At 50.1% G+C, this 68,785-nt stretch overlaps 5 protein-coding genes across 10 annotated transcripts in view; 1 reads left to right on the top strand and 4 right to left on the bottom strand.

Moving 5' to 3' along the window:
• Positions 1-8,330, top strand: part of PKMYT1 (protein kinase, membrane associated tyrosine/threonine 1) — an 11,321-nt gene extending 2,991 nt beyond the window's left edge. Inside the window, exons 2-8 of the mRNA XM_080681287.1 lie at positions 3,572-4,075; positions 4,948-5,441; positions 6,151-6,257; positions 6,395-6,567; positions 6,650-6,807; positions 7,896-7,976; positions 8,062-8,330. Of these exons, the coding sequence (XP_080537413.1) occupies positions 3,728-4,075; positions 4,948-5,441; positions 6,151-6,257; positions 6,395-6,567; positions 6,650-6,807; positions 7,896-7,976; positions 8,062-8,173 (1,473 nt within the window). The 5' untranslated portion in view covers positions 3,572-3,727 and the 3' untranslated portion in view covers positions 8,174-8,330. The remainder of the gene's footprint in view (positions 1-3,571; positions 4,076-4,947; positions 5,442-6,150; positions 6,258-6,394; positions 6,568-6,649; positions 6,808-7,895; positions 7,977-8,061) is intronic.
• A 658-nt stretch (positions 8,331-8,988) lies between these two features.
• On the bottom strand, positions 8,989-11,498 carry PAQR4 (progestin and adipoQ receptor family member 4; the record flags this gene model as incomplete). Of its 2 annotated transcripts, none has more annotated exons than XM_080681289.1 (3): positions 8,989-9,570; positions 9,711-9,932; positions 11,333-11,498. In XM_080681289.1, 3 exons carry the CDS (start codon positions 11,496-11,498, stop codon positions 9,137-9,139), a joined length of 822 nt encoding a protein of 273 aa, XP_080537415.1. In that variant the 3' UTR covers positions 8,989-9,136. The 2 variants fall into 2 exon arrangements, with proteins under 2 accessions (XP_080537415.1, XP_080537416.1); XM_080681290.1 differs by having other exon boundaries at positions 9,711-10,007; positions 11,333-11,471.
• Positions 11,499-12,806: 1,308 nt separating this feature from the next.
• On the bottom strand, positions 12,807-17,226 carry KREMEN2 (kringle containing transmembrane protein 2). The gene is made up of 9 exons (XM_080681288.1): positions 16,328-17,226; positions 15,902-16,076; positions 15,112-15,203; positions 14,887-15,011; positions 14,531-14,684; positions 14,044-14,376; positions 13,853-13,978; positions 13,672-13,768; positions 12,807-13,397 (listed from the first exon to the last, which is right to left on the bottom strand). Exons 1-9 carry the CDS (start codon positions 16,458-16,460, stop codon positions 13,187-13,189), a joined length of 1,446 nt encoding a protein of 481 aa, XP_080537414.1. The 5' UTR covers positions 16,461-17,226; the 3' UTR covers positions 12,807-13,186.
• A 2,857-nt stretch (positions 17,227-20,083) lies between these two features.
• On the bottom strand, positions 20,084-54,666 carry FLYWCH1 (FLYWCH-type zinc finger 1). 2 transcript variants are annotated; one of them, XM_080677691.1, is made up of 11 exons: positions 54,331-54,666; positions 51,865-51,981; positions 34,822-34,922; positions 33,634-34,060; positions 32,929-33,378; positions 31,496-31,924; positions 31,100-31,363; positions 28,112-28,375; positions 26,887-27,159; positions 25,927-25,999; positions 20,084-21,865 (listed from the first exon to the last, which is right to left on the bottom strand). In XM_080677691.1, exons 4-11 carry the CDS (start codon positions 33,956-33,958, stop codon positions 21,853-21,855), a joined length of 2,091 nt encoding a protein of 696 aa, XP_080533817.1. In that variant the 5' UTR covers positions 33,959-34,060; positions 34,822-34,922; positions 51,865-51,981; positions 54,331-54,666; the 3' UTR covers positions 20,084-21,852. The 2 variants fall into 2 exon arrangements, with proteins under 2 accessions (XP_080533817.1, XP_080533818.1); XM_080677692.1 differs by having other exon boundaries at positions 32,929-33,375.
• Positions 54,667-60,161: 5,495 nt separating this feature from the next.
• Positions 60,162-68,785, bottom strand: part of FLYWCH2 (FLYWCH family member 2) — an 11,786-nt gene continuing 3,162 nt past the window's right edge. For 3 of the 4 annotated variants that reach the window (XM_080677695.1, XM_080677696.1, XM_080677693.1), the window contains exons 2-3: positions 62,318-62,750; positions 60,162-60,457 (exon numbers count right to left, since the gene is read on the bottom strand). In XM_080677695.1, coding sequence (XP_080533821.1) covers positions 60,363-60,457; positions 62,318-62,648 — 426 coding nt within the window. In that variant the 5' untranslated portion in view covers positions 62,649-62,750 and the 3' untranslated portion in view covers positions 60,162-60,362. Of the gene's footprint in view, positions 60,458-62,317; positions 62,751-63,447; positions 63,620-68,785 lie in introns of all 4 variants that reach the window. The other variant, XM_080677694.1, reaches the window with a different exon arrangement.

The raw sequence follows: 68,785 nt of genomic DNA, 5'->3' as shown, positions 1-68,785 counted from the left end.
ACTTTTGCCCCACCCTCTATTTAGATTGTCTTTAATTTCCTAAAGAAGCTGAGGGAAGAAAGGAAAGAAAGTATATATGCATAATGTTTGCTTTACTGACATTCTTATTTTCAATGTCTGGTTCTCTTCATTTGTTCAAGTTATCACTTGGTGTCATTTTCTAGTCCAGTACAGTTTTGTTCTCTCCCACCTCCTTTGTGCTGTTATTTGCAAGTATATCACATTTCTTTATGTTACATGCCTAACAATACAATTATACACATACTGTTACATACAATTGCTTTTTAAAAAAATATATATTTTTATTGATTTCAGAGAGGAAGGGAGAGGGAGAGAGAGATAGAAATGTCAATGATGGGAGAGAATCATTGATTGGCTGCCTCCTGCAGGCCCCACACTGGGGATTGAGCCCACAACCCGGGCATATGCCCTTGACCAGAATTGAATCCAGGACCCTTCAATCCACAGGCTGACACTCTATCCCCTGAGCCAAACTGAACTATTAGCTTAGTTCTTTGAGCATATTTATAGACTACTTTGAAGTCTTTCTTTGTTAAATCTGACATCTAGTCCTTCTTACAGGTAGTTTCTGTGGCCTGTTATTTTTATTTAAATTTTAAAGATATTTTTACTTTTATTTTATTTTTTTAAATATATTTTATTGTTTTTTTACAGAGAGGAAGGGAGAGGAATAGAGAGTTAGAAACATCGATGGGAGAGAAACATCGATCAGCTGCCTCCTGCACACTCCCCACTGGGGAATGTGCCCGCAACCCAGGTACATGCCCTTGACTGGAATCGAACCCGGGACCTTTCAGTCCGCAGGCCGACGCTCTATCCACTGAGCCAAACCGGTTAGGGCTTTACTTTTATTTTTTTAACCATTATTTTATTTATTGATTTTAGAGAGAAAGACAGAGAGAGGGGGAGAAACATCAATTTGTTGTTTACTTATTTATGCGTTCATTGGTTTATATGTTCCCTGACTGGGGATGTGCCCTGGCTGGGAATGGAACTTGCAACCTTGGTGTATCAGGATGAAGCTCTAAACCAGCCAGCCAGCCAGGGCTGCCTTTTATTTTATTTTATCTTTCCTGTGTGTAGGTCACACTTCCCTGTGTTTTGCACATCTTGTAATTTTTTGTTGAAAACGAGTTTTTTTTAAAGATTGGTAAACTTTTAACAAATAAGTTTTTATTGATTTAGAAGGAAGAGGGAGATAGAAACATCAATGATGAGAGAGAATCATTGATTGGCTGCCTCCTGCATGCCCCCTGCTGAGGAGTGAGCCTGCAACCTGGACATGTGTTCTGAGGGGGAATCCAACTGAGACCTCCTGGGTTATGGGTTGACGCTCAACCACTGAGCCACACCGGCTGGCAAAACAACATTTTACTTTTTATATGTTTTTATTGATTTCAGAGAGTAAGGGATAGTGAGAGAGAGATAGAAACATCAATGATGAGAGAGAATTGTTGATTGGCTGCCTCCTGCACACCCCCATTGGGGATCTAGCCTGCAACCATGATCTCCTGGTTCATAGGTCACTGAGCCACGCCGACCTGGACTTTTTTTTTTTTTTTTAACATATTTTAGCAACTGTGTGTACTGGCTCCTCAACCCCTGGGGCTTGTGATTTTTTTTTCCTTATCTATTTGTTTAGTGACTGACTGGATCATTGTAGTGACATGTCTTTCTTCAGTATGAAGTCTCTGACATGGCTCCTCAGAGGACCCAACTTGGAACATCTACACAGTCAATCTGGGACGCCGAGGTTTTAAGGGGGGCTATCTCTGACTGCTTTCCCTAATCATATCCACCTGTTGGGCTACCCCAATTGCTAGCTGTCTTCTCTATTGTTTTTGTCCTGGAGCATCAATTGCTCCATTGACTGGTCGATTAAATTTAGGCTCCTTTAACAGGATAGCTTTTGAGTTCAGTGTTTGAGGTTTGCTTTGACCCTAGGAAGGCTCTTTTTATCTATCTCTTCCTGGTTCTCTCTGGTAAATTACCTGGTTGTAATAATGGAGGCACCAGCCTTGGCCTATTTGTGTACCACCCAAACCTTGATTGATTTTTAAATTAAATCTTTGTTGTTGAAAGTATTGCATGTCTCCTTCCCCCGCTCCCTCCATTGACCTCTTCTAGCCCGCCCCTGCCTCCCATCCCAGGCCTTCAACACCCTATTGTCTGTGTCCATGGGTTATGCATGTATGCATACAAGTTCTTTGGTTGATCTCTTCCCACCCACCCATCCTCTCCCACCTTTTCTGAGATTCCCCAGTCTGTTTTATGCTTCTTTGTCTCTAGATCTATTTTGTTCATCAGTTTATTTTGTTCATTAGATTCCACATATGAGTGAGATCATGTAATACTTGCTTAGCATAATACTCTTCAGGTCCCTCCATGCTGTCTCAAAGGGTAAGAGATCCTTCTTTTTTTACTACTGCATAGTATTCCATGGTGTAAATGTACCACAGCTTTTTTATTCACTCATCTGCTGATGGGCACTTGGGCTATTTCCAGATCTTAGCTATTATAAATCGTGCTGTTATGAACATAGGGGTGCATACATTCTTTCTGATTGGTGTTTCGGGTTTCTTAGGATATATTCCTAGAAGTGGGATCACTGGGTCAAATGGCAGTTCCATATTTAATTTTTTGAGAAAATTTCATACTGTTTTCCATAATGGCTGCATCAGTCTACATTCCCACCAGCAGTATACTAGGGTTCCCTTTTCTCCATATCCTCTCCAGCACTTGTCATTTGTTGATTTGTTGATGGTAGCCATTCTGTTTTTGATTTTTTAGAGCATCTTTAAACTTGAACTTCCCATATTCTGTTTCAAATAAAGTTTGTTTGTTTGTTTGTAGGGAGAGCTTTAGAGCTGTCTGTTTTATAACCTACCTCCCCCACCTCCAGGCAGAATGTCTGAGCTACAGCTCTGGAGCTGTGGGCAGGGACAGTTAAGCCCATCTCCCTGAGTGACACCGCTGCCTTGGGATGGGGGCGGCAGCCGGTGGCCTTCTCAGCTTGCCTCGCCCTGTGTGGATCCTCCTTCCTAGGAATGAGCTGGGGCTTGAGCGATCGGGCTGTATTCCTAACCTGCTGGACCCAAGGCAGAGCTTTCGCCTTCTGAGTAGGGGCTGGTGAAAGGAGGGAGCCCTGGCCTCTCGGCCACATCCAGCTGGAATTTAGCCTTTGCAACATTGAAAGTGGAACTCCACTACATGAGTTTTAGGATCACAACTATGAAAAAGAGAGCAAGAAACTTTTGGAATCAGATCTTTTTATACTTTGAAATCAGAGATAAGGGAGTGTGGGCCTGTGTGAATATTTCCCCATTACAGTCTTGGAAGAGATTACATATCTTAAGGTCAAATAGTAGTCGTGACAAGGCAGGGATGTATGCCTGGCTCCAGAACCTGCCTTGACTTAACCTCTGCTGAATTGTGGGAGCCTCTGGGACATGGTCCCATGCATTTCAGTTTGTGTTTCTAGGACCTCCAGGTACAGACTACTGACTGTGTGCAAGTGTGTATATATTTGTCCTCTGCCTTGTCCCACCAGGTGCTCATGTCTCCACAGCCTCCATGTTTAAAGGAGAACATGTGTGAGGAGTAGACGCGGCTTTCTTCCACAGCCTCTCTGGGGCCACAGGACAAGGAACTGTTTGAGTGGACACATTGTTCTGTACTCTAACTCTCAGTGCCTCCTGTGCTGGCCATGCCTGTGCCCACAGAGGGCACCCCACCAACCCTGAGTGGCACCCCCACCCCAGTCCCAGCCTACTTCCGCCATGCAGAACCTGGCTTTTCCCTCAAGAGGCCCAGGGGACTTAGTCAGAGCCTTCCGCCCCGGCCCCCTGCCAAGGGCAGCATCCCTATCAGTCGCCTCTTCCCTCGGACCCCAGGCTGGCACCAGCCCCAACCCCGGAAGGTGTCATTTCAAGGCAAAGCCTCTGGGACCCTGAAGAGCCCCAGTTATGACCCAAGCCGGCCGGAGTCCTTCTTCCAACAGAGTTTCCAGAGGCTTGGCCGCCTGGGCCGTGGCTCTTATGGAGAGGTCTTCAAGGTGAGTGGAGTGACAGTGCTATGGGCCTGTCTGGGGGTGCCCCCTTGCCTCCCTCCCTCTGCCTGGATGGGATAGTATCCTGGGCAGCCTGCTCCCCTTCTCTCCTGACAGCCCACTTCTCTGGGCTGACAGACACCCCTCCTCAGTGTTTGATTTGGCTGCTTTCTCATAAACCCCCACACAGGCCCCTTCGAGGGCCCCCTCAGTGCACACTCTCCCTTTGTCCAGAGCCTGGCAGTGGCTCCTGGCTACCATCTCCTCCCACCCTGGAGCCAGCTGTTCTTGGCAAGCTCTGCCTGGTCCCCATAGCCAGCCCCCAGAGTGCAGTGCATACCCTGCCCCCTGCCACCCCTCAGGCTGCAGATACTTAGGCTATACCCTGTACACCACCTTTTTTATTTCTTAAAATATATTTTCCAATAATTTATATTTCCTTTAAAATGGTAGTATTCCTTACACAAGTACTACAAACAACGTGGGCCCCTAGATTAGCTTTTCTTCCAGAGGAAACCATTGGGCTTCTCAGGTGGGCATCCTTCCTTCCAGAATTCTCTCTATACATCTCTAGAATTGGCCATATAGAAACAAACCCATTAATATTCTACACAGTGGACCACACTGCCTGTATTCTGAAGCCAGCTTTTTATTTCATAATAGTTTGAGAGACCCTCCAGATTAGTACCTAGAGGTCTGCCCTGTCTCTTCCTTGTCTGGGATAGAGGTCTGTCTAGTCTTGCTATTGCATGTGCAAGGGTCTCTAAGGTAGATGCCATGCTGCACCTTCCACACATGTGAAATCTTAGTAGAATCTGCCCTTCTGCTAAATGGTTGTGCTACTTCCCATCCCACCTCAGGTACTATCTCCCTTCCAGGTGCGCTCCAAGGAAGATGGCCAGCTCTATGCAATAAAGCGTTCCATGTCACCATTCCGGGGCCCCAAGGACCGGGCCCGAAAGCTGGCTGAGGTCAGTGGCCATGAGAAGGTGGGGCAGCACCCATGCTGTGTGCGGCTGGAGCGAGCCTGGGAGGAGGGCGGCATCCTGTACCTGCAGACAGAGCTGTGTGGGCCCAGCCTGCAGCAGCACTGTGAGGCCTGGGGCACTGGCCTGCCTGAGGCCCAGGTCTGGGGCTACCTGCGGGATACCCTCCTCGCTCTGGCCCACCTGCATGGCCAAGGCCTGGTCCACCTTGACATCAAGCCTGCCAACATCTTCCTGGGGCCCCGGGGCCGCTGCAAAGTGGGTGACTTTGGGCTGCTGGTGGAGCTGGATGAATCTGGAGCTGGTGAGGCCCAGGAGGGAGACCCCCGCTACATGGCCCCCGAGCTGCTGCAGGGCTCCTATGGGACAGCAGCCGATGTGTTCAGGTAAGGGCTGGGCCATGGGAGGCCCATCATGGCTGGGGTGCAGTCAGCAGAGGGAGGGAAATGCCATCCTAGCCCAAAGTCAGGAAGATTTGGCCTCAGGCTGGGAGACAGTGCCCTGAGAGGGTGAAGCCACCACCCTCTAGTTGAGAGTAGTCTACAGTCAGGCTGTCCAAGCAGCAAATCATCTGGAGTTACTTTACTAGATTCACCCATCTCTTTACCACATCTCCACGGAGGGACTATTACTTCTCCATTTATAGGGGAATGGGCACAGTGGGGTTAAGAGACTTGCCCAGAGTCCACAGTTAGCAGGTGGTGAAGCTGGGACTGGACCAGGCACTGGGTTCCATGGTCCATGTCAGTAACCATTGCCCTGCCTTTAACAGTCTATCCAGCCATATCTACAGGATCCTGATAGTAACACTAGTAACCATAGTGTCTATCTGGCGGGGGTGCCAGGAGGACTCATCGCAGTGGTTTGTGGGCTGCACTGAACGCTGGGTCCATGCTTCAAGAATGTGTTCCCCTCATTGGCTCTGCTGGGGCCTTCTCAGAGCCCCCAGCCACGCCTTCCCCACCTGCCTGGCTCATGGTAGAAGACAGTGGCTCTTTTCCACCCTCTTCTGAGGGGCATCCTGGGGCTCTGGGATCTGTGGCCCAAGGCTAACCTTGTCTGTCTTCTGTCCCCACCCCTCCTCCCCACCCCTAGTCTGGGTCTCACCATCCTGGAAGTGGCATGCAACATGGAGCTGCCCCATGGTGGAGAAGGCTGGCAGCAGCTGCGACAGGGCTATCTGCCCCCTGAATTCACTGCCGGTGAGTAGGGGTGAGAGGGGGGTCAAGGATGGGAGGGGACATGGTGCTATAGACTTGTGTGAGGGAACGGTTGGCTGTGAGGAGACTGCTGGGCTCAGAGCCCAGTCACCCTTGACATAATCCTACCCTGTGGACAGGCCTGTCTTCTGAGCTGCGGTCTGTCCTCATCATGATGCTGGAGCCTGATCCCAAGCTGCGGGCCACAGCCGAGGCCCTGCTGGCCCTGCCTATGCTCAGGCAGCCACAGCCCTGGAGTGTCCTGTGGTACATGGCTGCTGAAGCCCTGAGTCGAGGGTGGGCCCTTTGGCAGGTAAGCCTGGTAAAGGTAACAGACTACCCTGCTTCCTGGCCCTGGATTCTGCCCAGCCTCCCTTGGCCCCCTGTCCCCACAGGCCCTGCTTGCCCTGCTGTGCTGGCTCTGGCATGGGCTGGCTCACCCTGCCAGCTGGCTACAGCCCCTGAGGCCTCCAGCCACCCCGCCTGGCTCGCCGCCCTGCAGCTTCCTCCTGGACAGCAGCCACTCCAGCAACTGGGATGACGACAGTATAGGGTGGGTGAGAGCTCAGGATTGATGGGTGGGGGTGGGGAGATGGGCTGTCAGCTTGGCCAAACCCCATACAGAGTCCAGGCTCCTTGGGGATTAGTGGTGCACAGGGACCCCTCCCATAAACCTGGCCCCCATCATACCCTGGGAAGGGCACCAAGGCTGGTGGGGGTACAGCCTGGCCTGGCTTGAATGCAGTTGTTTCTTCTGAGCTCAGAACGTGGAACGGCTGCTGTGCAGAGCACAGCAGAATGACAACTTCACACTTAGGGCACTGCCACACTAGGGAGAGGCAGGTGGTGCAGCTCCAACCGCAGTCCAGGCTGCCAGTGCCCAAGGACAAGGCATTGTCCTTTTCAGGGGACAAAGTTCCCAGAGCCTGGCGAGCCCCCATCCTGGGAGGAATTCCTTAGTCCCAGATGCCTGGTGGCCAAGTGAGAGGCTATAATTAAGAAACTGTGGCAAAGGAAAACCACATGCTCAGGGCAGACATTCTCAGGAGAAATCACACCATTAACCCCTTCCTTATGAAAATGTCATCACATTGTAGTCCTGCTGGGTGGCTCAGTTAGTTGGAGCATTGTCCTGTGTACCAAAAGGTCCTGGTTTTGATTTCCAGTCAAGGCAGGTACATAGGTTGCGGGTTCCATCCCTTGTCAGGGTGCCTATGGGAGGCAATCGGTTGGTGTTTCTCTCACATTGAAGTTTCTCTTTCCCTTTCTCTCTCTCAAAAAAAAAAAATCAATAAAAAAAAAAATATCCTCAGGTGAGAATTGAAAAGAAAATGTCACCCTGTTGTCATAGGGACACTTTATAGCAGAAGTGAAGTGCAAAATAAGCTTCATTTACCACAGGTTCACTTCAAAGCCAGCTCAACTGAAGCCCCTGTGTTCTGAAAAGGGCCTAGGTGACTGAGTGTGATCAGGTAGACTTTAAAAGTTGTGCGAATGATTCTTTCAAAGGGCACCACACTTCCATTGCCTGTCAGGTAGGAACCTGCACAGGGACAGGGTTGATTGTGCTGCTCCCACAGCCTCCTCCCCATGCACTCACCACTGCTTTGACACCCTGCTTGTCTCACCCACCCCGTGCAGACCCTCGTTCTCTCCAGAGGCCATTCTGGCCAGGGCTGCCAGGAGCACCTCCTCCACTCCCCAGAGCAGGCAAACACTGAGGTGAGTAGGCCCAGGGTCAGAGGTAGGGAGGTGGGAGGGCCCTGTCAAATCCTGAGTGTCATTTCTCTCTCTTCCTACCCCCTAGGGATGACCTGGACCTAAGTGACATTGACTCAGAGTCCCCTCATGGCTCCTTCCCCTCCTTTGAGCCTCGGAACCTCCTCAGCCTGTTTGAGGACTCACTGGGCCCAACCTGAGCCCACTGCAGCCTTGGTGCTTTTAACCTTTTAGCTCCTTTCCCCATCCTGGAGGCTGAGGTCCCTCTGGGCACTCCAGTGGTCCCTTCTGCCTGGCCATGTTTAATAAAAGATATCTGAATCTTGGGAGCACCCAAGCTTGCTTGCATGGCAACACAGCACTTCCTGCCCATTTTATTGACGTCGCCCAGGGTCTGAGGGCCCGAGGCTGAGGCTGGCTGCAGAGCTCCAAGCCAGCACATTGCAGCTGGGAGCCCCATGCTGTGTGGACCAGAGATTTCCTGAGCAGACGTGTCCCCGGTAGGCTGGTTGAGCCTTCAGAACATGGCACTCAAGGTGGAGGGTGGGTCCTTAGCCCAGTGGTCCAGGGCCACTCATCTCTTTACATCTGTGCCAGTTGCCTGGAAAAAGCAGCAGCAGTCCTCCTGCCCCTTGGTCCTGGGATAAATGGATAGTCCTGCTGTCCAAACCCCTCACTCCATTCTGGACAGAAGGAAGAAGGGGTGGGTAAGCCTTAGGTTGCTGGATGGGCTGGCATGCAGAGCCAAAAGATGGAGGACTCATGGACTGGTGGCCGGGCCAGCCACCTATGAGGTACCTTATATAAGGGTCTGAGAAGGGGCAGGATGGGGCTATGGCTCTGGGCTGGCAGGACTCCAGCCATCAGAGCAAGACAGACCCCAATGTCCCTCTGGCCCAACCCTCACAGGTCATAGAGGGTAAACAGGCCCTTAGAAGGACCAGTTTCCTTCTAGCTGCACAGGAAGACACTGCCCTGGAAGAAGGCAGGGAAGGAAGCTGGAGTTCCGAGGTGTGGGTAGGAGGAGAGGCTCATCCATAGGGAAGAATGGGTGAACAGCTGGGAGGCATCCAAGGAGCCCTTGCAGACCAGCAGAAGGAGGGAAGCCTGGTGGTGTTGGCCCTAGAAGACTGGGCAGGTTGGCATTGTGTGTGGGCCATGGCTCAGTCTGGGGGACAGGTGTGGTGGGCGGCCCAGAGCAGGTCAGGCACGACGCCAGCGTGCAGCTGCAGGATGGAGCCCACACTGAGCAGGTGCATGATCTGGTGTGAATTGCCCCAGTAGTCGAAGCGGCCTGGTCCCCAGCGCTCTGGCAGACGGGCCACGTTCACTAGACCCCCAAGCAGTGCTAGGGCATCCATGCGCAGGTAACAGGGCAGGGAGCCTGGAGCTCCAGAGCCTAGTCCCACTCCCCGGGCCCCAAACACCAGGAGGCGGGCACCAGCCTGCCAACCAAAAGCTCGAAGACGGGCACTGGTGGAGGGAGCGGTGAGGGCCCTCCAGCCAGCCACACCTGACAGCATGGTGTAGCCCACCAGGGCAGCTGGGCGCAGCCAGGGCCTGCAGGCCAGGGTGCAGTGGATGATAGGCAGGGCCCCTGCACAGAGGAGAGAGGCAGGAGAGGGCACATCAGTTTGGGGACTGGCTGCCCTTTCATGTGAGTGTCCCCTGCTGCCCCCTCCCCAGTTGCCCCCCAGCTTCCATTCTTCTAGCCCCCCGCCCCATCCTTTGGCTCACCGAGGGTGTTGACGAGGCAGACCCCACACATATCCAGGGCAAGGAGCCGAGTGTACACAGGGCTGCCCCCTTGATGGCACATGAAGAGATGATAGAGCACAGAGCCTGCAGGTGGTGCCAGGCAGGCCACACAGTGTGTGCCCCCCAGCCAGCCATCCTTGCCCAGCTGACCCCAGGGCATGGTCATTGGCAGCAGCACCAGGAAGCCCAGCAGGGCCAGCCCTGGGGGAGGGAAACAGTTATCCATCACACAGCTTCAGCAGAGAGGACAGGTAATGTCCTCAGGGTGTCCACAGTCTAGAGACAACATGAAAGGAATGAGAGCAAGACAGGTCTTGACAACAGTGATAGACAACTATTGCCAGACCCGGGACAGAGGCAGGCCCTGGGTGTTCCGAACTTTACTTACGCAGCAGGCTCACAATAGTTCTGAAAGTAGAAGAGATCATTATCCCCACTTCGCAGGTGAGAAAACTGAGTAAACTGTCCCAGGTGAGTAGGAGAGAGACCAGGCACTCTAACTTCCACGCTGTTCTCACCCCTGCAGCCACATTACATCACCTCCCCGGAAAGCCAACGGCCCCCAAACCCCCAACCTGGCCTCTATGTGTCAGCAGAAGCCAGAAGGAGGCGTCATTCAAGCTGAGTTCTGAAAAGAACATGTGGGCAGTGATACCAGATCCCAGGGCAACTTAGCTTGTTCCTCCCAACCCCATGTCCTCTCCACAAATGACCAGACGAATGAAGGCTTTGAGCCCTCTGTCTTTCAAAAGGGGCTAGGCAAGGCAGGGAAAGGGGGCAGACAGGAGTTTGTTCTATCTCCCCAGGCACCTCTTCTGGGAGCTCAATTCCTCTCAGCCCAGGCGTCCTACCTTTCCCTGCTGGCACTCTAGCATTGCCCTCACAGGGGTTAAAGGTGGGTACTGCAGGCTGGGGCCGCTGACTGCCCACTATCGGCAGGGTCTGGCCAGGCCACAGTCCCCCAGTGGGATAGGTACCAAGGCTGGGCCCAGCCTGCTCAGGGGCCCTCTCGGCCAGGACAGGCCAAGGACGTACAAGGCTGTGTCAGCACAGCTCCACGGGGCCGCGGAGGAGGGGCCCCGACGCCTGTGGGGCGGGGTGGGTGGGGGGAGGTGTTGCCACCAGGCGGAGCCCCAAGACTAGGCTGCTCTGATGGGGTAGCAGGGCGGCTGCGCGGGGAGCGGCCGGGGCCTGGCTTTTGCTCCTGGACTACTTCTTGCCCAACTCAACACCCAGGTCCCAAGTCGACATCCAGCACCCAGGTCCGGACGGGTGCAGGCTGGAGTGGGGGAAGGGGCGGGGAGATGTGCAGGGGGCCGGGATTACGAAGGGGCTGTACACCAGGCTGCTTCTCCCCGGGGCTCAGAGGATTAAGTGGACTCGATCCCCCACTCTGCTTCCCTCGCCTGCCCGGGGGCCCCGCCGGGGTAGCGGAAGCAGGTAGCGCCGTCTGGGACAATGGCAGCTTTGTCACCGCGGCTCCTGGCTGTGCCAGGGCCGGGGCAGCCCAGGATCTGGTCACTGGGGCGCTCCTCGGCCTTCCGGCCACCGGCCCGGCGCAGGGAGAGCTACCGCGGGTATGGGATGCGGGCGCAGCTCACCGTGCGTGTAGATGTTGCCCAGCTCGTTGTGCAGGTAGAAGAGGCTGCGCAGGCAGCCTGAGCCGCTACTGGCTGGCCGGTAGCCGGTCAACACGAACTTATTGAATTGCAGGTGCGGCGGCGAGCTGGCCCAGTCTAGCAGGCGCGGCCCGGCCAGGAACGCCATGGCCTGGCCAAGCGCGGTCGGCCCGCGCACCTCTGAACCCTGGGCCTCTTCAGTGGGGCTGCAGCTACGCGAGGCTCATCCCTGCGCCTGCCCAAGGTCCTGTGCTCGGTTCGCGCACGCGCCGGCCCGGGGGTCCCTGCTCGTGCCCTCCTTCGCTGCGCAAGCGCGGGCCCTGCGCCCCCGCGTCAGGGCGGAGGCTGGGAACGCGCTGGTCTCCCGAGCGCAGTGCGGCCCGCTCCGCCTGTGCGGGCGCCTGCAGGGACAGATCGCCCGCAGCTGCAGTAGCGACCAGTAGTCCTCTGAAGCCCTGAGGAAGGGTGCGGCCGGACGCGGGAGGGACGCAAGGCTCCGCCCCAACTAACCACCCTCTCCATCCCACCAACGTTTCGCGCGCTGAGCTTCCAGATCTAGACGCTGTGAGAGCCAATAGGTGCAGCTGGTGGGGGAGGCCCCGCCCCGAGGCTTCCCAGGCCATTACCCTCTTAGCATAATATATGCGGTGCCCGTCTCATTTGCATGGAGTGGCTGTTGACTTGGGACCCAACGTTCTGGGAACCGGTGGCTTTGCTGGAGTGACCCCAGCGCCTTGCGTCCCCACGCAGTGCGCGCCCCGGCTTTCCAAACTACTCCCAGGTCAACGCACCCTTGGGCGCCCACCCTCCCCAGTACCGCCTCACACCCAACGCCACCCCCGCAGCCTGGGCTCTGTCCAAGGTGCTGCCAACCCGGGCCGTTCGGACAGGTCAGGTCTAGAACCGGCACTCCCCACTCCAGGGATGATCTATCCACAGGCCTGGCTCCCCTGGAGCGCAGCAAGGCGCGCCGAGATGTCCAGGCCCCTGCAGGTGTTCCTGACATTCCAGGCGCCATCGGGAGAGGCCCTACCCTTTAGACAGTCTTCTTCGAGCTCAACAAAACTCACTATTATCGCCCACAATGTACACTTTCCGCCCCGCCCAGGACAGGCAGGAAATGGAGGGGAAGAAAAAGGGCAAGTAGCCAGGGAAGAAAGGTCACTCCCTGCCTGGGTTCATACTAAGGTGGGGCCCAGGAAGGCATTTCTTCTTCCGCTTAATCTGGCTCACAGCCTCACAGCCTCACAGCCTGCCTCCCCCCGCCCCCCCGCCGCCTTCTCCAGGACCCCGCCCACCCATCCTTCCGCCGGGGCGATTCCTCAGCACTCCGCATTTCAGCTGGCTCTCAGAAACTGGGTGTGGAACGCCCTTAATTTGCATGGACACACCCAACCCTTTGCTTCAGTGTCATCTACATAATTTCCCACCACTTAAGAATTTGCAAAGCCCCATACCAAAATAGGTTCTTTATTCAAAGTCTGTGTCTGGTCTTTTGACCACTTTTGTTGATCTCTCACATTTCACTTAGGGCAGCAGTCCAGGACTTACCCCCAGAGGGGCTCAAAGACCCTGAAATCAGAGAGCTCCTTATCAAGGTCTATGAGGAGGGGAGCCGATTCCTCTTGCCATTTGGCCTGGACCATCTGGACACCTAGAGTTAGGCCAAGTTCTCAATAATAGTACCAGATGCTTCTTGTCCGACGTCTGACCTCTGAGAGATGAACAGAGGCAGAACTGCCCTTAAAAAAGTGGAAGGCCAAGGTAGAGTGCGGAATAGAGTCTCGGGTGTCCATCACACTGTTGGAGGATCCAATGGACCCTGGGGGTCCTGAGTCAGAGAGCAGAGATGAGTGAACGCAGGGAACTCTGGCTGGAGGCGCTCAGGGGGCGGTAAGTTGAGGCTAGACCCTCAGCCTGGGAGTCCCCAGGGGGGGAGGTCAGTGCCACCCCTCCAGGACGGCGGTACCACACAGCCCAACTTCTCCCAGAGCCCTGGGAAGGCCTCAAGGGCGCGGGCCCTTTTCCTGGAGCCAGTAGACAGCTCCTAGAGAGGGAGCAGACATCAGCCAAAGACCCAACCAGTCTCACCTCCAGCATCCTGCTTCACCTGTGATCCTAGGCTCGATTTCCTGTGTAGACCCAAGGTCCCTCAAGAACCTAGGAGTTTCAGCTCCATTCCTCATCTGGGTCCCAGCTTCCCACCAGACCTCCTCCCCCCACTCCAGTCCCCCACCACGTGCCTGGGCACCGAGGCATCAAGTATCAGATGCCCGACTGCCCAGCTGGGTCACCCTCAGGCCCTGCCCCAGCGTGCGCACCGTCGGCGCAGCAGGCGTAGCAGCGACAGCAGTAGCAACAGCAGCAGCAATAGCAGCAGCAACACTGAGATGGCCATCACTGTCGAGAAGACCCGGGCTGTGGGCACACAGGTGCGGTGAGGGCAGGGCTCCAAAGAGCGCTGCTTCCCAAACTCCCGCCCTCCTCAAGCTCCTGCCTCACCCCGCATTGTGGCCTCCGGAGCCCCAGGCCAGGGGCTGCAGCTCACATTGGTCCCGTAGGGGAGCACTGCAGGGGTCTGGGCCGAGCCCTTGGGGAGCACCGGGTTCTCCGAAGCATCCTGCACGCCTGTGGAGAGGGGTGTGAGGCCCCTGGCTGGGGGGCAGGCCCAGGGGGGATGGGCGGAGCCTCACCACGGTAGGTGAGCGCGAAGCCCTGCGCGTGGCCACGCGCGTCGCTCCGGAAGGTGAGAAGTAGCGCAGCGGCGCGCAGGTGCAGCGTCCCAGTCGGCGGCGGGCGGGCGCCGTCGAAGGCGCGGAGCAGGCTGCCCGAGGCCGCGTCGCGCAGCTCCAGGCGGTCGCGCTGGTCTGCCAGCTCGAAGAGGCGGAAGGTGAGCTCCAGAGCCGCGCCCGGCGGGCCAAGCGCCCAGCTGCAGTTCTGGTCCGGCCCGTACTCATCCGGGAAGTCCGGGGAGTAGATGACGCCCTGAGGCGCAGTCCAGTTCCCCTGGCAGGAGCCCACCGACACTGTGGGCGGGGCCGGCGGTCAGAACCCGGAGACCCTCAGGCCACTTCACAGGGCGGAGCTCTACACCAAAGCCCCGCCTCTTCCCAGCCAGGCCCCGCCCCCAGCCTTCTGGCCTTCCCTTCCCACATTTCCCACATTTCGCCCACTCCTCACCTTCGTAGACTCCCAGGCGCCCATCGCCGCCGCACAGCTGGCCGGGGTGGCCGAAGCAGATCTGGTCACAGTCGGTGGCCGGCGCTGGGCGACCCCGAGCCAAGTCGCTCTCGGAGCCACAGAAGCAGGCGTAGCCAGCTTCCACGCCCGCCAGCTGGGAGCATAGATTGGGTGACGCCAGGGGCAGGGCCTGGGGTACGGGTCGGGCAGTGGGAGCCAGGGGTCGGGCTCGGAAGTGGGAAGTGGACTGGAGGTCCAGAAATGAGTATCAAGGTTTGGTGTCAGAGTTGGGAGTTGTTTTTGGTCCTGATTTCAGTCAAGGTCAGGGGCCACTGGTCTGGGCCTGTGGACAGTACCTGGTAGCCCTTCATGCGGCAGAAGCGGAGGCACACCTGGACCGTGAGCTTCGTTGAGGTGCCACTGGGGCCGCTGAGGGCCGGGGGTGCTCCCGAGTCTACGAAGCAGCCCAGGTACCCGGGCACTGAGGAGGCAGGGGACGCAGTGTCTGTTTGGTGCCTTCAAACGTGAACTGCACTCAGGCGGCCCCGCTCTCACACCCGTGTCCAGCTGGGCCCACTCACTGTGACAGGTGGGGATGTCGCAGTAGCGCCAATAGATGCCCTCCTCTGTCTCGGCCACGTAGCACCACGGCTGCACATCGCCATCTGGGTTCCTGCGGGAGGGGAGGTGGTCCAGATACTGCTACCCGCAAATCCCAAACTCCCCCCCGCCCCCGCCCCATGGTACAGCAACTCTCCGTTCTGCGTGTAGTCTTCCAAGTGGACGGTGGGAAGCTATTAAAGGGCCCTGAGGGCAGATTTTAGGTATTCAGCTGAGGACTGTGCCTTTGCAGTGTTCTCCCCCCACTGCGCCGCGGGCCTCGGCCACTGCCTTGCCTTAGAACCCCGCTTTCAAGCAGAAGTGGTGACTTCTATCCGCAGAGAAGTGTCCTCCCGCTCAGCTCGGTCCCTGCTGCCCCAGACAGCAGTTGTGTCTCTGAACCCCAAGTCCCTCGGTCACCGCTAGTGGGTGCCCCTCAAAGAAGCTGTGGGGCAAGAGCCCGGCCCCTCACTCCAGAGATTGCTTTCTGGCCCCATCCACACGGGCCCCTTCAGTACCCAGGCCTGTACAGAAGTTGGGCACCTAAGGCCGGACCCACGTCAGAAAATGTTTTGAGCGCCCAGCGCAGGCTAAGGCCTGTCCCCATACCCTTCCGTTGGGCCGGTCCAACGGAGGCCTCTTCGCCACCCTCCCCGCCCCCAGCCCCTGCCTCAGGTCGACGCCCGAAATAGTGGACTCAGCCCCGCCTCCAACAAGGCCCCGCCCCAAAGGTCCCTCCACCAATAGACCACGCCCCGGCCCGCCCCTCACCGGCAGAAGTTGTGCGCTCCCAGCCCCCAGCGACCCTGGGGGTCTCTGGCGCTGCTGTAGCTGTGCTGCTGCGTCTGGTCCCAGAAGAGGCAAGGGCGACCGGTCCCGCGCGGGCCTGTGTGGTTCTGGCGGCCTCGGTAGTCGGCGCCATTCACCTGGAAGCACTCGGACAGGCCTGCACGGCGATGGCAGGGCCTTGGGAGGTTCGGAGCCTCACCCGACATCCTAAGGGTCCCTTTCTCCCCACACGAGGCCAACTCCTGCCTGGCTCCGCAGCTAGCGCCCCTGGTGTCCCCGGGGCCATGGGGCTGCTTAGCTGCTCCCGCCACCTGCTCTGACCCCTCCCCAGGCTCGGGACCCGGGTCCTAGGCGGGGTGGCGAAGGAGGGAGTGTTGACCAAGGCCCAGTCATCTGGCCAAGACTCACCTGGGCTATGCAGGCTCCCCGCGGAGGCCCCGCGTGGCAACAGCATTGGGAGGAAGAGGAGGAGAAGGAGGAGGCTCTGCGGGGCTCCTGTCCCCATCGCCCCCAACCTAGGAGAGGTCGCCCAGGCCTGCATACGACCTGTGCCACCCCCGGGGTCGCTTCGGGGTCTCCCAGGCGACCTGGGGGGAGGCGTTGTCCTCTGACCTTGAATCCTTGTCCCACTCTGGGCAGCACTCTCGTCTGGGGCGGGGAAATATCTCCCGGGGGGATTTGCCTCCCAGGATTTCTGCCCCTGGGAGGCCTCTCTCTGCCCTGTCCCTACTGGGGGTCTCCCAGGGGACCTCTGGCCAGGGTTTCTCCGTCTCTGCCTCTGGGAGCTCAGGGTCTTGCCTCGGCCTCCACACCTTCTTCCTCCCGCTGCACCTCACTCTCTGAGTTTCCCTAGCCCAGGTATCTAATGCGCTGCTCCTGCCCCCCTCGTGTCCCTCAGCGGGTCCCTCCCTCCTGGGTCCCTCCCTCCTACCCCCATCCCTGCGGCCGGGAAGCCCCGCCCGAGACTGGAGCGAAGACAGCAGGTCCGGACGCCTTCCTCACTTGCCCTGGGACCCTCGGCGTCCAGGAGCGCGCCTCTCCCCCCCCCTCCCCCTCTCAGGGTGAGTGAAGGTTCTAGTGGGAGTGTGTGGAAGAGGACCCTAAGGGGGGAGATACAGGACCCTCTCCCGAGCCGCACGTCCCGGGACACCCGCTCACAAGCACCCTTAAATGAAATGCACGCCCTCCCTCCCACTCAATCACCCAGTCACTTGTCAGACACACGCATACCCTCTTTCAGATCCTCACGCCCTTGGATGCACGGGTCCCACGCCTCCGGCCTGACGGAGGAAGTGCAGCTCCCTGTCCCTGCACCCTCGAGACAGGCGGGAATGGTGGACACTCAGCCCTGGACAGGCAGGCGCAGCTGGTGTCTGGGGAAGAAGGCAGCTGCGCCCTGGTCCCAGCCTGTCCCTATCTCTCCTCCCCCTTCTTTCCCTAAGACCCCCCAGCCCAGGCTCGCAGGAGCCATCGCAGCGCGATGGAATTCCCCAGCTGTACCCCCTGCCCCCGGCGAGGGAGGGGGAGGTTAACAGGCCCAGGCAGGCGTGGGGGGAAATTCCCCGCCCCCTCCCCCTGGGCCCAACTCCTCTTGAGTTCTCTGATCTTCCAGCGCCGCCCGCCGGCTGCCCCCAGGGCTTGGGGGGAGGCCAGCGCAGGTGCGTTGGAGGGTGAGGGAGGGGACAAGGAGGAGATGGGTGGTGGCTGGAGGCTCAGAACGGATCCGTTCCTCCCAGAACCCTAGCCCCTCAGTCTAGCCACCCAACCCCTCACCGGGTCCACACCAGGCTATCCATCCTGGGAGGACCTGTCTCCACTAGGTGAGTAGGGCCCCCCCCCCCCCCAAGATGGGGGCGCAGGGAAGATTCTAGAAAGGCCAAGATGCAGCTGTCTGTGATGAGACAGGAGAAGACCTCACAGTGCCTCCCACACAGTCTCTTGGGTGGGTGGGTGGGTGGGGTGGCACACAGGGCAGCATTCAAAGGAGGAGGGCTTGCTGAGGGTCAAGGCTGGCACCAGAGTTGCCTCCTGAGGGAGCCTGGTCCGCAGCCAGGCTGGCCAGGGCTCGCCTCCTAGTTTCAGGCACTTGACTTGGAGTTTGGTAACTGGTGACTTGGTAGCCAGCCACCCGTGGCCTGGGTCCTCTTCTCCTTCCTGCCTGTGAGCACCGTCACTGCAAAGGCTTGGTGGTATCACGGAGAGCATCCCAGGGCCGCAAGCCTGGGCCAGGTGATGGGGGTGCACTGAGAGCCTCCCCACCTACTGTCACAGCCTGTCAAGGAAAGAGTGAGTGTGGGATGGGACAACCAGGTGCCCATGTGAAGAATGGGGCCTAGTGGGGGATTAGAGGAGGAACTGGTCCCTTCCCTGAAGGGAGGTTGGATCAAAAAGGACTGTCCATTTGGTCCACAGCACTTCCATTGCCCACTCCACTCCCTACTGACTCAGTCTCCTGAAAAAGGTGGGTGGGATGAGAGGAAGGGGGTGCTCAGTTCCAGGACTCGGGCTCTGAGAGGAGGCTCATGGACCCTCCAACGAAGGAAGGCCAGGGCCCTTGACCCTGCTGAGGGGAGCCCACAGACCGGGGAATTAAATAACAGAAATGGATTGTTTCACAGTCTGGAGGCTGGAAGTCTTCTGAGAGCGGTGAGGGAGAATCTGTTCCATTCCTCAGGATTGGCTTTGGTGGTTTGCTGGCCATCATTGCTGTTCCTTGGCTCTCAGAAGCATCAATAACCCTGATCTCTGCCTTCATCTTCACATGGCATTCTTCCTGTGTGCATGTCTGTGTCCAAATTTCCCCTTTTTATAAGGATGCCACTCATATTGGATTAGGGCTCTTCCTAATCCAGGATGACCTCATCTTAACTAATTACAACTGCTACGGCCTAATGGCTGAGTTGTATGGTATGTGGACTATTTATCTAAAAGCCTAAGTGACCGAGCAACCAAACAACTGGTCGCTGTGACGTGCACTGACCACCAGGGGGCAGACGCTCAATACAGGAGCTGCCCCCTGGTGGTCAGTGCACTCCCACAGCAGGAGCGCCACTTAGCTGACCTTCGGGTGCCAGGCGCTGGGCGGCAGCCGCAGTGGGGCCTGGATGAGCAGGAGTGGCATAGCGCCCAGCTGGGGCTCGGGCTTCTCAATGGCCACCTGCCACTTTGGGCACTACTACATCCTTTGGGGGATGTTGGACTGCTGGTTTCGACCGATCCCCACAGGACCTGGCCTGCGGGGATCGGGCCTACACCGGCAGTCCGACATCCCCTGAGGGGTCCGGATTGCAAGAGGGTGCAGGCCAGGCTGAGGGGCCCCACGGGTGCATGAATCCATGCACTGGGCCTCTAGTATTTCAATAAAGCTTTTACAAAAAAAAAAAGAACTAGGCAGGATGGCACTGGTGGACACAACTGATGGGACATTTAGGGACAGGCAGGACCATGACAAGGATGGCTCTGGGTTCTACTTGTGTCCTGGGGCCTTCAGATGAGGACAACAGGTAGACACTCCCTTTTGCTACCTGCCTCTGGTGCTCACCGGACACCCAGGGCCAGAGCCCTGGAGGCAGCAGGACACACAGGTTTGGTTGCAGAAAGGAGGGCCAAGCTGGTGCTGCAGACTGACAAACCATGAACCTTGAAAGTGGTTGGGCCGAACCTTGAAAGTAGTTGAGGTCCAGTTTCCAGAACACCAACCTCCAGGCTTATAGGTTGGGTGGAGGGGCAGAGAATCCCCTGAGAGAGACTGGCAGGGAATGCAGGGATGGGGTGGTGAGCCCAGAGGAGGGATCAAGGAGGAGGTGGTCAGTGCCAGAGGGCGAGCTCTGAGAAGCATCTGCTGACTTTAGTGAAAAGGAGGTGCTTAGCTCCACCCTACAGGGTCTTCCTGACAGAGGACATGGGGACAGGAGGCTGGGCTGGGGCCAGAAGGGGGAGTGCGGTTATGAGAAACATTTCTGTGATGCTCACTTTACAACCTTGAGGTCAGGGACTGGGGACTGAGGCTCCTACAGCCAGCCACTGCTCCCCACTTTTAAAATTTGAGTTCCTTGTTGATAATTTCACTAATCCTTGTGAACTTTTTATTTTAAATTTTATAACTGAGACATCGATGTGGACTGTCATGCAAAGGGGCACAGAGACACCACCCACACCACATGGTGCAGCCATAAGAATAAGGTTTATTGGCGGAAACTAGCAGCAGAGTGGGAGAAGGGAGGAAAAGCACAACTCCTCTGAGATGCCGCTGTCTGCCAAGGGGACACCGAGAGGGGTCCAGCTTCCAAGAGAGAGGTCCGCCCTATGCACTTGGCTCTGTGACAGTGATGGAGCAAGGGACATCTCTGTGGCTTCAGAGCCATGGAGGAAGTGGACTTAGAAGACACTTCTGGAGTTCAGTAGCTAAGTGGCCATGGGGCCACCCAAGGTGAGGGAGTGTGCAAATTTATGTCCATCTGGCATCCTTAGTCTGAGCAACATGGACCATCCATCTGTCCTCTAAGGTCAAAGCAGGTGTGGCGAAGTGTAAGAGTGTGCTGGCTCCATCAATATGAACGTCCAGGAGGAGAGGCCTTCATCTTCTTTAGATTCTTCTCACACTGCACCCCAATTTCTGGGTGCAGAGAGCCCAACCAAGGTGACAGCTGTGGGGCTTAGGACTAGGGAAGTCGCTGGCCTGCAGACCCCACTGGAGAGGCACAGTGCAGGCGCTGCAGGTGGCAATGGCTGTGGCTCAGTGCTTCTGACCAGGCACCTCAGGCATGTGTGAGGTTCCAGCCAAACTCCATTTTCCGACCATGTGCCACTGAGATACGTGGAGTGTGTGGCTTTGATGGCCTCTGTTGTTGTAAAGGGGATGTGGATATACACACCAGCTCTACATGGTGAGTTATTAAATAAGGTTTATTGAGGAAAATGAACAAGCAGAGGGACAGTGGGGGACACAGATGTCACTGTCCCATAGCTGGGTGGCAGGCTCCATGGGCAGCTTGCCAGGAGAGAGAGAGCCTGCCGTTTGTGCTCTCTCTGCAATTATAGGATGAGGGCCAGGAGCCTTGCTGTCAAAGACAAGTCCTTATAAGCAAGCAGCAGCCCCTGCTTCCCCGGACCTGCTAGGGCAGCTCTCTGCTGTTACCAGGCTGGAGAAAGAGATGCACCTCTGCCGCCATCCAGGTCTGCCTCTCCTCCTGCCTCAGATGAACATGGGTGACCCAGGACACTGCGGCCTCAGCCAGACGGAGTCTGCTCCATGTTGACTTTCTGTGGACATCCGGGCTGGCTCCCATGGCCAGAAACGACCCCTGCCATGGGGATCATGGACATTGGGTTTAAATTGGAAAACTGAGGGAAAAAGTCTGACAGTGTGTAGTGGGGCCTCTGGTTTGGCCGCTCTGTAACTGTGAGGGATGGCTGCGCTCCAGCAGCAGGTGGCCAAGGGGCACAAAGGCCCACTTGGCACCTGCCCAGAAAACACCTGAGTGGCTGGAGCTAGGCAGGGCAGTTCAGCTAAGCTCCAAAAATCAAGAAGTTCCACAAACGTGCCCTGGCCAAAGCAGGGCCCCACCCAACTAGAAAGTCCTTGGCAAAGTCTCGCGCTCTGAAAACAGATAGGTGTTTGTGGCTTGGGGTGGCAGAACAGGGAAGACTTTGTAAAAAGATGCTTCTTCAGATCTTTCAGAGGTCAGGCCTTCCCCCATATCACGCACACCTTCAAGCTGCCAGCTCCTGGCACTCTTCTTTGCCTGCATGAAGACACCATCAGAGTATTCCTCCTGGGAGGCCTCTTGAGGAGTGTGACGGCTGTTGATGCTTTGAAAGAGTGAAAAAGAGCTTTTGTCCAGCAGCAGCTAATTTGGTGGGAAATGCCAGGGTCCTGTACAGACATGGAGCATCCTTGATGCTGGCGACACCAGCGGGAAAGGAGACTGGCCTCACTGAGACTCGCTGTTGGGTTTATGTGATTACAAAGAAACACATATTCATTATAAAAATCCAAACATTGCAGAAATAGATAACATAGAAAGTTAAGGATTCCTGTAATACTTTTCCTTAGAGAAAAACCATCAACTAGACCATTTTTATACACACATATATGCATACATCATATCAATTCCTTTAAAACATGAGATTGCTCCATTGCCATAAAACTTGGGAATCCCCGGCTTCCTACACTAGCATGTCCTGGGAGGAAACACCAACATGCCTAAAAAGTCCCATGTCCTGCTCTGGAAGTCTCTGGGCCTTTTCAAGTTTCTGTCAGGAGAGTTTTCCTCTGTTACTGAGATAGGTTTAGAAAATGTTTGCAAATTCCTTGATATTCCTCACTCCAAGTGGAAGATCGTGATTCCTCTCCCTTGGGTGTGGTGACTGACTTCTAATGAACAGAGTAAAGCAAGAGTGAAGGGATGTGACACTGGTCATAAAGCCACTGTGGCTTCCTTCCTTTTTTTTTTTTTTTTTTAAATATATTTTATTGATATTTTACAGAGAGAGGAAGGGAGAGGGATAGAGAGCTAGAAACATCGATGAGAGAGAAACATCGATCAGCTGCCTCCTGCACACCTCCCACTGGGGATGTGCCCGCAACCAAGGTACATGCCCTTGACCGGAATCGAACCCGGGACCCTTCAGTCCGCAGGCCAACGCTCTATCCACTGAGCCAAACCGGCTTCGGCCTTTTTTTTTTTTTTTTTTTTAAAGGAAAACAGCCTGCCTAGCTGGTTTGGCTCAGTGGCAGGGGTGGGCAAACTTTTTGACTCGAGGGCCACAATGGGTTCTTAAACTGGACCGGAGGGCCGGAACAAAAGCATGGATGGAGTGTTTGTGTAAACTAATATAAATTCAAAGTAAAGGAGCGGAGGGGAGAGCAAGAGAACCGGATAGAACAGCCGGATCCAGCCCGCGGGCCGTAGTTTGCCCACGGCTGGATAGAGTGTCGGCCTGTGGACCAAAAAGTCCAGGGTTCAGTTCCAGTCAAGGGCACATGCACAGGTTGTGGGCTCGATCCCCAGTAGGGGGTGTGCAGGAGGAAGCCAATCAATGGTTCTCTCATCATTGATGTTTCTTCTAACTCTCCCTCTCCCTTCCTCTCTAAAGTCAATAAAAATATTAAGTAAGTAAATAAAAATAAAGGAAAACAGCCTATTGAAAATATAATTGACTGGTTAAATTTGTATTTATTTATTTTATTGATTTTGAGAGAGAGAAGAAGGGGGGGGTGGTAGAGAGAGAGATTTATTTGTTGTTCCACTTATGCATTCATTGATTGATTCTTGTATGTATGTGCCCTGACTGGGGATCAAACCTGAAACCTTGGCGTATCAGGACAATGCTCTAACCAACTGAGCTACTCAGCCAGGGCTTCCTTTTTTCTTTTCTTTTCTTCTTCTTTTTTTTTTTAAGTGACCTAGCAGTTTTGGCTTTTTAAAATATGTTTTTTAAAAAAATTGATTGCAAAGAGAGGGAGAGGGAGAGAGCGATAGAAACATCAATGATGAGAGAGAATCATCGATTGGCTACCTCGTGCATGCCCCCTACTGGGGATCGAGCCTGCAACAAGGGCATGTGCCTTGACTGGGAATGGAACCATGACCTCCTGGTTCATAAGTTGATGCTCAACCACTGAACCACACCAGCTGGGCTCTTTTTTTCCCCAAACAGCTTTATTAAGTTATAATCACATACCATATGGTTCACCCATTTTAAGTACAGAATCTGACAGTTTTAGCATATTCACAGAGTTGTGCAGCCATTATCATAATTACTTTTAGAACATTTTCACTACCCCAAAGTCCTCTCCCTCCACTTCTATTTTTGGGGAGAGTTTGTGAAGGATTGGTGTTAATTCTTTGAATGTTTTTTTACATTATTTTTTTTGTTGATTTTTTTAGAGGGAGGAAGGGAAAGTGGAACATCAATCAGCTGCCTGGGCTGCCTCCTGCATGCCCCCGAGCAGGGACAGCCCAGGCCCATGCCCTGGCGGGGAACTGACCCAGCAGCCTTTTGGTGCACAGGACGACTGGCCAGGGTTTTAAATGTTTTTATTTATTTATTTAAGGTAATATTATTTTATTTCTTAAAATATGTTTTTATTTTAGAGAGAGAAAGGGAGAGGAAGAGAGAAACAACCTCCCTCAAGCCCACAACCCCAGCATGTGCCCTGACCAGGAACGGAACGGGCGACCTTTCGGTGCATGGGACAATGGTCAACCAACTGAGCCACACTGGCCGGCGCTCTTTAAATGTTTTTAGAAGTCACCAATGAAGTCATTCATCTGAGTCTGGGCTTTTCTTTATGGGAAGTTTTAAAATTACTAATTCATTCTCTAATTATAGGCCTATTTAGATTTCCTTGAGTTAGTTTTGATAGCTTGTCTTTATAGGAATTTTTTCATCCCATCTGTCATCTAATTGGTTGGCACGCCATTGTTCATAGTATTCCCTTAAAATCCTTTTTCTTTGAGATAGATAGTAATGTCCCATCTTTCATTCATAATTTTAAGAATTTGAATTTTCTCTACCTTTAAAAAATATTTTTGGGTCAATTTAACTAAAGGTTTGTTGATTCTTTCTTTTTTTTTTTTCTTTTTTTTTTAATGTATTTTATTGATATTTCACAGAGAGGAAGGGAGAGGGATAGAGAGCTAGAAACATCGATGAGAGAGAGACATCGATCAGCTGCCTCCTGCACACCCCCCACTGGGGATGTGCCCGCAACCAAGGTACATGCCCTTGACCGGAATCGAACCCGGGACCCTTCAGTCCACAGGCCGACGCTCTATCCACTGAGCCAAACCGGTTTTGGCTGATTCTTTCAAAGAACCAAGTTTTGATTAGTTAATTTTCTCTTCTCTATTTAATTTCTATGCTTATCTTTATTATTTCCTTCTACTTTCTTTAGTTTACTTTGTTCTTTTTAGTTTTTTAATATATTTTTATTGATTTCAGAGAGGAAGGGAGAGGGAGAGAGAGATAGAAACATCAATGATGAGAGAGAATCATCGATCCTGCATGCCCCACACTGGGGATGGAGCCTGTAACTGGGGCATGTGCCCTGACCAGGAATCAAACTGTGATCTCCTGGTTTGTACGTTGATGCTCAACCACTGACTGACCCATGCTGGCCAGGCTACTTTGTTCTTTTTTCTAGTGTTTTAACATGTAAGTTTAAGTTATAGAGTAGAGATCCTTCCCTTTTTAATATAAGTTTTATAGCTATAAATTTCCCTCCAAGCATTGCTTGGTTGTATCCCATAAGTTTTGGTATGCTGTGTCTAAGAGAGAATCATCGATTGGCTACCTCCTGCATGCCCCCTACTGGGGATCGAGCCTGCAACGAGGGCATGTGCCTTGATTGGGAATGGAACCATGTTCATTTCTAAGTATTTTCTAATTTCCCTTGTGATTTCTTCTTTGAATCATTGGTTATTTGGGAGTGTATTGTTTAATTTTCACATATTTGTGAGTTTCCCACATTTCTTTCTAGTTACTGATTTCTGGTTTCACTCCACTGTGGTCAGATGATACACTTTGTATGATTTCAATCCTTTTAAATTTATGGGGTCTTGTTATATGACCCAGGTACGGTCTGTCCTGGAGAATGTTCTATATGAGTTTGAGAAGAACTCTGCTATTGTTGGCAGTTTTCTTCTTGTTCTGCTCTCTCACTCACTTTGGGGGAAGATAGCCGACATGTTTGAGGACATTAAAGTAGCCCCCAGAGGGCTCCATATGGTGAGAAACTGAGTCCTCCAGCCCACAGCCATTTAAGCGAACAGGCCATTTTGGAGTGATTTCTTCCAGCCCCACTTGAGCCTTCGGAGGACTGTAGCCCTGGCTGACATCTCTTCTTCAGCCTGTGAGAGACCCTGATCCAGAACCACCTAGCCCAACCACTCCTGAAATCGTGACCCATAGAAACGGTGGGAGATAGTAAATATTTCCATTTTAAGCCTCTAAGTTTGGGGTTAATTTGTGACACAGCATTAGATAACTAGTATAATTACCCATTAATCTGCTGGCTTTCAGGAGAATAACTCTTGAAGCACAGTTGAACTTTAGTCAGCAGTTTTATCTTTTCTAAGGAAAAAAAATTGAAAAGCTAGATTAATAATTTTTTTCTTGTTGAAGCTGCTAGAGCCAATGACACACACCTTGTAATGATGACCTCAAAGCCTTAAGGATAATGAAAATCAGGTAAAATGATGCTGATTTTGGGAATCATTGGGTAGCCCCAAATTACCTGTGCCTGGTAAAATAAGCTATTTGAGATTCTCAGAGTCAATGTGCAGTCCTTCTCATCAAAAAGATTGGGGATCAACCAGATATCAAAGATGATCCACCCCTTACCATGCCAAAGGCACTCCATAATGTCTACTTCCTGTTTAAACCAAACAGTGGCTTTCTCTTGGAAATCTCCTTTTTTGTTTTAGGTAGAAATCAAGTTTCTTTTAATGATTTTATAGAACTTAGATTCATTTCTGTCTTTTATAAGATGTGGCCCGTAATATTTACATGAATTAATATGAGACACACACTGCTTTCTAGAGACTGGGTTTGTATTCTGTTTATGTATAGAGAACCCATTTCGGTTCACACAGTTCATTATTTGCAAAACTTAACATGCCTGTGTGTGCATGTGCACACACATTAGTACATTCTTCCGGGTGGTCTCTATTTTTTCACCAGATTTTCAATCAGTAAAAAATTAAGACCTCTTTCAAATAAAAGAAAGAGAAAATTGTAGTTTGTAAGGACGGGACAGATTTAGGTGTATTTTCAGGTTCAGGAGAAGAAGCCAATAGAGAGGACAGATAGAAAATTCTGGAAAGGCAGAAATGCCCTGGCAGACAGTGCCTATCCCTCAAGGTGTCTGAACTTTGGGCTGGCAGAGACCAAAATCTCATAGGTCTTTTAAATCCCTTCTGCACCCCTACCCCCCCACCCCACCCCCTCCCTGTTGGTACCTGGATCCTCCTGCTGGGCTGCAATGGGAAGCCGCTCACGCCGCCTCAGGGCCTCCAGGCCAACCAGATCAGGCATGTGGCAGTGGGCGCGCATCACCGTCACCTGCTGGCCCTGGGTAATGGCCCGGCTACGGCAGCCCAGCCGGGCCTGGTCCCGGCACATCCAGTACACCTTCTCACCAGCAGCCTTCTCCTTCCTGTAGAGGAAGCACTCGTGCACCAGGAACCTGCCCCCGAGGGAAGTCTTCAGGAACTCCAGAGGCTGGGGGGGTCCTAGAAGGAACATCATGCTGTGAGTAGGGTGCCTGGGCCAGGCCTTGGAAACAGGGGAAGGAGCCTGGGTGCCAGAGATGGAAGCTGTTTCCTTTTTCCCACCAGCCTGCGCCAACTGGGAAACTGTCATCCCCCTGAAGGACCACTCTGGTCCCTGCTCTCTACCCGTCTGTGCCTCAGGGGCCTGGGCTGAAGCTCAGGTCACCAGCCCTGACATCTTCAAGTGGAGACTGGCTGTGTCTAAGGGCTCTGGTGCTGCCTGGGGAGGTTGGCTCTGCAGCCATCCAAATCCCGAGTTTCCTGCAAGCCTCTCCTGACTTGGCTTGGACTCCACACTTGATGGCAAGTGCCCCAGGAAAGGGGCTGAGCTGGAACATTCTGGGAGGCCCATGGCTGGTCTGAACCGTGTGCACCAGAGCCCTCCCAGCTCCCTATCCACCCTCCCTTTGGCCAGCTGGCAACCAATCAACTCTCTCTCTCTTAAGACTTTTAAGAACCTTAACTGAAAGGTCATGCATGTTGAGGTTGGGGTGGCCAAGAGTACTGGGGGGGTGGGGGAGGGAATTGGGGGGAAGGGAGTGACAGAGGAAAACAGAAACAAGAGAGGCCCAGATTGTGGAGACAAAGGGTCCCCAAGGTGTAGGCACATTGCCCCATACATGGGTGCCGAGCACAATAATGCCACCCTGGCCCACCTGCATTCCTCCAGTGGTCTGAGCTGGTTTCTCCAACCCATCTCAGACTGGGCCCAACAACATGAGTGGGGAACCCAGATGTAGCCTCTGCCCTCAGGGAACTCAGCCAGGTGGACAGACTGACATGCATGGTTGGACCACATTGGACATGGGCCATGGATGGGAGGTCCTAGCAGGCAGCTCCAGCCTGTGTTTTGGGGTTGGCCCCAGGGGCTGCCAGGCCAGCAGGGAGACCAGGGCCCAGCGCCCGCCCACACCTGAACCTTCCCTCAGGGCTTGGGTGGGGAACGGCTCGCGCTGCTTCAGGGCCTCCAGGCCCCCCAGGTCCGGTGGGTGGCAGTGCCTGCGCATTACCATCACCCGCTGGCCCTGGGTGATGGCCCGGCTGCGGCAGCCCATGCGGGCCTGGTCCCTGCACGTCCAGTACACCTTGTCGCCAGTGGCCTTCTCCCGCCTGTAGATGAAGGACTCGTGCACCAGGAAGCTGCCCCCCAGAGGGGTCCTCAGGAACTCAGGGTCTCCTGGGGAGAAATGGGGGAAGCAGTCAGGGGAGGGAGAGCCCGGAGCCCAAGCCTTGGAACAGAGCAATGAGGTGGGTAGGGGCCCTGTTCTCAGACCCAGAGCAACATGGTTCGCGGAGTGACCTCCACAAGCACCACCCCAAGCTGTACCCACTTCCTCCCAGCTAGAGGGCCCTGGAGCCCAGGACACAGACACCCACCCCACCAGCTTCAAACCCAGCCTATCCTTAGCTCCCAGGGGTTCCTTTCCAAAGCCTGGCAGGGAGGGGAGATGAGAGGCTGGTGAGGTGGAGGCCCCTGAAGGCAGAGGGCTGTCCCTCCATCTCATGGTGCCTACAGGAAAGGGGCGTGTGATCACAGACTTGGCAAACCAGCCTGTAGGGGAAGCCACTGACAACAGTGGAGTCCAGTGGCCAAGTCTGGGAGGCCTGAGATCCCTCTGAAGGTGGGTCCAGGGCAGTGCCACGCAGGGGCCTGGGTGTGGGTTGTTTGTATGAAGAACAACGATACAAGGGTGTCAGCGCCTGGGAAGGAAGAACCTTCGGAGTCGGGAAAAAGGAAGTGAAAAAGAAGTGGAAGTCTGCATCGGGACTGTGACACTTCTTGCTCATTTTCCATGCCCAGTCCCAGAATGGGGGCAGCCAGTCTTAGACCACTGTGCGAGGTTCCTCCTTGTGGGCACTGGCCCATCACTTGCATAGATAGGATCACTTCAGAAAGCTGTGGGCCATTCAGTAACAGAGACCATATAACCAAGGAAGGATTTATAACCTGGAGCTCTGTGAACAGCCACACTCTCCATCAAGATACCTTCAGATGCACATGTTCTCAAAGTGCGGCCTCCAGGGACGCTTGCCAGGCTAGTAACTAGAGGAGGGACTTCAAAAGACAAGGAGGTAAACCAAGCAAGAGAAAGAGAGACCTAGAGATGAGGGTCCAGCTAGGGGATCCCAGGGAGATGGGAGGCAGGGCCCCAGTCAGACTGGAGCAAAAAGCCTGGTGAGCTGCCCGCGGCTAGGTGAGGAAGAGCTGTGTGAGGAAGAGGAGTGATGGGCACACAGAACACCAGGTGGACAAATAAAGCAGCTGCTCAACTGCCCAGAAAACAAAGAGCTGTGTGAGGAAGAAACAATCTCAATGTATTCCCAGCTCAGTGCGAACAGATTTCTATAATAAAGCGAAAACAAAAAACTGCAGTAACTGCATTGAAAGGATGGGGGCAGCAGGTAACAGCTGAATCCTTCTCTCTCTCTTTACCAACACTTTCTCTCATTAGAAATCAACTAGAGATTCAAGAAGTAGTTGATAATGGCAGAAGAAATAGGGTAGCCCTGGCTGGTGTGGTTCAGTGGTTGGAGTGTTGTACAATACACCAGGGGTGGCAGATTTGATTCCCAGTCAGGGCGCATACCCAGGTCTCAGGTTTGATCCCTAGTCAGGCACAAATGGAAGGCAGCCAATTGATGTTTCTCTCTCATTTTCTCTCTCTCTCTCTAAAAATCAATAAAAAATAAAAGAAACAAGGGAAAGAGCTCAGAATTATTAGTTGGGGTGGGAATTGGGAGTGAGGATAGGGCGGGGCTGCCGTGTGCCTTGTAGCTTCATCTCCAGGTACATAGAAGTTACATGGAAATGGAATAAAAAGAGACAGAAAGAAATACAATCAGCAATCTCAACTGCCCAGAAAACCTGAGAGAACTTTAGGGCCCAAAAGTTCCTAATTCAGAAATGACACAACTGGTAATTTCTGAAAGAGAAGCAGGTGTCTCTCACACATGAGTGAAAAGCTGGGTAAGTAAGAGAAGGCAGGGCCAAAGCTGCTCTTCTTAGCAAGATGAGGACACGAACATTTATGTTACTTACAGTTTATGCCTGCGAGAGTCCAAAAACCAGGCCCTTTGGGGCTGACCAAGTGGACAAAGATGGAAAGAGAGGGGCTGTGACCCTCGTCAATGGCTCCCTTAGGGCAGATGACAGATATTTATGGAGAAGAGCTGGAGGAGAGTAGTTGGTTAATTACATGAAAATACCACCTTCCGTCTTTAATCACGTGGTCTGCAGGATGTACTTGTTACTCAATACTGTATTATCCAGTCACACCATAAAAGTGAGAAACTGGCAGTGTGCGATTAGCTTCCTCTATAAATTCTTTTTTAAAATATATTTTTATTGATTTCAGAGAGGAAGGGAGAGGGAGAGAGAGATAGAAACATCAATGATGAGAGAGAATCATTGATCAGCTGCCACCTGCACGCCCCCTGCTGGGGACCAAGACCACAACCCTGGCACATGCCCTTGACCGGAATCGAACCTGGGACCTTTCAGTCCACAGGCCAACGCTCTATCCACCGAGCCAAACCAGCCAGGGCTCATCTATGAATTCTTAAGAAAGAAAAGGGAGGAGGAAGAGGAAAGGAAGCCTGGGTTGATCATGTGCTGTGGAGATTTGGAGGCAGCTTGGGCTGGTCTAAGCAGGAGGGTGAGGACTACCACCTGAGTGAGTGGGACTACCTAGAGTCACCCCGAGTCTGGTCAGAGAATGTGGTGAGGTGGTGGTGGAGGAGCAGAGGCAAGGAAAGGGAAAAGCAAGAGGAGAGGGCCATAGCTCCTTTCAGAGTGCTCCTGGTAAGGTATGGAGGGTGCTTATTAAGGGACATGGGGGTCAAAAAGGAAAGGCTGGCTGATCTCCTGCCTGTGCCCAGGCCTGCTCCCCATCTGTCTTACCTGAACTCCCCCTCTGGCCGACACCAGGGCGTTTCTCCCGCTGCCTCAGTGTCTCCAGGCCCATCAGATCAGGGGGGTGGCAGTGGCCTCGCATCACGGTCACCTGCTGGCCCTGGGTGATGGCCCGGCTGCGGCAGCGCATGCGGGCCTGGTCCCGGCATGTCCAGTACACCTTGTTGCCAGCGGCCTTCTCCCGCCTGTAGAGGAAGGACTCGTGCACCAGGAAGCTGCCCCCCAAAGGGGTCCTCAAGAACTCAGGGCCTCCTTATGAGAAATGGGGTAGGTGGTCAGCAAAGGCTGAGCCAGGCCTGATGCCACCCCCTCCCGCCTCCCAGGCCCTCAGGATGTAAGACTTGAGGGGGCCCCAGCTCTGGCCAGTGGGCATGAAGGACTCACCCAGGCCCTTTTCCTGGTCCCTGGTGGGAGATTCCTGCAGGGCCTGTGGCTTCGCGTGCTTTCTGGGACGGGGCCTGGTGAGAGTCAGGGTGCCGGGCCCCCTGTGGTACAGCAGGCTGTCCACACCTTGGAGCAGCTTGTCCACTTGGCCCCCAGGGCCACCTGGCCTGGCCTTCTGTGTCTCCATGGTCTTCTCCTGCTGCCGCCGGGCCTGCAGGCCCTCCATGTCGGGTGGATGGCAGTGGCCACGCATCACGGTCACTCGCTGGCCCTGGGTGATGGCCCGGCTGCGGCAGCCATGAAGTACGTGGTCTCGGCACGTCCAGTACACCTTGTCTCCCACAGCCTTCTCTCGCTTGTACAGGAATGACTTGTGCACCAGGAAGCTGCCCCCATAACAGGTCTTCAAGAACTCGAAGGGCGGGCGCTCTGTTGGAGAAGGAACCAGCAGTCACAGGGGTCAGGCAGTGCTGCTAGTGGAATGTGTGGCCAGGCGTGCTCTGTCCAAATGCATCCCAGGGAACCCCCACCCAGCAACTCAAGGGGGCGTTGCAGTTCCTCTTCTGGTGGTCAGAGAGGTGGCCATGCCCAAGATCACACGCCCAGGTGGTCCAAGCTGGCTCTGACTCCACAGCCTATGCCCTCACTCACTCCAGGCCATACTTTTTCTTAGGGTTTATTTGAAAATATTATCTAATTTTTGATTTATACTTGCACATGCCATAAAATACAAATGGTACCATAAGATACACAATGTAAAACAAGCCCCTCTCTCTCGCCCTGCCCCGGGTACTCAGAACAGCAGTTGTTTTAACAGTAGTTGACTCCTTTCCAGGTTAGGAGGCACCCAACCTTTGGGACCAAGCCCACCACCCAGTTGTGGGTAATAAAAACTGCACAAAAATTCTATCTACAAGTTACTCAGAGCCACCACATGCTGGGCCAGTGCTGAGCACTGCCCACATGTCAAACACCTAATCGCCCTGACATTTAGACTATGATCCATCCTAGGACAAAGCCCCCCAAACTGCAGAAATTCAGCAAATGTTCTGAGGCTACCCAGCTACATGAGATGGGGCTGGAACTTGAACCTGGGACCCATAGCTCAAAATTCTCCCACCAGGCTGACCTTCCCAAACTGCCCGGGTTGCCAGAATCACATGGAGCCCATTAAAACTCATGATTCTGGGCCCCACACCAGACCCTGCTGTGTCAGAAAATTCCGCACGGACTTGGGACACCTTGGTTTTGGAGCTCTGGTTCTATCCTATGGGCTTAATGACTATGGGGACACGTTAATATTTTTGAAAGTTGTTTTAACTTTGAACACATTTTATAAAATGTGTAGAACCCCACATTTCTATTTGGGCATAAGAAAGGGCCCACGGGTTCATGCCTGTCCCAGAGTGGAGTTGGGGTGGGGAGACACTCACCAAACATGAGTAATCGGCGTTTCTTGAGAGGCAAGCTCCTGAGAGGCAAGGTCAGCATGGACAGGCTTCGCCGGAAGTTCTGCTCTGGGGCAGGCTCTGGCTCCTCAGGGCACAGCCTTGGGCCTACCCCCTTGAGTGGCTCCTCCACCTGGCCTCCGGAAATCTGGGGAGTCCCCAAACCTTCTGGTAGGGCTGGGCTGCGCAGCAGCTTCTGTTTCCGGCGCCGGGCCTCCAGGCCCTCCTCGTCAGGGGCGTGACAGTGGCCCCGCATTACCGTGGCCCGCGGGCCTCGGGTGATGGCCCGGCCACGGCAGCCCAGCTCAGTGTGCTCTCGGCATTTCCAGTACACTTTGTCCCCCACAGCCTTCTCCTGCTTGTACAAGAAGGACTCCAGCACCAGGAGGCGGCCCCCGAACGGGGTCCTCAGGAACTCCAGGGGCTTGGGGGCTGCTAAGAGCAAGGAGAGGGCTGGGTTAGCTGACATGGAGTAAACATGACACCAGGGACGTGGATGGGAGGGTTGCGGGGAGTGAGGTTGGACAGTGATGAAGAACATACCAGCCTGGGAAAGGTTTGTAATTAGAGATAAGGATGCTTGGCTTGGAGCAGGGATGGGACAGCCAAAGTCACCCCACTGGAAAGGGGGCGTGCACGGAGGCCCAAGTCTGAGCATGCAGGGTCAGGGTCAGCAGGCTGGGAACTCACCTGTGTCTGGCTGGCTGCATTTCTGCTCAAGGGCCTGGGGGCTTGGCTGGACTGGCCCTCCCTGCTCCTCTGCTGGCAGGGTCTGGAGGGTTCTGCCCAGGGTGTCGGGGCCAGACATCTCCAGGGACATGGCACAGTGCACTTCTTTGGGCAGGGAGTCCACGCCATCCCCGTCCCCAGTGCAGACCGTTACCAGGACCAGATTGAAGTATTCGTTGGGGTCTGTGGGGGCTGCGGGGACGACATCTGTGCCAGTCTCAGGGGACGGCTCCTGGCCGGTCTTCATACTCCCGCTCTCCTGCTCACTGGGCTCAGGCAGGGGCATTCCGGGACCAACGGCCTGTCCCCCAGGCCACACTCACGCCCGAGTTGTCGGATTTCTCCTCCTCCTCCCAGGCAAGGAACCTGGCAGTCCAGGGTGTCTGTCCTAAGGGAGGAGGCAAATCCCCATCAGTGGAGAAGCCTGGGCTCAGGAGAATGGATCTGGGGGGCAGGTGGGGCAGACGAGGCACTAGGCTAGGCAAGGACCCGAATGGAGCTGGAGAAACCCAGGCTGGTGCTTCTGCTTGGCCAGTTCCTCTCTTGGCGACAGTGAATATGTCACCTCCCTCATCCAAACCTCACTTTCTCCACGTGTGAATGTGCCAAATACAAGGCTCTTGGGGATGGGGGGGTGGTTTGGGAGGGACTGTCTGGGAACTAAGATACTGGTAACTGTGAGTTACTATGAACTGAGGCCCACAGGGCGACGTGTTTCATGGTTTTTTCCATTTAACCTTCCAGCCCCATGTTATGAAAGTCCGCCATTCTCACTGACCCAGGTTACAGATGAGGACACTGAGCATGCCAGGGCGACCAGCACAGCCATGAAGCGGCAGAGCTGGGAGGCTAGCTGAGGAAGATCTGGAGCCCACCCCACATGGCGCCTGGCATACCTTGTCCAGGATAACAGTCACTGGTGTTCCTGAGCACCAAGCATCAGAGACAAGCACTGGGGACATGAGCTCAGGTCACTGACCTTCCCAGAGTTCCCAGCGCCCTTTCACCCTGACACTCTGCAGACCAGAGTTCCTGGCCCTGAGAGGCGTGACTCTCTGGACTCACAACTAGATCCTGTGCCTACCCCAGGCGGGAGGCCTGGGGCCACCCAGCGCTCAGGAGATGCCAGGGCCCCATGAAGGCAGTGACCTTGTGCTTGAGCTGGTGCTGGCGCTGCCTCAGCGGGGCGGGGACAGGCTGTGAAGCTGTCCAGAGGATCCGTGGTCACTGAGGGCTCCTTGGCTTCTGGCCTGGAGAAGCAGAAAGAATGGACTATGGGGACCAGGGTGTCCTGGAGACCTGGGTAGGGACATCAGTGTGGGGTGGTCTTTCTGTCTTCTTGGGGGACTGGGGTGGTGGGCACATTGTGGGTCTTCCCCATTTCTCAGTCCAGAAACAAGACTGCTGCCTCGCCTCACATTTCGGCTTCCCCACTGTGAGCTGTCATCCCCATCCCAAGTTCTGTGGTTCCAATTCCTCCTGGTTCCCCTTTCCTACTAGGAAGTTCCCTGGGCTGGTGCCCTCATTTAGCTCCCCAAGCCCTGGTCAACCCAAGTGCGGGGGCCCAGAGTCCCTGCATTCCCCAGGGCTTCCCTCAAAGCCCCTGTGCTCCATGCTTGCCCAGCCTCGGGCAGCAGCAAAGCCCGGTCCGGATGGGCGAGACCCAGGAAAATAAATCCTCCAGGTACCAGGACATCTGGTAGGAGTCCCTGCCTAACCTCCTGCGTCATTCCTCACCCCATCCCCTCTCCTCGGTCCAGCTCCTCCCAGACAAGCCAATCTCTGGTTCTCCCATGTGGGCCTTTTCCGCCCTGTCCATCCCGCCCCACAAAGCGCTGGAGGCGGGGTAGGGGGTGGTGGTGGGGGGGGGGGGGGGGGACGGGGACCCGGGGAACACGGCCAGGCAGCAACAAGCCACCGCACCCGCACCTCCCTGGGCAGGGCAGCTCTGGGCAGGAAAGGGTAGCAGTTGAGGCCCCGCCTACAGACCGCCCGCTGCGTATGATTGGCTCCGCCGCGAGTCCCTCCACCCGTAGTCCGCCCCTATGGCTCCCAAACTCCCCAGTCTCTGAACGGTCCCTGAACGAAAGTGGCAGGTCCCCAACGCCAAGTCCTCCCTGTGCCCCGTGAGCTGCCCGCGCTCCTGCCTTCCCTATGGCCTCCACCGACAGGATGAAAAAGCGCAGAGAAGCTGGCCCTCCCTTTCACAGAAGGCCTTTCAGACACTCAGGCCACCCAAATTGGTGCGGTCACTGACCAGCTAGCATGCACATTCCTACAGGACTGGGCAGTCGGTCGTGAAGGCCGCAGGGACCCACCCACACCAACTGCCTTGGCCTCAGAGGATCAGACGCCGAAGCCCGGCCTCCTCCAGGTCAGCTTTGTGGACATGACCAACAAAGACCAACGAGGGTCAGCATGGCAAAGACCCCACGTTCCCATGGAACTGTGTGCGTTGTCATGAGCCTGAGTCAGGAGACACTGCAATCCTCTCAACTCAAACTGCGGTTTAAATTCAGGACCTTGTGTCTCAAAGGAAATGGAAAACAAAAGACCTTGAACTATGGCTGACCATCAGCTGTGGAAAAGCCTCAGTGGACTAGAATTTAATTTGATTGATAGGTAGTTCCTATTCTCAACCATTAAAGGCCCTTAAATTGTAGACTGTTTAATGACCACAAATTCTCCTGTAAAGTTATGCAGGCCCTTTGCACTGTGGTCTTGAATCTGGACTGGCCTCCAGCCCAGATTGATCCTCGCTGTGTAACTTGAGTGTGCCAGGAACTCACTGTGGGGGGTGGAAAGCCTTGCCCTCCTGGGACATGGCCCTGAGGCAAATGGGGAAGGAAGCTGTATGAGAGGCCACATGCAGGGGACAGGGGCACTGCCAGGAATGGAGGAAGACCATCTTGCACTGTTCAGCCTAGCCCACCCTCCAGCTGGGTATAGTCACATGAAGGTGCCTGAGAAAACCAGTAGAGACCCAGCCCAGCCACTCCATGATTCAGAATTTTACAGTTTTATCTGTTACCTGATCAACAATAAACTACTGTTATTTAAGCTAGTAAGATCAGAGATCATTTATTACACAGCAGTTCTTGGCAAGTGACTGAACCTCATGGATTTTAGCTTTTTGATGAATGGAATAATACTAATGGTTCTGAAATATCTAACATCAAAGTGCTTTTGAACTCCAGGTGCCATGCTACACAAATGTTAAATCCCTCAGATGACTGCATTAAAAGGCTGGTAATCCAGTGAAAGGAACAAAAATATTAAGTAAAAAGGATAGCAAATGAGAATTACATATTGAAAAAGTCTAACATGAAATAAGCCAGTCAAAAAAGGAAAATATTATATGATTCCACTTACTAGTATATGATGTAGCTAGAGTGATCAAAGTTTATAGAGACAGAAAATAAAATGCTGATCTGCTATCTGTGGTGGAATCCTCGCCAATATGCAGATTTTTGTGAAAATCCTAACTGGTAAGACCATCACTTTCGAGGTTGAACCCTTGGATACAACAGAAAATGTAAGGCCAAGAACTAGGATGAGGAAGGAATTCCTCCTGGTCAGCAAAGACTGATCTTTGCTGGCAAGCAACTGGAAGATGGACGTTCATTGTCTGACTACAACATTCAAAGAGTCCACTCTTCACCTTGTATTGAAACTTTGTGGTGCTGCTTAGAAAAGGAAGAAGTCTTACGCCACCCCCAAGAAGAATAAGTGTAAGAAAAAGCAGGTTAAGCTGGCTGCCCTGAAATACACAGTGGACAAGAATGGCAAAATCAGACGCTTTTGCTAGGAGTTTTTATGACAGACACTTTGACAGACATTATTGTGGCAAATGTTGTCTGACTTATTGCTTCAACAAACCAGAAGATAAATAATTATATTTGGGTAAATTAAATACATAAACTAAAGAGAGAGAGAGAGAAAGAGAAAGTCAAATGGTGGTTGACAGGGGGTGGGGGATAGGGGATGGGAGTGTTGTGTAATGGATACTGGATGATGTTTGGGATGATAAAAAGATGGATGGTGGTTATGACTGCACAACATTGTGAAACTACTTAATGCCACTGAATTGGACACTTTAAAATGATTTAAGTTGTAGTTTTTTTGTGTGTATATTTTACCACACACGCCAAAAAAATAAATAAATCTGTAACAAATTATATGTAGTAATGCCCCATTTACCTAATATCTGATTGAATAAAGGTATCCCTCCATGACTCAGAATTTTACTTTATCTGTTTCACAATTTATCCATTTGGGATAGATATCTTCACAAGCTCTTATCACTCCTCACTTTCTGGATAAAGAGGGTACACATATTTTATCCTGATTTAGAAAATGAAGTGTCTCCATCCATTTCCTTGGGCACATCTCCCTCCCCGCCAGGAGGCCCTTTCTCCACCATTCATGTTCTGCTCTCTCTGGTCACCAAATCTCTGTGTCTCTGCTGTTTCTTTGCATTTGGATGATCAAGGTTTTCAGGGCTCCTGTGTCCTAAAACAAAACCCCCTCCTTAAAACATTAATCAAAATTAATGATTTAATTTTGCAAGAACAGCCATATATCCCTTCCTTTTCACCCTGGTCATCTGGCAGCTAGCTGCCCCTTAACTCTGCAGACACCATTCTCCTCTTTGGTCACCATGTAGGATCAGCACTGGCTCGTTCCATCCATAAACCATGTTCTCCCTCTGAAACACTTGCTCATGTGGTCTATCTGTACGATGGAATTTATTCAGCAATAAAGGAATACAGTTCTGACACATATTACAATGTGGATGAACCTTAAAAACATGATGCTTCGTGAAAAAAGCCATACACAAAAGGTCACATATTGTGTGATTCATTCATATGAAATGTCCAGAAAAGGCAAATCCATAGAGACAGAAAGCAGATTAGTGGTTTCATAGAACATAGGGGAGGAATCAGGGAGTGACGCTAAGGAGTGTGGGGGTTCTTTTGTGGGTAATGAAAATGTAAAATGGATTGTAGTGATGGTTGTACTCCACACCACTGTGAATACACTCAAAACATTGAATTGTACACTTTAGATGGGGGAACTGTATGGTATATAAATCATATCCAAATAAAGTTGTTAAAAAAAAAATCCTTATAGGTATGACTCAGGTCCCCAGAGTCACTTGAATAAAAACCAGTTTTATACATCATAAACAAATTTCTCACACCTGGGCTTGGTTTCTTCATCAAAGGAGAGGGGCAGTATGAATTATGTATTGAGATATTTTGTATGTTGCTAATATCTGAACAAAATAGTAGTAAATCACCCATAATCCTGCCACTCGAATGCACAGCTATTTATACTCTTGTATTTGTACCTTTAACACTTTATTTTCTGTTGCACACACATTGTGTTCTACATGTAGTTTGCTATTTTACTTCACATTAGGGTAGGAAGTCCCCACCTGCAGACCAGATGGAGTCCTAAAGTATTATGTAACCTAGGCCCATAACAGTTATGAAAACAAAATCTAAATCCTCAACAATATTCTAGAAAACCACAAGATGGCAATGTTACCTCTTAAAAATGAAAGTACTATACGCCATTCTTGATAAAAATTAGATGCCTGGCACAGCGTTTCCAAAACAAGAATTTGGGAGTTTCAACGTGTTACAAAAATAATTCAAGAATTTCTAAAATGTTTTTTATTTACAAAACTTATTAGTTAGAAAGCAAAAATCCAATTAATAAGTTCAACAAAAATTATTTTTTCCAAGCTAAGGTGTTTTTTTTTTTTTTAAAAAGACCACAGTATTATTTGGACAATGATATTACATCTAGCTTTTAATCCACTTTTCTTCCATCTCTTCTTGACTCCAGTCATATTTTTTATTTATTGACTAATTTTAGTTTATTTACTCATAACTTAAAAAAACACCTTAAATAACTGGAAAAATATCTCAAAATGTTAAAAGTAGTAAGAATAGCAATGTATTTTTCCTTACATTTCAAAATTGTTTGCAATGTACATGAACTCCTTTTACAGTGGAAAAATATTAAATGCTCTAAAGATAAGCTGTATTTCCTTGCTTAGTAATTTTTTTCTATAACTCACAGGGAACATTCCTATGTCATACAAGAAAATAAAGACTGCCCAGCCAATGTGGCTCAGTGGTTGAGCATCGACCTATGAACCAGGAGGTCACAGTTCAATTTCCAGGCAGGACACATGCCTGGGCTGCGGGCTCGAACTCCAGTGTGGGACATGCAGGAGGCAGCTAATCAATGATTCTCTCTCATCATTGATGTTTCTATCTCTCTCTCCCTCTCCCTTCCTCTCTGAAATTAACAAAAATGTACATTTTTAAAATAAATAAATAAGTAAAATAGAGGTCTTAAAAGTGGCAGTGGAGTAAGTGGAAGCTATACTGACACTCCTAGGACCAAACTGGAAATACAACTAAAATACAGAAAAACCACCCTGAAAAATCAACTGAAGACTAGCTGGAGAGAACCCTGATAACCAAGGACGTAAGGTGGAAACCTGCACAGAAACTGGTATCAAGTGCAGAGATGCAAAAGGGCTGGCCAGGCTTCCACAGACAGCAACTGAAGGTCCAGAGGGATATCTCAGCTGTGGGGGGTTCCCATTGAGAACTCTGGGGTCTAAACCCCAAGCTGGGCTTCCCAGCCCAGAGCACCAGAACTGAGAAAGGTGCCCACAGAACATCTGGTTGTGAAAAGCAGCAGGGTTGCTGCCCACCATCCAGAGATGGCTGAAAATGCAGGCACCCCCTTAAAGGGCCAATGCACAAAATTTCGTGTGCAGCCACTCACCTTGGGCTTTGGCAGAGGAGGGTAGAGTGGACTGGAGCTGTGTGAGGAGAGTCCAGGTTGGGGGTTCTGGGGCTGGAGCTTATAAGGCAGCCACCCCAGTTTCTTGTGCTGAGTCATTCCCTCATGTTGCAGAGGACATCTTTCTCCATGGACCTTTGCTACCCAGGCAGTTTTTGCCTGGGGGGGAGGCAGTTGCCCCACCCTGTTGGAAGATCTCTTGCCCCACCCTTCGATCAATAGCCTGAGGCTAATCAAACTTAGGCAGAGGCCTAAGACTGCAGGCAGAGGCAGATCTCTGGAAGCTTTGAGTCTTTGCCTGATCTCCTTCTGGGCCCAGGGCCAGGAAAAGCAGACCCTGGTGCACATCTTGGTCCTTTCCAAAGACAACCAGACCCAGCAGAGTAAGCCACAAGCTGTGGATTGCTGATAGCTCCAAACAGGTGATTCAGGGCCAGTCAGAAACAGCATCTGACATTGTCCTGCACTAGAGATGAGGAGTCGTAACAGATATACCTAATACATAAACACAAACACAAACAGGCAGCCAAAATGGGGAGAAAAAAACAAACCCCAAATGAAACAAGAGAATTCTCCAGAAGAAGAGCTAAACAAAATGGAGATAAGAAATTTATCAGATATAGAGTTCAGAATAATGATGGAAAATATGCCCAAAAGCATGAGAAAAGATATAGTAACTATGAAAAAAGACAAGTTGGAAATAAAAAATGACACAGCACTAACAAAGAACACATTGGAGTCCTAGCTGGTTTGGCTCGGTGGATAGAGCATCGGCCTGCAGATTGAAGGGTCCCAGGTTTGATTACGGTCAAGGGCACATTCCCGGGTTGTGGGCTCATCCCCAGTGGGGGGTGTGCAGGAAGCAGCCAATCAATGATTCTCTCTCATCATTGATGTTTCTCTCTCTCCCTCTTCCTCTCTGAAATCAATAAAAATATTTTTTTTTTTTAAAAAAAGAACACATTGGAAGGAATGCACAGCAAATTAGGAGAAGCCGAGGATCAGATCAGTGAATTAGAAGACAGGGTAGAAAAAAATTACTCAATCAGAGAAACCAAAAAGAAAAAACAATGAAGAAATAGGAGGATAGCTTAAGGGAGCTGTAGGACAACATGAAACGTAACAATATTCGCATAATGAGAATGCCAGAAGGGGAACAAAGTGAGCAAGGGATAGAGAACATGTTTGAAGAAATAATGGCAGAAAAGTTCCCTAACCTGGTGAAGGAAAAAATCACACAAGTTCAATGAGGCACAGAGAGTCCCAAGCAAGAAGAACCCAAACAGCCCTAGCCAATTTGGCTCAGTGGATAGAGCACTGGCCTGCGGACTGAAGGGTCTCAAGTTTGATTCCGGTCAAGGGCACATGCTGGGGATGCAGGCTTTATCTCCAGTAGGGGGTGTGCAAGAGGCAGTCAATCAATGATTCTCTCTCATCATTGATGTTTCTATCTCTCTCTCTCCCTCTCCCTTCCTCTCTGAAAGCAATAAAAATATATATTTAAAAAAAAAGAAGAACCCAAACAGGCCCATGCCCAGATACATTATAATTAAAATGCCAAAAATTAGACAAAGAGAGAATATTAAAGGCAGCAAGAGAAAAGCAATTTGTTACCTACAAAGGAGCTCCCATAAGGCTGTCAGCTGATTTCTCATCAGAAACCCTACAGGCCAGAAGGGAATGTCATGAGGTATTCAAAGTAATGAAAAGCAAGGATCTAAAACCAAGATTACTAACAGTTTATCACCACCAAACCAGCACTTCAAGAAATGCTAAAGGGACTGCTGTAATGAGAAAAAACAGGAAGAGAGAGAAACATGGACATACAGAATTAAAATGGTAATAAAGCCCTGGCTGGTTTGGCTCAGTGGATAGAGCATCAGCCTGTGGAATGAAGGGTCCCAGGTTCAATTCCGGCAAAGGGCACATGCCTGGGTTGTGGGCTCGATCCCCAGTAGGGGGTGTACGGGAGGCAGCCAGTCAATTATTCTCTCTCATCATTGATGTTTCTATCTCTCTCTCTCCCTCTCCCTTCCTCTCTGAAATCAATAAAAGAAATATACAAAAATAAAAATAAAATAAATTGAATAAAGTGGCAATAAATAAGTACCTATTAATAATAACCTTAATCGTAAATGGATTAAATGCTCCAATCAAAAGACATAGGGTAGCTGAATGAATACAAAAACATGACTCAATTATATGCTGTCTACAAGAGATCCACCTCAAAACAAAAGACTTACAAAGGATGAGAGTGAAAGGATGTAAAAAAATTTCCCATGTAAATGGAAACCAAAAAAAGCTGTGGTAGCTATACTCAGATCTGACAAAATAGACGTCAAAATGAAGGCCATCACAAGAGACAACAAAGGCCACTAAAAGGATCAATAATACTAAAGGGATCAATCCAACAAGAGGATATAACCCTGGTAAACATATATGAAACCAATATAGGAGCAACTAAATATATAAAAAAAAACTTCTAGAGGACCTGAAGGGAAAGATAGACAACAATACACTCATAGTAGGGGACTTTAACACCCCGCTGACGTCACTGGATAGATATTCCAGAGAAAAAAATAACAATGTGTGAATCTAATTTACACATTGGATTAGATGGATATTTAATTGATATTTATAGAACATTTCACCACAAAGCTGTAGAATATACCTATTTCTCTAGTGCACATGAGTCATTCTCAAAGATAGACCACATGTTAGGACACAAAACAAGTCTCTCCAAGTTCAAGAAGATTGAAATCATATCAAGCATCTTCTCAGATCACAGTGGAATGAAATTAGAAATCAACTACAGTAAAAGCACTCAAAAACATTCAAACACATGGAGGCTAAATAGCATGTTATTAAACAATGAATAGGTTACCAATGAACTCAAGAAATAAATAAAAAACTTCCTGGAAACAAGTGAAAATGAACACACACAGCCCAAAATCTCTGGGACACAGCAAAAGCAGTCCTGAGAGGGAAGTTTATAGCACTACAGGTATACCTCAAAAAATAAGAAAAATTAATGAACTATTTAACCCTATAACTTAAAGAATTAGAAAGAGAAAAATAAGAAAAACCCAGAGTAAGTAGAAGGAAGGAAATAATAAAGATTAGAGCAGAAATAAATGACATAGAGACTAAAAACAAATCAATGAAACCAAAAGCTGATTCTTTGAAAAGATAAACAAGATTGATGAACCATTAGCCAGACTCATCCAGAAACAAAGAGAGAGGACCCAAATAAATAAAATCAGACTACAAAAATGGAGAAGTAATCACTGACACCACAGAAATACAAAGGATTTAAGAAAATACTATGAACAACTAACTATATGCCAACAGCTGGACAACATGGATGAAATGAACGAATTCCTAGAAAAATACAATCTCCCAAAACTGAATCAGGGACAGGAGAAACCAAGATGGCGGCATAGGTAAACACCTAAACTGCTGCCTCCCACAACAATTTCAAAACTACAACTAAAAGACAAAATGGACATCATCCAGAACCACAGGAAGGCTGGCTGAGTGGAAATTCTACAACTAGAAGGAAAGAGAAAAGCACACTGAGACTCAGAGGAGCTGCAGGAGGCAGAGGTACTGAGACGCACACGCAGAGAGGACTAGCAACTGAGTGCGTGGCTGGCTTTCTCAAGCGAGGGGGAGACAAAAGCTCCTGACTGCACTGAACTCCAGTTCCGGGCGAGTCTCTGGGGACCCAGACTCATTCGGGGAGAAACTGGACTATCTGGCAGCGGGTGGAACTCGAGGGCGGCTTTCTCTCAGAGGTGCTTGCAGCGGTTACCACGGGACACTGAGACACAGGGGCCTATTAGGGCAGGGCTGACGGGAAACCAATGCTGTCTGCACTGCCCTGAGACTCCGCCCCATCCAAGCTGAGCACAGAGGCTTTTGCAAGTCTTCTCCCATAAGGGTGTCTCCAGCACAGAAGTTCTCCCAGCGTAGACACAGCTGATGCTCACAGCCAATTGGCCTGGAAGTCAATTCCTCCCAGTGATACCAACAACAATCAAGGCTTAACTACAACAAGACTGTGCACACAGCCCACAAAGGGGTGCACCAAGAGTGTCCACCTCAGGTAACTGGGGAGGCTGAGCCACTGGGCCCTATAGGACACCTAGCACACAAAGCCACTCTATCAACTCAAGGAAGCAGCCAAAATGCGGAGACAAAGAAACAGGTCACAAATTTAAGAAATGGAGGAAAGCAAATGACTGGATATAGAGTTCAAAACCACGTTTAAAGGTTTTTCAAGAGGCTGATAAACTTCGCGAGACCCTCGAGGATATGAAAAAGGACCAACTAGAAATTAAGCATACACTTACTGAAATAAAAAATATTATACAGATATCTAACAGCAGACTAGAGGATCACAAGAATCAAGTAAAAAATTTGAAATACAAAGAAGCAAAAAACACTCAACCGGAAAAGCAAAAAGAAAAAAGAATCCAAAAATATGAAGATAGTGTAAGGAACCTCTGGGACAACTTCAAGCATACCAACACCAGAATTATGGGGGTGCCAGAAGAGAGAGAGCAAGATACTGAAAACCTATTTGAAGAAATAATGACCGAAAACTTCCCCCACCTGGTGAAAGAAATAGACTTACAAGTCCAGGAAGCGCACAGAACCCCAAACAAAAGGAATCCAAAGAGGACCACACCAAGACACATCATAATTAAAATGCCAAGAGCAAAAGACAAAGAGAGAATATTAAAAGCAGCAAGAGAAAAACAGTTAATTACCTACAAGGGAGCACCCATATGACTGTCAGTTGATTTCTCAACAGAAACTATGCAGGCCAGACGGGAGTGGCAAGAAATTTTCAAAGTGATGAATAGCAAGAACCTACAACCAAGATTACTCTACCCAGCAAAGCTATCATTCAGAATGGAAGGGCAGATAAAGAGCTTCACAGATAAGAAAAAGCTAAAGGAGTTCATCACCACCAAGCCAGTATTATATGAAATGCTGAAAGGTATTCTTTAAGAAGAGGAAGAAGAAGAAAAAGGTAAAGATAAAAATTCTGAACAACACAGTGACAACAAATACATATCTATCAACAAGTGAATCTAAAAATCAAGTGGAAAAAAATAGGGTGAACAGAATAAACTGGTTAATATAATAGAATCAGGGGCATAGAAAGGGAGTGGACTGACAATTCTTGGGGGGAAGAGGGTATGGGGAGAGACTGTACAAAAATTGAACACCTATGGATGAGGACAGTGGGGGCGGGGTAAGGGCATGGGGTGGGGTGGGAACCGGGTGGAGGGGAGCTATGCGGAGAAAAAAGAGGAACAACTGTAATAATCTGAACAATAAAGACTTATTTTATTTTATTTTATTTTTTTAATACATTTTATTAATTTTTTACAGAGAGGAAGGGAGAGGGATAGAGAGTTAGAAACATCGATAAGAGAGAAACAACGATCAGCTGCCTCTTGCACACCCCCCTCTGGGGATGTGCCCACAACCAAGGTACATGCCCTTGACCGGAATCGAACCTGGGACCCTTCAGTCTGCAGGGCGACGCTCTATCCACTGAGCCAAACTGGTCAGGGCAATAAAGACTTATTTAAAAAAAAAAACTGAATCAGGAAGAATCAGAAAACCTGAATAGGCTAATAACAACTGATGAAATGGAAGCAGTAATAATAATAAATTTTAAAAAAACCTCCCAGCAAACAAAAGCCATGGTCAGGACAGCTTCACAAGGGAGTTTTACCAAACATTCAAAGAAAAACACCTATACTCTTCAAACTATTCCAAAAAATCCAAAAGGAAGACACACTTCCAAGCTTTTTTTATGAGGCCAGCATTATCCTAATTCCAAAACCAGATAAAAACACCACAAAGCCCTAGCCTGTTTGGCTCAGTGGATAGAGTGGTGGCCTGTGGACTGAAGGGTCCTGGGTTCAATTCTAGTCAAGGGCACAAGCCCAGGTTGTAGGCTCAATCCCTGGTAGGGGGCGGGCAGGAGGCGGCTGATCAATGATTCTTTCTCATCATTGTTGTTTCTATCTCTCTCTCCCTCTCCCTTCCTCTCTGAAATAAAAAAATATATATATTTTTAAAAAACCACACATTACAAAGAAAGAGAATTAAAGGCCAATATCTCTGATGAACATAGATGCTAAAATCCTCAGCAAAATATTAGCAAATCGGATCCAGCGATATATTAAAAAATCATACACCATTACCAAGGGGGATTTATTCCAGGGATGCAAGGCTGGTACAATATTCGCAAATCAATAAATGTGATACATCACTTAAACAAACTGAAAGAAAAATCACATGATCATATCATTAGATGCAGAAAAAGCATTAGACAAAATCCAGCACCCATTTTTTATAAAAACTTGCAGCAAAGTGGAAATGGAGGGATCATATCTCAACATGATAAAGGCTATATATGACAAACCTGCAGCGAACAACATACTCAATGGGCAAAAACTAAAACCATTTTCCCTAAGAACAGGAACAAGACAAGGATGTCTACTTTCACAACTCTTTTTTTTTTTTTTAAATATATTTTATTGATTTTTTACAGAGAGGAAGGAAGAGGGATAGAGAGTTAGAAACATCGATGAGAGAGAAACATCGATCAGCTGCCTCTTGCACACCTCCTACTGGGGATGTGCCCGCAACCAAGTTACGTGCCCTTGACCGGAATCGAACCTGGGACCTTTCAGTCCGCAGGCCGACGCTCTATCCACTGAGCCAAACCGGTTTTGGCTACTTTCACAACTCTTAGTCAATATAGTACTGGAAGTCCTAGCCACAGTGCTCAGATAAGAAGAAGAAATAAAAGGCATCCAAATTGGATGTAAAGGGGGAAGTAAAACTGTCATTATTCGCAGATGACATGATATTGTATATAGAAAATCCTAAAGACTCCACCAAAAAAGTACTAGATTTAGTAAAGGAATTCAGCAATGTAGCAGGATAGAAAATTAACACCCAGAAATCGATGGCATTTTTATACACCAATAATGAAGTCTCATAAAAAGAAACTAAACAAACAATCCCATTTACCAATGTAATAAAAAAATTAAGATACTTAGAAATAAACTTAACCAAGGAGATAAAAGACTTGTACTTGGAAAACTACAGGACGTTGAAAAAAGAGATAGAGGAAGATATAAACAAATGTAAGAATATACCGTGTTTGTGGACTGGTAGAATTAACATCATTAAAATGTCCATACTACCCAAGGCAATCTACAGATTCAGTGCAATCCCTATTAAAATACCAACAGCATATTTCACAGATCTAGAACAAATACTCCAAAAATTTATATGGAACCAAAAAAAGACCCCTAATAGCCACAGCAATCTTGAGAAAGAAGAACAAAGTTGGAGGGATCACAATACCAGATATCAAGTTACACTACAAAGCCACTGATACTGGCACAAGACCAGGCATATAAATCAATGGAAAAGAACAGAGACCCCAGAAATTGACCCTTAATATTTGACAAAGGAGGCAAGAACATACAATGGAGTCAAGACAGTCTCTTCAATAAATGGTGTTGGAAAAATTGGACAGATACATACCAAAAAAAAGAAAAGAAACTAGACCACCAACTTACACCATACACAAGAATAAACTAAAAATGGATAAAAGACTTAAATGTACATTGTGAAACCATAAAAATCCTAGAAGAAACCATAGGCAGCAAAGTCTCAGACATCTCTCGTAGAACATCTCCTAGGGCAATGGAAACTAAGGAGAAAATAAACACCTGGGACTACATCAAAATAAAAAGCTTCTGAACAACAAAACGAAAAGGGAGCCCATTGTATAGGAGAACATATTTGGCAATGATACATCTGATAAAGGTTTAATATCCAAAATATGTAAGAAACTTATACTACTTAACAAAAGGAAGACAAACAATCCAATTAAAAAATGGACAGCTCTAGCTGGTTTGGCTCAGTGGATAGAGCATCAATCTGTGAACTGAAGGGTCCCAGGTTCCATTCTGGTCAAGGGCACATCACATGCCTGGGTTGTGGGCTCGATCTTCAGTAGGGAGCATGCATCATCTCATCATTGATGTTTCTATATCACTCTCCCTCTCCCTCTCTGAATTCAATAAAAAAATATATATGTATTTTAAAAAAATGGGCAAAAGACCTAAATAGACACTTCAAAGTGGACAGATAGATAGCCAAGAGACATATGGAAAAATGCTCAAAGTCGCTGATCATCAGAGAGATGCAAATTAAAATGACAATGAGGTATCACCTCACACCTGTCAGAATGGCTACCATCAACAAATGACAAGTGCTGGCAAGGATGTGGAGAAAAGGGAACCCTAGTACACTGCTGGTGGGAATGCAGACTGGTGCAGCCACTGTGGAAAACAGTATGGAGTTTTCTGAAAAAATCACTGCCATTTGATCCAGTGATCCCACTTCTAGGAATATATCCTAAGAAACCCGAAACACCAATCAGAAAGAATGTATGCACCTCTATGTTTATAGCAGTGCAATTTATAATAGCTAAGATCTGGAAACAGCCCAAATGCCCATCAGTAGATGAGTGGATAAAAAAGCTGTGGTACATTTACATTGCAGTAGTGAAAAAAAAAAAAAAAAAAAAAAAAAAGGATCTCTTATCCTTTGAGACAGCATGGAGGGACCTGGAAAGTATTATGCTAAGCAAAATAAGCCAGTCAGAGAAAGACAAGTATCACATGATCTCACTCATATGTGGCATCTAATGAACAAAATAAACTGAGGAACAAAATAGATCCAGAGACATAGAAGCATAGAACAGACTGTGGAATCTCAGAGGGAAGAAGGGGGAGGGTGGGAGGGTGGGAAGAGATCAACCAAAGAACTTGTATGCATACATGCATAACCCATGGACACAGACAATAAGGTGGTGAAGGCCTGGGGTGGTGGCAGGCTAGAAGGGGTCAATGGAGGAAAAAGGGGGACATATGTAATACTTTCAACAATAAAGATTTAATTTTTTAAAAATGAAATAGAAAGAGAACATCCACATAATGAAGCTAAGTATAGTTTACATACTACTTTTAATTATTTGTATGTGTAATTCTTGTCTCCATAAGAATTACTCAGGGCTCTTGATAAAAGTGCAGGTGGTCAGTGTGGCTCAGTTGTTTGGAGCATCTTCCCATACACCAAAAGGTCCCAGGTTCAATTCCTGGTCCAGGCACATACCCAGGTTGTGGATTCAATCCCAGGTTGGAAGAGTGCAGGAGGCAACTACCTGATGTTTCTCTCTCTCTCCCCCTCCTCTCTCAAAAAGAAAAAAAAAAATGCAGGTGCCTAGATTCCACACCCAAAATTTTGGAGAGGGGTTCAAGAATCTGGATTTTTTTTTTTTAAATATATTTTATTGATTTTTTACAGAGCGGAAGGGAGAGGAGGGATAGAGAGTTAGAAACATCGATGAGAGAGAAACATCGATCAGCTGCCTCTTGCACGCCCCCCACTGGGGACGTGCCCGCAACCAAGGTACATGCCCTTGACCGGAATCGAACCTGGACCCTTGAGTCCGCAAGCCGACGCTCTATCCACTGAGCCAAACCGGTTTTGGCAAGAATCTGGATTTTTAACAAGAATCTGTAGACTGTGCTTTCAGATACAATGGAATAGATGCCCTTGAGAAGTAAGTGGTCTACAATTAAGTGACCAACTTAAGAAAGACCTGAGGTTTTCTTTCTGCCAGGCACCACAGGAAATGTTTTACATATATTATCTCATTTAAATCTGTCACACTGGCCCAGCCAGTGTGGCTCAGTGGTTGAGTGTCAACCCATGAACCAAGAGATCAGTGCTTTGATTCCCAGTCAGGGCACATGCCCAGGTTGCGGGCTCAATTCCCCAGTGGGAGGTATGCAGGCAGCAGCCAATCAATGTTTCTCTCATCAATTTTTCTCTCTCTAACCCTCTCCCTTCCTCTCTCTCTAAAATCAATTAAAAAAAACATAAAAAAATATGTCATACTTTACAGGTTTCCACATTAATGTGTTAAATAAAATTATTAATATCTGTTTACTTTATATCAATGGGAGAGCCATGATTTCATCTTTTTAAAAAATGGATCTTTTAACAATCTAACAAGTTTCAAATACTTTGGGGTATTGTGAGGACCTTAAGAGGAGAGGAACTTGAGCAAATTTATAAGTAGTTCAGGTAAAATCTGGTGGGGAGAGCTTCCTGGGAATGGCTTCCATACCTCAGGAGAGCAAATACCAGATTTTTAAAAATTCAATCTGAGATCCCTTATGAAGATTTCCAGCAAAGCAAACTCAAGAAAGCCTATATGGTAAATTAACACACTTACTGCACCTAGGCAAATAATCAAGCCAAAGTTAATGAGACCAGCCTTATTTCATTATCAAAATATCTTTCATTGAGATTATGAGACTGTAGGGAAAATTTGTTCTTCAGTGGAAAACTATGCATTGTCTAGAACACACCCTGCCAGGTTATATAAATCTAGCCTTTCAGTACCTTTGAGCTATTTTTACAACTCTATACATTATAGAGAATAATGAGAACTAGGAACTGATAGTCTATAGACAATAACTCCCCTCTCTCCACGTAAATAAATATGGACATGTAAATGATTCTTCCGACTGTGGAAGAAAACAGTTTTGCCTCCATCTGCACATTCATTTCAATATTCCTGAAGTGTAATCTTCTAGAATCTTCCTTGGGTTCTCTTGCAAACTGGCTGTAAGATCTTACTGGTTCCTTGATTCAGGAGTTGAGTAAAAGCTTTCACATGTGTTCATTTCATATCTGTATGGAATTATGAGTTTTATTTCCTTTGTTTTGGTCTAAGGCTCTGCTTTTTAGATTGCCCTGGTCATTGGTCTTAATATCTTTGGGTTCCAGTCAGCAATTTAAAAAATTACATCGGCTATACCAATCTCTACTGCATGTAATAAAAATGAGCATTATCATATAAAACTTTTATTGTTATACATATGTATATTTATCCTAGTGGACTCACATTTTTTTACTTTGGATAGTCATTGTGTTGAGGTAAATACTTGCGCCCTAATGTTTTTAAGTCAGGCAGATGTAAATGGAAAGTTCAAGAGCTTCACAATTTATGGTTGGTCACTCTCTTATCCTCTCTCCCCTTCCCCCAAAACCGAGGTACAGAGCAGTTTGAGGGCAGTATTCAGACTGCCTGCTTTGATAATGCTGTCCCACTGGTGGTTACAAAGGCCTCAGGGTAAACCCAACACCTAGGAGACATCCCTGAGTCCAAGCCCTAATCAGTAAGGTCTTGAAAGGCAGAGCCTGGCTCAGCAGCTGATGGTGGATCAACAGAATTACCTTCATACAAGAGAGTGACAACCACCATCCTCAGGTGCCAACACCCAGGTCCTCGGCACTGGCTTGCTGGGTGGGAGACCTGGGGCAAATCCCATCAATTCTCTGAGCTGGTTTCTCCTGTGAAACAGGAAAAGTGGCAGATGAGATAGTGTACGTCAAATTCTTCTATAAACTGTAAACCACTGCACAAGAACAAGGAATTCTTTGTACAGGCCCCAATAGGGGTCCTGAAGAGTAGAAAGGGAAGAGAGAATGATGTTTGAAAAAGCTCCTGGATGAGCCTTGGCAAGGTAGCTCAGTTGGTTAGAGCAGTGGTCAGCAAACTGCGGCTCACGAGCCACATGCGGCTCTTTGGCTCCTTGAGTGTGGCTCTTCCACAAAATACCACGGCGTGGGCAAGTCTACTTTGAAGAAGTGGTGTTAGAAGAAGTTTAAGTTTAAAAAATTTGGCTCTTGCCAAAACCGGTTTGGCTCAGTGGATAGAGCCTCGGCCTGCGGACTGAAGGGTCCCGGGTTCGATTCCGGTCAAGGGCATGTACCTGGGTTGCGGGCATGTCCCCAGTGGGGGATGGGCGGGGGGCAGCTGATCGATGTTTCTCTCTCATCGATGTTTCTAGCTCTCTATCCCTCTCCCTTCCTCTCTGTAAAATATCAATAAAATATATTTTAAAAAAATTTGGCTCTCAAAAGAAATTTCAATCATTGTACTGTTGATATTCGGCTCTGTTGACCAATGAGTTTGCCGACCACTGGGTTAGAGCATCATCCTGATAGGCCAAGGTTTTGAGTTTGATCCCAGGTCAGGGCACATACAAGAATCAACCAGTGAATGCATAGTGGGACAACAAATTGATGCTTCTCTCTCTTTCCTTTCCTCTCTCTAAAACCAACTGTTTTAAAAAGCTGCTGGGTGATTCCAATTGCTGTCCTTCCACCTTCCCCTACTAATGAGCTATGTAGGTTACAGGTGACACTGGCTGGCCCAAGAACCCTCCTATGACTATATGCACCACTCTCGGTGTATATAGGCATTATTCTCGGGAGAGCTTAAAGGTGGCAGTGATCAAGATTAAGAACTGCTATTCTAAGGCAGGGCTTCTCAAGCTCAGCACCATTGGTATTTTGCACCAGATAATTCTTTGTTGTGGGAGCTGTCCTGTGCAATGAAGGATATTTAACAAGCATCCAGGCCTCTGCCTGCTAGATGCCAGGAGCACCTCCCAAGTCCCGACAACCAGCATTGTAAATGTCCCCTGGGAACCACTGCTCCAAAGCAACTTAGAGATGCCTTATAGAAAGAGAGATTACAGCCAACGTACTCCCTACCCCCAGCCCCCATCAGAAACTTAGCTACTTTTACTCCTTCCTTACCAGGCCTAACGAGTCCTCAAATCTCATTCTCTCTACACCGGAGCCTGCCACCTTCCATGCCTTCTCAGGACTCAATCCCCACCATTGCCCTAATGGTCTTCCCCTCTAGCTCCCGGTCCTTCCAATTCTCCCTACACAATGCAGTGCTGACTGGTTAATCTTCCTAAAGTTCAACTTTAATCATTCCTCTCAACAATAAAAATCATCTGTCTCTGTTATAATAGCTCCACAATCTAGCACCAACCTCGCACACTATCTCTTCCCCCGTCTGACTAAGGGCTTTTGGAAGAGGAACAAGAGAAACCTGATTGAATCAAGCCAGAAAATCCAAACCAAGTCCTGGAAATGGTTTTGGCCTTGAGAACCAGAAATGTCAAAATAATATGGTTACACGTGATTCTCTAATTATTGGAGCTCAGCATCCTCCAAAGGCCAGGAGTGACTAACAGAAGTGAAAGACCGATGGTTAAGACAAGCATTTTGAACTATGGTCACACGGATTAGGTCCTGAAATCAATTTCATGGGTTAGCAATAGTTTTCTGGAATGGAAAGAATAGAACAGAATAGAACGGAATGGAATGTGAAGTCAGGGTAATATCTCCCTTTAAAGTAATCTTTCATTAGTCTACATCTACAGGCACAGGGTCTGCATGTAAAATATATTTCTCAGTGTTAGTTGAAAAGAAGTTGAAAGCCACAGTGGACAATCTACATAACCAAAAGTGGAAGGAGGGATGCAACAACAGCAAAAGTGCAAGGTCACTCACTGGTACCTCCAGAGCCGCAAAGATGGGTGCCAGGATGGAGGCAGTGTGCGGTGGGGTGGACACCGTCGGGGGAGACGGGCAAATGTGGGGCTCCCTGATTTGGGGTGTCATGGCTCAGTCCCAGGGTGGGGTGTGTTGGGGAAGGAGGGACGAGGAGTCAAGAGGCGAATCCCGGGCGAAGGACAAGGAGGCGGCCTAAGCGCCGTACCCAAAGCCTGGGGACCCCCCCCCTCCTCCCAGCAGCAGCAACCCTTGGGACCGCCGGGAGAGGCGCGTCCGCGCCATGGGACCGGGGACCCTCCCCGACCCGCTGGTACCCGTCCTCACCGGGCACCGGCCGGGTGGCGACGGCAGCGGGGCCCTCTTTCTCCGGGACCGAGCCGCGGCAGGTCCTTTGGCCTCGGCCGCTGCAGTCACGGCGTCCACCTTGCGGCCCAGGCCCCTCAGGCCAGCGCAACACGAGCTCCGGATCCCCGCCCCTACATGCCCTCTCGGGGGCGAGCCCGCGCCCGCGCGCCGTCCCACGGGTGGTGGGGAGCGCGCGTCACCTGTCGGGGGGCGGCGGGGGGAGCCGGCCTCGGAGAACGCCTAAGCGAGCTCCTGGGGAGCCCGTGCGGCAGAGCCCATTGGGGCAGAAGAATTCCGCTTCTCCGGGTCTTCCGTGCGCTGCACGGAGCTGGCAGCCCAACCAATCGGCACGGGAGGCGGGGCCAGGGCTCGCGAAAGAGGCGGGGAAAGCCCAGGATTGGGTGGCGACGTTCGGGCGGAGCCTCAGTAGGACTTGTGGCTCCGACTGGGGGTCCTGAGCCCGCAGGTCTCAGACTAGTGGGTGCGGGGATTAATTGGGAACCCCGGACCTCCCCCGGGACTTGACTTCGCGCTTACAAAGGGGGAGCAGAAGGAAGTTTCTTATGCTCCTCAATGAAATCTTCAAATGACCCCGCCCCAAGCTGGGCCAATTTGAGATTCAAAATGAATAATAATAATGGATTATATCCTTGAATAAAGTAAGAATCTATGAGTCAATACCGATGTAAATAAGTAAATGGGGGAGAAGAAAAGTTCTTTCTTATAGTAGGTAGCCAACTAAAATATATATTATAAGCTTATTTTACATGTGATTGCCTACATAATTTATTTTCCTATTGGACATTTCGTTTCTAAATCTATATAAATATTGCTGCTGTGGCTGGCATCATTCCTAACATTTGGGGAATCTGGTGAGGAATGCATGGGAATCCTTTGTACATTTCTTGAAATTTTTCTCTAGGTGTGGAATTATGTCAAAATAAAACGTCAGACAAACAAAAATAACCACCCCTTCGACATTCCGGGGAGGAAAGCACCTATTCCGCATTGGTCCCTCTCTCGCCCATCGGTCCAGCTTTGGCCCTGTGGTCCCGACCTTGTCCATCCGTCCAGGGGTCTCCCTTCGCACAGCCACTGGGCACTTTTGTCATTCTCCGACCACCCTGTGCTGTGGGGACCGGGATTGGCCCGGAGTGGGGAGCTGCGGGGTCTCGGCACTGCTTTCCTGGGCACCTGGCGAGTGGCAGCAGGGGCGGCCCCAGACTCGAAGCTCCTGCAAGTCGTCCCAACGTGCCTCACCTCCCCTCCTGCTCGGTGTCCCGGACCCTCGTTCACCCCAACCCTTCCCAGCCCCTTGGGACCCCTCCCTCCCTCTGCTCCCCTACGCCCGCCAGGGCCCCCAGTCTTCTAGCAGCGCGTCCTCGGCCTCGGAGTTTGCAGAGTGAAGACGCTGCTTCTCTCTAGGAAATTACACGCTCTTCAGACACCCTTTCCCTCCGCCTCGCTCCCGTCGCTCGGAAGCAGCTGCTGGAAGCGCCCCCTGGCTGCCGGCAGGTGGAGGTCCAGGGCCCATGGGGCCCTCCAACCCTGGGTCTCCTGCCCGCCACTGGTTTCCATATTCTCCGCAACCTCCGCGTACTCTATGGCGTCTCTGTCTCCCCCGTGTTCTCCCGCACCCTTTCCAACCCTCGACATTTTCAGTCCTCTGCCTCCCGCCCACACCTCCAGGTCTTCATCTCACACCTGTGCTCCGCCCAACTCCGATCTCTGCCCTCCACCTGTCGTTCGCGCCTTGTACCCCTCCACACCACGCACCTCGCTGTCCGCCCCACTCCCTGTTCTCCACATCCGGCACCTCCGAGACCACTATCCACAAAGCTCTCCTCCTTGGAGACGTTGAGCTTCTGTTATGGGGGCGGGGCAGGAAGCAGTAGATATAACCACTGAGTTAATGCTCTGTCTCAGAAGTAGTACGTGCTTATTGAATGTAAACTGTAAATGAAAGATAAATTTTAAATTAAAAAAAATTTTAAATTGCTATGGGGGAAATATAAAACGGGAAGGAGGGGTGGCTGCAATTTGTGCTAGACTTTAGGTCGGAAAATGACAAAGAGTTAGGATTTCGCTCGCATTCTCCCGGTATTGGGCCACCTGCCGGGCAATCGCCCACCCCCTCCCCCTGCAGAAGGCACCTTAGAGCCGCTGCCCGATCCTCAAGGTGCAGGTGTGCGTCTTGGGTCCGTAGGATAGACTGAGACTGCAGAAGAACATTGGTCCTCCCGGCCCGGGTATTGGGGAGGCGCCTGGATCTCCGCTGAGTCAGCGCGCCCTCCTGGCCTCCCTCCCGCTCCCCCCACTCCGGGCTGCCTGCAAAGTCGCGGCGGATGGGTAACCTGGGGTCCCATGGCAGCTCTGGAAAGCAACCAAGGGAAATACAACCCCGAGGAGAAAACACGCATAAGTTGTGCACACAAGTGGAGGGTGCTATTATTTCCGTTTTTCTAATCCTCACCCGAGAAAAAAATTGATATATGTCTAAAATTTAGCCCTAGCCGGTTATGCTCAATGAGTAGAGCTTGGGCCTGCGGACCAAACCAAAGGATCCCGGGTTCGATTCTGGTTATGGACGAAAGGGGCCATATGCTAACCTGACTAGTTCAGGGAAGGCCTGCATGGCGGTTGTGTAAACTCAAGGCCTAAAATAACCAAGAAGGATGGTCTGAAAATTAAATATTTAACTACAAGCAGGTTATGGTGGGTAGTCATGTCCTAGGCAGTGTTTTCCCTGACAAAGATCCTTTGCTGAGCCTTTTGTCTTTTTGCATCTAAAATAACATACCTGTGAAATGTCTGGGTAACTTCCCTTTTTCCGGACCCCTCAGGGCATAACAAATGGCACTCCCTCTTTGTTATTATCATGTTAATCCTCAACTGTTAACTATGTTAACTATCCTGTATCCATCTATGTAAAAGAAGCGTATGTCCCTCATTTCACTTTTTATCCTATCCCAGAGGTTCCTCTGCTTTGCTTTCTCCCACCTCCCTAATCTATCACCAATGGATTTCATGTAACTTACTTACGTATTTTCCTTTTGATGGTAATTTATAAAAATGAGGTATGAACTTCCCATTCTTGGGAGCATATCCCAATCTGTTGAGATTTTTCCTGGCAATTGTCGACAGATTGGCTCAAATAAACTCACAAAATTCTTTACAGGTTTGAATGGTTTCTATGTTAACACGGTCAAAGGCCCGTCCGAGCCCGTGCAGGAGGCAACCCATGGATGTGTTTCTCTCACATTGATGTTTCTCTCTGTCTTTCCCTCTCCTTTCCCTCTCTCTAAAAGTCAATGGAAAAATATCCTTGGGTGAGGATTTAAAAAATATATATATAGATAGATAGATAGATATATGATATATAGATAGATATCTATAGATAGATATATAGATATAGACAGAGAAGAAGGGAGACAGAAATATCCCTGTAAGAAACATCCATCGGTTGCCTCCCATATGACCAGAATGGGTCACTTTTCCCTGACCCTTCTCCTTGGATTACCCTCCTGGTAGGTGGCACTATCATCCCTCAGCTGGGAAGGCTGGTACTCTCCCCCTCATGCCCTGTCCCCCAAGCAAGACAACCTATCAGGGCCTCCTCAATGGCTTTCCAGCCCCCACTTTGGACCCTACCAGTCCATCCTCATGGCCCTGGGGGGAGTTTTGTGTAATGATGCTGACCATGTCCCTCCTCTTCATGAATTCGTCCCCGACCTCCCAACCTGTGATGAATCTGAAACCCCCACTGTGGCATCCAGGCCCTGAGCCACCCACATCTGCTCACCATTCCTGCCTATTGGTCTTCCTGCCCGGCTCCATCTGCGCCCTGGGCTCAACTCTCCCACCGACTATCCTCACTCTTCAACTCCCTCTAGGGGCTTCTCAGGCTGCCCTCTGTGAGCCCATGGAGCCAGGCCCCTGTCAGACACCATGGGCAGCCCTTTGCCCCAGCTTTCATGGACTTACCAGTCAGGAAGTTCCGTGTTCCTGTCTAGCCCTGGGAGGCCAGCGCTGTGACTTGTTTATCACTAGATCCCAGGCACCCTGTCCTGGACAGACTTTAAGGTCTTCAAGAAGTGAAGGAGCCAGAAAGTGGCAGGAGAGAGAGGAAAGGGGGTAGAAATGAGGGTGAGCCTAGGTGAGTTATACCAGGTCCCCTAAACTGCTCCTTTAGCTTTTACACTAGTATACGAACTTGAAATGTTTCAAACTAAAGAAAATCTTGACACTGCTGGCCCTAGTGTGTGTTCCTGGCTTGGCTCAGCAGAGGCTTCCTGACCCACGGTACTGAACACCTTCCAGGCAGATGACGGCCACTCAGGAGGGAGATGGGCCTTTGCTGTGCCCTCAAACAGCCTCCAGGGGCCTCCAAGTCAGCCAGGCCCCTCACTGGGGACATGAGTACCCACTCAGCCTGCAGCTCCCTGACAGCAGCAGGAGGGGTCAATAATGCCACACTGAAGTTCGGGGAGTGGGCAGGCTGGGTCATTCCTCTCTCACCCGCCCAGGCTGGGACTGCCTGGACACCAGGCTGAGTGGTATGAAGTCACACTTCGCCTGCGCCCTCTCCTCACCTCCTCTTCTTCACTCCTGCTTTCTGGGTGGCACTCCACCATCACACGTTAGATCCTGAGCAACTCCTCCTACGTTCTTACCATCAGACAAAACCTGCCCCCTAAAGGATGACTCAGAATGGAGGAAAGGAGGAATTGGTGGGTAAGGGGAACCTATTTAAATCTAGAATTAAGACAAAAGAACATCTCAAATTATGGTTGCAGAATATAAATGTTACAGACAAACATGCTGTAAAAATAAAATAGCGAAATGGAGAGCTGGCAAGGAAAACGTGCTGAGTAACTAGCTCTCCTAAGATGGTGTCACTAGCTATTGATTACATTTAGAAAATGGTGTTTTAAAACATAAGGCCTCTAAACTATATTTTACAAATACTAGTAAGCCCAGCCGGCGTAGCTCAGTGATTGAGCGTCGACCTATGAACCAGGAGGTCACGATTGGATTCCCAGTCAGGGCACATGCCCGAGTTGCAGGCTCAATCTCCAGTGTGGGGGCGTGCAGGAGACAGCCAATCAATGATTCTCTCATCATTGATGTTCCTATCTCTCTCTCCCTTCCTCTCTGAAATCAATAAAAATATATTTTTCTAAAAAACAAGCCATTTTCTTGTGCCCAGTGGCAGTTTTCAAATAATGAGGGCCATTTGTGGTGAAGCAACTGAGGCTGGGGGCCTCTAGGGGACCCTGACTTCTGGTTGGAGAACTGTGGAGTTCCTCTACTTCCTCCTCCAGCAGTGGCAGCACCCAGGGGCTAGGGAGGGGTACAGGCTCCTGGTCATCTCTCTCAGCCCCCAACCCACCTAGAAGGAAGAACCCTGGGCTGCAGTGATGGCAGAGCCCCTGTGCAAGGGGCTATCAGTCCCATGGGACTGCCTGGAGGAGGTGAACCTCCTGAGGCTCCAGAAAGGGGACAGGCCCTGGAGGGAGTCAGGGACGTGGCTGGATCAGCTTCCTAGGGGGTCAGGGCTGGAGGTCCCACTGCCCCTTTCAGACCAAGGCAGAAGGAAGGGAACCTCAGAGACCCACCTAGTCTCTTGGCCAGGGGCTAGATTTCCAGATCGAAGGAGCCCTGGGGTGTGAGAGTCTGGGGGATGGAGGCCCTCGAGAGCCCCCCTGAGTCTGAAAGATAGCCCAGTCCAGGCAACCCTGGGGAAGGACCATGTGAGGGCTGGTGGGGTTGGAGTTGGGCCTCAAAGAACCCAGAATCCTGGAATTTTTACAACCTGTTCATGATAGGATCTAGCATATATTTTATTTTATTTTAATCTTTTGTTCTGCTTACAAAAGTAACTTGAGCTTGAGCTGAAAAACATTACACAATGTTGTCAGTGAAAATCAGTTGGGGCTGGGCCCCAGGCAGTAGAAGTCACAGCCAAGTTCACTGAGCCATCAAGGACGCCTTGCCAGCAGTTGTCAGGGTTACAGAGCCTTGCTGGGTCCCACAGAGGACTCCTCCCCGCCCACTGTGGGACTGGGAGCAGGCCCCCCTGCCAACCTTCCATCTTCTTTTCCTTCTGGAAGAGAATGGGGTGGGTCAGGATGGTTCAGGGGAAAAGGGAGGGGTGAGGGTGTGGCACAGACCGGAATCCCTGAGCTCTCAGCCCACCAGGGGATGATATGGGCACCACTGACTGACTTAGAAGATTGCCAACTCCAGACATACACTCCCAAAGGCCACAGAGGCTGCTAAAGTCATTTCCAAGAAACTCTGGGACAAATCTGGGCTGAGGACTAGGAAGCTGCTGCTATCCCCAGTGCCTGGCCAGGGATGGAGCAAGAGGGGTGGAAGGTGGGATGGCAGCTGAAGGGATTGTTGACCTGCTGGAGTACCTGCAAGGGAGCCTGTGGGGCAGAGAGATAGGCTCCATCTCTCCATCTGAGGAAGGGTGGCTTTTGTTCAAATTCTCACAATAGCGTGTATGGGGTAGAGCCTATCTGGCCGCAGAACCTGGGCAGATGCCTAAACTGAGGTCTCAGAGAGGGTGGAAAAGACCCTGGAGCTGACCCAGCCCACTGAGTTGAGTGGGAAGACAGTCTCTGAGCCAGATGTCCCCCCTTCACCCTCTGCAGGGATCAGCTGGTGGCCTCAGGGTAGTAACTTGGTCTCTCTGAATCCTGCTTCCCAACAGGTCATGGGACAGCACCCTCCACCCCCTGGGCTGGCAGGAGGAAGCAGTTATACACATGGAGGCCCTGAACCAGAATTGGCTGGTAGAAGTGCTCACAGGGTACACTGGGCACACTGCAGAGGGGCCTCCAGGTTCTGGGGAGATAGGGTCCCTAATTCCCTGATTACAGCTCCTATCCAACAGGAATGGAGGGTGAGGGGGTCCTCAGGCCTGTAGCTGGGGTGTCCCAATCTCAGGAGCCTTAATGTCTCAACCTTGGGGAAGTAGAAGGGCCCGCCACCCCTGACTTCAGAGCACTCACCACTATTTCCATCAATGAGGAGGGGTCCCTTGTACTGCCCAGCTACCTGATGGAAACCAAGAAGCTTTGGTTTCCCTTTCCCGGGATGGCTACCAAGCCGAGTGCCCTGACTGACTCCAAGGATGCTGCTTGTGCATAGGCAGCAAATAGGGCCAGCTGCTGTGGCTTTTTTCCCCTCTATCTTCTTAGGGCACAGCAGACCCTATTTCTGGTTGGGAAGAAACCTCAGCTCATCTCCTTCCCAGCTACTAGGCATCCCCTCCCCCAGGCATCCCTCAGGTTTCCATGTTCCACTGTCACCTGCACTAAGCCTGGGGCTCCAAATAGACTTTGGCACAGAAATATGCACACACAGACCCCCGACACATAAATACACAAATACACAAGAGCAGACAATGGACAGCCCTAGCCAGTTGCTCACTGGCTCTCGGACTGAAGGACCGTGGCTTCGATCCCCTGTCAAGTGCACATACCTTGGTTGCAGGCTCCATCCCTAGTCCGGGTCAGGGTGTGCGCAGGAGGCAACCAATCAATGTGTCTCTCTTACATCAATTTTTTTTTCTCTCTCTCCCCGTCCTCCCTCCCTTCCATTCTCTCTAAAAATCAGTGGAAAGGGTGAGGATTAAAACAAACAAACAAAAAACAGACAGAAAATAGGCCCAGGGATATGGACACACAAGGACACACACACAGACATACCTTCCCAGGCAAATACATATGTAGACACAGAACCCTAGACACACATGCATGGAGGCTACAGACACGCAGAGACTTACACTCAGATGTAACATGGAGAAAGAGACTACATCAGACACGCTCACAGCACAGGCATACTCTTTCTAGAGCCAGCCTAGCCTCTCTGTCCCCTTGGCTGTGCAGGTGTCAGGGGACTTCCAGCCCAAGGAGGTCTTGCTCAGTTTTGCTGGCTGGGACGAGGGCCTCACCTGTGTCCAGCTTCCTGCGTTTCTGCTCAGGCTCCTGGGGGGCTGCCTCAATGGCACGCTGGGCCTCGGGATGGATCTTGAGGAGGGCCTTGGCCAGGGTGGTGGGGCCGGGCACCCCCAGAGACATGATGCAGTGCACTCCTTTGCGCTTGGCTGCAGCCACTTTGTCACTGTCTTTGGACGCTGTCAGCAGGACCAGTTTGGAGAACTTCCTAGGCTTCCTAGGAGCTGTAGGGATGACATCTGTGCCCGGCTCAGGGGACTGTGGGGACGGCTCCTGGCCAGCCTTCACACTCTCGCCCTCCTGCTCGCTGGGCTCAGGCAGGGGCATTTTGGGACCAATGGCCTGTCCCCCAGGCCACACTCAAGCTCCAGGAAATGGATTTCTCCTCCTTATTCCTGGCAAGGAACCTGGCAGTCCTGGGGCTCTGTCCTAAGGGAGAAAGTAAACCCCCATCAGTGTTTACTTTCCTGGGCTCAAGGAGAATGGATCTGGGGCACAGTTTGGGCAGATGGGCACCAAGACGGGCAAGGACCTGAATGGAGCTGGAGAAGCCTGGGCCGGTGCTTCTGCTGGGCCAGTTCCTCTCTTCGCAGCAGTGAGCATGTCACCTCTCCCATCCAAACCTCACTTCCCCACGTGTAAATGTGCTTTTACAATTAAGCCCCGCCATTGCGGGGGAGGCTATTGGGGATTAAGATACTGATAACTGAGTTACTACAAATCCAGGTGCGTGGGTGCTGAGCATGAAGCAAAGTGTTTCACGGTTTTTTCCATTTAACCTTCCAGCCCCATGTTATGAAAGTCCGCCATTCTCACTGACCCAGGTTACAGATGAGGACACTGAGCATGCCAGGGCGACCAGCACAGCCATGAAGCGGCAGAGCTGGGAGGCTAGCTGAGGAAGATCTGGAGCCCACCCCACATGGCGCCTGGCATACCTTGTCCAGGATAACAGTCACTGGTGTTCCTGAGCACCAAGCATCAGAGACAAGCACTGGGGACATGAGCTCAGGTCACTGACCTTCCCAGAGTTCCCAGCGCCCTTTCACCCTGACACTCTGCAGACCACAGAGTTCCTGGCCCTGAGAGTTGTGACTCTGGACTCACAACTAGATCTGGCCCTTACCCCAGGCAGGAGGCCTGAGGCCACCCAGCGCTCAGAAGGTGCCAGGGGTACTTTCATAGTCCATGAAGGCAGCGATCTTGTGCTTGAGCTGGTGCTGCCTCAGCGGGGCAGGCACAGGGGTGTGAAGCTGTCCAGAGAATCTGTGGTCACTGGGGGTTCCCTGGCTTCTGGCCTGGAGAAGCATAAAGGACAGATTACGGGGACAGGGCTGGTCTGAAGACCATGGCCCTGGAGCATAAGCATGGGTTGGCCTTTTTTTGTTTTGGGGGCAAGTAGGTGGTGAGTGGATGGCAGGTCTTCCCAGTTTACCGTGTTAGCCCAGAAATAATGCTGCAGCCTGGGGAGACATCTTGCCTGCCCTGCCCAAGACCAGGCTGCGGCAAAGCCCACACATGCCTACTTGCACCCTCGGTTCTCACTGTCTCCTTTCTCCTGTGTCCTCACATGGTCTTCCCTGTATGTGTCTATATCCTAATATGTTCTTATAGAGACTCTGCTCAGATTGGATCAAAGCCAACCCAATATGACACGATTTAACCTTAATTACCTCTTTAAAGGCCCTATCTCTAACACAGTCACATTCTGAGGTCCTGAGGGTTAGAACTTCAACACATAGGTTTGGGGGCAGGCACAATTCAGGCCACAGCAGCACAGAACATGCAAAGTGCCTAATAAATCACAGCATGTGGTAGTTCTATATCTTGATCCCAAACTTCCATGCACATTCAAACCGAGAGCATGCTCCCGGAAGGCAGGAGCACGCAGGGCCTGCACATGACACTAGGGGCTATTTACTCAGTAAGGAGCCCTCATGCCAGCTGGATCTTCGCACAAATGCCATCACAGTCCCAAAAGCTCTGCCTGTCATCCAGGAGAGCCAGATAGGCTTATATGGATTTTTTTTTTCCTTTAGGTCATCATCCAAATTTTAAAAATATGAAAATGCTTGTAGAAACCACCTTCATCCAAGATCTACCAATTTGAAAATATATTCCTGCACAATAAACAGCTCCTCTACTCTGCTGACACCACTCTTAATTTATCTGGATTTAGTTTTCTAACCAAAGGAAAGCAATGAGATAGATTATAGTGAGGTTATTTTTAAATTTTGAAATAATTAATTGAAAAAGTAATATTGAATTCATAAACAATAATAGTAAATCTGCATAATCCCACTTCCTATCACAAACTGCTTTCATTTCTGCACTGTTTTCTACAGACATTTTTTTTCACAGCTACAAGCAGAGCTTTCAAATAATCGTATTTCTGTTTTCTTTCCATTTATTAGGGTAGAAACCACCAGCCTAGAGACCAGATGGAAAGACCCCTATAAAGTGCCAGTACACAATTTAATTTACCCTGTAATTGTAGAAAATTAAATTTAAACTTTAAGCAACAGTATTCTAGAAGGCCACAAGATAGCGATGTTGCTCCTTAAAATGAACCATTTTTCCAAGATGAAAAAAAAGGACACACGGGGTAAAAAAGGATATAAGAAGGTTTTAAAGTGTTTATATTTGGTTTACAAAAAAGCATTGTTAGATAGTCCAGTGAACACATTTAGCAAAGATGATCTTTTCTAGGCTAAACAACTGTGCATTTTTCCAAAAAAGACCAAGAACTTTGATCCCTGTCCTGTGTCTTTCTCTCTCAATCCACTTGTCTTTCCTTTAATTTTTTTTCAATTCCAGTCATATTTATCATGTACTAATTTTATTTGACCCATTCTTAACTTAAAACTAGAGGCCCAGTGCACTAATTCGTGGACGGGGTGGGGCCCCTCTGGGTGGCCTACGGGGATTGGGCTGAAACCCGCAGTCCAATGCTGCCTGCAGCTCCTACCTGCCACTCCTGCTCATCCTGGCCCCACTATGCCTGCTGCGGGCTCACACCAAATCAGTCCCGATAGGGCAGTGGTCGGCAAACTGTGGCTCGCGAGCCACATGCGGCTTGCAAGCTGCGGTTTGCCGCTCTGTTGACTAATGAGTTTGCCAACCACTGTGATAGGGAGAGGCTCGCCCTGCTGCAGCAGCGCTCGCCAGCCGTGAGCCCTGCGACTGGTTCCCTCCCGAGGGAAGTGGCCCGCAGGATCGGGCCAAAACCGGCTCTCCAACATCCCCCGAGGGGGTCCCGGATTGCGAGAGGGCACAGGCCAGGCCGAGGGACCCCACCAGTGCATGATTAGGCTGGGGAGGGACAGAGGGAGGGCTCCAGGGCATGTCTGGCCCCATCTCGCCCAGTTCCGATTGGGGCTGGCCAGCCGGGGTGGTACCACGGGAGGGCTCCAGGACATGTCCGGCCCATCTCACTGAGTCCCGACTGGCTGGACCTCAGCAGCAAGCTAACCTACTGGAGCATCTGCCCCCTGGTGGTCAGTGCACATCATAGTGACTGGTTGACCAGTAGACTGTCTGCCCCCTGGTGGTCAGTGCATGTCATAGCGAGCGGTTGAGCGGCCTTAGCATATCATTAGCATATTATGCTTTGATTAGTTGAACAGTCGACTGGTCACCAGACGACCAGACACTTAGCATATTAGGCTTTTATTATACAGGCTGCACTAAAACTAACTAAGAAGTATTCATCAAAATGTTAGCAGTGGAGAGAATGAGGGATTTCATTTTTGCTCATTTTCTACTTTTTTATAATTTCCCCCAAATTGTAATGTGCATGAACTAATTTTACAATGGGAAAATATTTAACATTTAAAAAATAAGATACACTTACTGAGACAGTAATTTTCCTTTTAGTCCACTACTTAGAAAAAAAGGTCTCCATTCCTATGCAACATAATGTCATATAAGAAAATGAAGATTAATATAAACAACTAGAATTTAAAATGAATAAAATTAAACTAGAGAGAGAGGAAGAGAACATACACCCTGCCCCTCCAGCACTCCTGTCCATGTCCGACATTAAAATGACCTGCCCAGAACCATGCTGTTGGTCCTCAAGCTGAGATCTGAGCCTGGAACAAAAATCCTATGACATCAGCCCATTACTCCAGAACAATCTTCCTTCTAAATGTCACCATCATCCCCACTCTGCTCTGGGAAGACTGAGACTCCAGGACTTAAGTAAATGGCTCTGGACAGCAGAGCTACCAGGAGCCAAAATTTGAACCCAGGCCTCGCTGGTCTGCCCTGAGCAGCTGTAGCTTAAAGTGAAACATGCCAGTTATAGAGGAAACTTCAAAGTAAGTCCTCAGGATATAAACCAAAGAATGAAATGCATATCCATAAGCCCACACTGATATAAATGGGGGAGAAAGGACAAATCCTTATGAAGAATTTCAAAAACACTTCCCCTTTAGGAGGTGAAGGTTAAATCCGACCCTTGATACGGGGGAAAGAATAGACTTTTCACAAATGTTGAATGTTGGTACAATTAGATATCCAATACAAAGGAATGAAGATGGACCCCTCCTCACAGCATATACAAAAATTAACTCTAAATAGATCATAAAAGCTACTTATAAAACTCTTTTTAAAAAAGATAGCAGTAAGTCTTCATGAACTTGGATTAGCTTTTTTCAATATGACACCTAAAAGTACAGGCAACCAAATAAGAAACAGATAAATTGAAGAAAATTTAAAACTTTTGTGAGTCAAAGGATACTGTCAAGAAAGTTAAAAGAGCCCTGACCGGTTTGGCTCAGTGGATAGAGTGTCGGCCTGCGGACTGAAGGGTCCCGGATTTGATTCCAGTCAAGGGCATGTACCTTGGTTGCTGGCACATCCCCAGTAGGAGGTGTGTAGGAGGCAGCTGATTGATGTTTCTCTCTCATCAATGTTTCTAACTCTCTATCCTTCTCCCTTCCTCTCTGTAAAAAATCAATAAAATATATATTTTTTTAAAAAAGACCCCACAGGGATTTTATTTAAAAAAAAAAAAAACAACACAAAAAAACAAAAGGAAGTTAAAAGAGCCCTGGCCAGTGTAGTTCAGTTGCTTGGGCGTTCTCCTGTGCACCAGGAGACTCCTAGTCAAGGGCACATGCTGCAGTTTCAGGGGTTGTGCAGGAGGCAGGTGATCAATGTTGTGCTCTCACATCGATGTTTCTCTCTCTCCCTCTCCCTTCCTTTCTCTCTAAAAAAATCAATAAACTATTTTATTTTTATTTAAAAAATTTTTTGGTTAATCCTCACCTGAGGATATTTTTCCATTGATTTTTAGAGAATGGAAGGGGGGGAAGGAGGAGGGACAGAAAAGGAGGGAGGAAGAGAGAGAGGGAGAGAGAGCAAGCGCAATGTGAAAGAGACACATTAACTGGTTGCCTCCCACATGTGCCCCAACCAGGGCTGGGGATGGATCAAATCTGCAACCCAGGTATGCGCCCTTGACTGGGAATTGAACCCATGACCCTTTGGTCTGCAGGTCAACCTTCTAACCACTGATCAACACCGGTGTGTGTGTGTGTGTGTGTGGGGGGGGGGTGGTGGTGGTGGTGGAAATCAATAAATTATTTTTAATATATTTTATTGATTTTTTACAGAGAGGAGAGGGATAGAGAGTTAGAAACATCGATCAGCTGCCTTCTGCACACCCCCCACTGGGGACGTGCCCGCAACCAAGGTACATGCCCCTGACCGGAATCGAACCTGGGACCCTTCAGTCTGCAGGCCGATGCTCTATCCACTGAGCCAAACTAGTTAGGGCAATAAATTATTTTTAAAAAAATAAAATTAAAAGATAACCCATAGAACGAGAGAGAAATTTTGCAAATTACATATTTGATAAGGGTCTTGTATCTGGAATTTATAAAGAACTCTAACTCTGAAATAAAAAGGCAACCCAATTTAATAATGGGCAAAGGCTCTGAATTGGCCTTTCTGCAAAGAAGATATACAAATGGTTAATAAGCACATGAAATGTTCCACATCATTAGTCATAAGGGAAATGCAGAACAAAACCACAATGAGAAACTACTTAACACCACTAGGGTGCACATCAGTCTCTTTTCTGGATTCATCCCCACCCTTCTAGAAATTCATTTTCTAGGTGTAAAGGGAAGGGTTAAGAGGCAGCTACTTTAAGCCAAATGTGTATGTTTTGAAAATTAAATTTTTACTCAGTAAAAGTTCAATAAATAAATAGAATTTTAAAAAGTGAAGTAGAAATGAATGAAAAAGATCAAAAAGCTTAACAGTTACTTTATTTGGCTCGGTTTACACCCTTCCCCTAATTGTGTAATCTAGTGGTTTTAGATTGCTGTGGCCTCCAGACACCCACTTATCCCAACCAGCTGTCATGACGTTGGTCTGCACAACGGAACCCCAGAAGTGTAAAGATGACCCAGTGTAAGGCCCAATTCACACAATGTTAAGAACTGGCAGGA

This window comes from Plecotus auritus, assembly GCF_963455305.1.
Source record: "Plecotus auritus genome assembly, chromosome: 7".
Classification (NCBI taxonomy): domain Eukaryota; kingdom Metazoa; phylum Chordata; class Mammalia; order Chiroptera; family Vespertilionidae; genus Plecotus; species Plecotus auritus.
This window is presented reverse-complemented; position numbering and strand designations above follow the sequence as displayed.

Excerpts from the sequence above, each read along its gene's own strand:
- KREMEN2 (XM_080681288.1), bottom strand. The coding sequence starts at position 16,460 with ATGCAGGCCTGGGCGACCTCTCCTAGGTTGGGGGCGATGGGGACAGGA. Across the intron at positions 16,077-16,327 it reads GGGGAGCCTGCATAGCCCAG|GCCTGTCCGAGTGCTTCCAG; the intron begins GTGAGTCTTGGC and ends ATCGCCGTGCAG. Across the intron at positions 14,377-14,530 it reads GCGCCTGGGAGTCTACGAAG|TGTCGGTGGGCTCCTGCCAG; the intron begins GTGAGGAGTGGG and ends CCCCGCCCACAG.
- FLYWCH1 (XM_080677691.1), bottom strand. The coding sequence starts at position 33,958 with ATGCCCCTGCCTGAGCCCAGTGAGCAGGAGAGCGGGAGTATGAAGACC. Across the intron at positions 28,376-31,099 it reads CGGCCAGAGGGGGAGTTCAG|GAGACCCTGAGTTCCTGAGG; the intron begins GTAAGACAGATG and ends ATTTCTCCCCAG. Across the intron at positions 27,160-28,111 it reads AGCCCTGAGGGAAGGTTCAG|GACCCCCCCAGCCTCTGGAG; the intron begins GTGTGGGCGGGC and ends TGTTCCTTCTAG.